At 39.1% G+C, this 72089-nt stretch overlaps 1 long non-coding RNA gene across 2 annotated transcripts; it reads right to left on the bottom strand.

Annotated features, from left to right (window-relative positions):
* Positions 1-17592: 17592 nt before the first annotated feature.
* Positions 17593-54074, bottom strand: LOC136839191 (uncharacterized). 2 transcript variants are annotated; one of them, XR_010853246.1, is made up of 3 exons: positions 53920-54074; positions 43829-44044; positions 17593-18219 (listed from the first exon to the last, which is right to left on the bottom strand). It is a non-coding gene; the product is annotated as an uncharacterized lncRNA (long non-coding RNA). The 2 variants fall into 2 exon arrangements; XR_010853251.1 differs by having other exon boundaries at positions 53924-54067.
* Positions 54075-72089: the final 18015 nt, after the last annotated feature.

Below are 72089 nucleotides of genomic sequence, written 5' to 3'. Positions count from 1 at the left end.
GTTTGAAACTAGTGACGTTTATCTACGTCAGTGAAATCAGAAGAGAGCATTGATGATGATAAAGATATTGATTTTAGATCTGTAGAGGCAGGCTGTGCTGTTAGTAGCAGTTGTAGGCCTAGTGGTAGCAGTGGTGGTAGCCCTAACAATAGCATGCAAGGTAAAGTAAAGAAAACAGGCCGTGTTTGTGTTGCCAACAAGAAAGAATGGGCACAAAATGTGGCAAAAGAAAGGAGGCAAAAAGGCCTAGATTATGTGTCTTATTCAACCAAGAAGCCAGTTAAAGGTAGAGAGCAGGGCCAACCATGTGCTGATGGTTGTTTTGACAAAGTAGGACTGGACGTGTGTAAAGTGATCTTTTCCGAGTGTTGGGCAATAGGCAATTATGATGCCCGTTTATCCTACTTAAATTCATGTGTCCATGAAGTGCCATTTAAACGTAAATACACGAAAAAAGAGGTCTCTTTACGACCTATGCAAATTATTTTCAATGTGAAACAATGCAGAATTGGTGCAGAGAAACAAAGAAGAAATTTTTGCCACCAAGTCCACGGTTTGAAACGCAAAGGAGATGCGGTATTTTAAAACGCAAGTTTATTCTTTGACTGTCAAAAGATTCCCCAGGACAAAAAACAAAGCACCTTCTGCAATGCAAAATAAGTGGAAAGGCCTGAAGATGTGCATGAGCACAAAAAGATGTTGAGCTCGTTTGGCAAATCAGGCCACTCTGATGAAAAACATAGATCCTTATCCTGATGAAACTATTCTCATTGAAAAACTCTCATCAAGGGTAGTGGAGTGGATATGAAATTTATCAGATGAGTCCATTGTATCTGAGGCATTTTACAAGCATGTGTTCACTACCTGTTACAACATCGTGTTCCAGTGGCCCAAGACCGATCTCTGCAATGACTGTGAGAGCATTAAGCAGTCTATTGCATCCTTGGAGGCCAGCAACGAAAATCCTGATCTGCTGGAGGGAAAGAAAACCAAATTGTCTGTGCATAAGAAGATAGCCACTGAAGCACACACCCTCCTTCACAGCCAGGCATTTGATAAAACCAAATAACTGAAAAAATGAAACGATTGAACTTCCAACAGACCTAATGCAACTATAAACTGCCTTCAATTCTATGGGAGATCAGAGCCCAAAATCTTTATTCAACTCTTGTGTGTATGACCTTAAAGAGAAAGTCTCTTTTTTCTACATCTGCAGATCAGAGTCAACTCTAGACGCTGCACAGTTGTGGAAGTGGCCAGCTGCATGGGTTTTGAGGTGGGTGCAGGGAACAGGAAGAGACATCGCCAGAAACATATATTTTCAGACAATTGTGAGGAAACAAGAACTATAAGAGAAGATGATCATCCTTATGGCTCTGCAACAGGTGCAAGCTAAGTTTTTGCAAAGGGTGGAATTCATCTATCTAATCAGTGAAACTACAACTGAAACAGAGCTAAGATTATTGAATAGATTTTAAAAACTCAGGGGCTTATATGGTCAAGCTTCACTTGATTCTACAATATTTAAATGTTATTAAGATTTCAGTTAATTGATAAGAAAAACATTACTGTTGAATAAGCATTGTTTGATATTTAATAACCTTGAGAACTACTGCAAGTGGAGCACACCCAGTTTTCCTGTGAGTCAAGCTTTCCAGAATGCACGGCAACTTGTTGTAGATGCACAACGTCCAGCTGGCTACAGCATTAAGTTGCACTATAACCTCGAAGACACACCAACCAATAGTATCTTTACTGATCTCTGTCTTGGTGGCAGAGGCAAAGGCAGACCTCCGAAGAATATCTCTCCCGACTTCGACTTGAGTAATGTCCAGTTGGAACGCTGCTACCCTGGCAAGTTCCTCCCAATTGGTCGGGACAAATTGAAGGACCTCAAGGAACTCAGGAAATTCATGGGGGCGGAAGGCCAGGCCTGGGTAGATAACCTCTTGGTATCTTATGGCAGTAGACCAGGTAGTCTGGTCCATGATCCTAATCCTGATGAATCCCCTTCAGAAGATAACTTTATGGACTATGAGAGTGTGCGCTGTGTTTCTAACCCATAGTCACCATTGCACACGGCCTACCTCTATAGGTGGCGAACATGAATCAGATAAGAACTACAGTTTAGAAAATGAATAACTGTTGATGAACGAGGAATTATGGAACTGCTATCGAACACAAGTTACTGACAAAGTGAGTGTAATCCTTTTCCTTTCCATTACAATTAAATTTTTCTTTGTTTATACTCCGCTTTGTATCAGGGTTTGTACTTTTTTTGTTTATGGAAATTACTACAAAAACATCAGTAGGAACAATAGCAGTAATATTAAAGTAATAATATTAAAAAATAATAATGATTATAATAATTCTAATAATAAACCATGATAATACTGAATGTTAATGAGAGAGAAAGAAGAGAGATAACTGTTATAAAGATTGCTCAATGTTTTCGTCCGTATGTTTAAAAATAGCGTATTATTTGCAATAAAAATTTAATTATAAAGTAATAAGCATTACACACAATATGTAAAGACTAAGTGATCAAAAGTTTCCGAAAAACTTGAAAAATACCATAATTATACCTTTAAAATCCCCCCCCCCTTTTTTCCCCAAAAAGGGGGTGGGGTTGAACCCTAATTCATTTTATGCATACTCTTATATTTCTGATTGCAAATATTTCCTCTTATGCAAATTTTAACTTTGTACTTTGAAAAATATATAAAGAAATTACAGCAGGTTGATGTTCCAAAACTTTGATGGCTTATAATTCAAAATTTTTTAGGTGGCGAAAGGCCCTTCTGATGCTACACACCTCTATTGTAAGTAAATTTTATAAAACTGTTAAGTACTGTAATTTACCTTGTACATATAGTATTTACTGTTGCATAACCCAATCATTTTTATCATTGCAGAAGTGATGTCCCATTCAGATGAACCTGAACCTTTACCCTCTCCAGGATTGAGTGTCATCCTTGATGACCCAGATCCCCTCGATGAATCCTTCGTAGGTTTCCAGCCTTCATCACCTGAACCCTGTCCATCTTCAGGTAAGGAATTGTTTTATAAATTGTTATGAATATTAGAAAAAAGTGTACTGCAGTACACTACTGTAATTTACTGTATTGTATAGTACCGGTACTTACTGTACATAATACATACAGTACTAGGCTATACAGATTGTATCATTCTAGATCCAGAAGTTATCCCCCTCCTCCCAGCCCAACTCACCTGTACTATCTTCAGCTTCATCAGACTCAGTGGTTCCTTCCTCAAATCTCCACTCACCAGCCTTTGCACCCTCTCATTGCCCGTCAGGTAAGGAATTAAGTGTACAGTATAAATTTTTAAAATTGTGTTATAAATAAAGACTTAGTGTAGACTTACTGTACTGTATTTACTACAGTACTGTATTGTATTTATTACAGTACTGTATGTACAGGTACAGTGCTGTACATTACTGTACTTATTGTAACATTTTTATCCTTATTCCAGACTCCCAACCACAGCCAGATGCCACCTCTCCTAAGCCATCCATCCACATACACTACAGTAATGCCCATCCCAGTAAGCAAGCCAACCACTAGAATTAAGTAAGGAATTATTAATTTTTTTTATTTTATAAATTGTAACACTACATTTTATAAATTACTGTAGCACACAGTAATATTTACAGTATAGTACTGCCCTGTACCGTACTTTATTCTAATTTCTGTCATTACAGTGCTGTACTGTACAGTATCATTCCAGACTGCTAAGCTCAGCACCTACACCCTGTACTATAGTACTGTACATACTGTACTGACCTCGACTAATCTCCCTAGACTGCCAAACTACCATACTGACCGACTATACTACCCTTAGCCTGCAGTTAATCTTTTGAAATCACTAAGGTGAGGAATTCTTCACTTTATTTTTATAAGATTTTGTACTGTACAGTCCATTGGGTCATGAAACTACTGTAATACTGTATTGCTTACCGTACTAATTTTATCCTTATCATTCAAGGCTCCCTAGCACATACAGTAAACATCTCCATCTCCCACAACCTATCTAACGGTAGTACATCTATCAAAACACAGATTATGTAAGGAATTTTTCACTTTCATTTTTATAAATTTTATTACTGTACTGTATATTGTTTTATAAAATCCTGTACAGTAATACCTTGATCTTACACAATTCAAGTTGCACGAATTCACAGTCACATGAACTTTTCATTGGAACCTAACTAATTGTCATACGCGATTTTTTCACAGACACGCAACATTTGCGAATCCTTGAGAGAGGAGGAGGGAGAATGAGAGAGATAAGGGTTGTCCTTACTTAAGAGAGTGAAATTATTTATCAATTATTACGGAGACATAGAGAATAACACGAGAGGGAGAGAGATTGTTCTTACATGAAATATCAAGTTAAATTATTTATGAATTATTACAGAGACAGAGAATAACAAAGAGAGAGAGGTTATTCTTACGTTAGTTATCAAAAGATGGAAATTCATGATTTATGAAGGAAAAAGGAAAAAGAAAGGAGAGAGAGAGAATACCAGAAATCCTGACACTCTGTGGGCAATGATTGACATGTCTGACAGCCTTGCCCTAGCCCCTCTCTTCAAAGTTTTCACGAAAGATCGGGAAATGATCTTTGTTTGTTTAAAATATCACATGAATTGTATAAATTTTGTAATTACAGTTATATTATTATAATAATAATTATTATTATTATTATTTGAAAATTAGTACTTATTATTAGGTAAATCATTTATTTATCAACAAAACAAATAAACATATACATGTAACCATAAATATTCTCTCATCTCTGACTGAGATGAGAAAATTTTTATGGTTACTTGTTTATGTTTGTTTTGTATGATAAATGATATACCTAATAATAGGTACTAATTTTCCAATATAGTAATAATAATAATGTAACTGTAATTACAAAATTTATACATTTCTGTAGTAAATAAATATCATTTCCCGATCTTTCGTGAAACCTTTGAAGAGAAGGCTGAGGGCAAAGCTGTCAGATGTGTCAATCATTGCCCACAGCATGTCAAAGGATTCCTGGTACTATCTCTCTCTCTCTCTCTTTTCTTTATTTTTCCTTTTCATTCATAAATCATGAATTTCGATCTTTTGATATCTGACGTAAGAACTTTACTCTCTCTCTCTCTCTCGTTTGTAGTTAGCGCTCACACATTTTTACAACTTATTATTTCTCTGTACGTCTTTACCTGTACAGTAGATAGTTTAAATTGATCTAATTTTTACCTGTACCGTCTAAGAACTGTAAATGCGCTAGTGTGGCAAATACATTCTCAAACATAGAGACATTATAACTAAGAGTTATATTAGTCTAAATAAAAAGCACTGTTTGTTTATGAAAAAGCATTTCAGAACCAAGAGAAATAGACACAGAATAAAGGAGGTATTAAAAAGAGGTTGAGAAGATTTCTAAAAATGGATTGGTCGGAAGGGGGGAGAGAGAGAAATTCTCTTCTGACTATATTTTTATGTCGACCATTTATTTCTTTTTTTTTTTTTTTTTTAGGGTAATGTATTAAGCTAACTTTTAAATGAAATTACAGTAACTTTAATTTCATTTAAAAGTTAGCTTAATAATTTGGGAGCATGATCAGGGTCATATTTGGTGTTTAAACTGTAGAAATAAGCATTTATTAACATTTTTAGAGACTGTGCCAAACTCAACGTAAGTTCGGGGTATGACAGTACTATACAGTGCTGTACAGGTACAGTATGTATACTTTACTACTGCATACAGGACTGTACTGTACACTGGATACGTACTAACAGTAAATTTTTACATTACAGAATCCCCTGAATAATGGCTACACGAACATTTTTCCAGGGGTTATATAACAGAACAACAATTAAAAAAAAAGGGACATTCATTTTTTTCATTTGGTACACTGTACTGAATATATACTTTACTGTACAGTACTGTAAAACAGGGTACTGTGTATATACTGTAACAAAATATCTGTACAATATATGTTTATAATGTACGCTCCAACCAGCCAATGAAGAATGAGGAATTTATTTCAGTGATAGAAATTCATTTCTCGCTATAATGTGGTTCGGATTCCACAATAAGCTGTAGGTCCCGTTGCTAGGTAACCAGTTGGTTCTTAGCCACGTAATATAAATCAAATCATTCGGGGTAGCCCTAGGAGAGCTGTTAATCAGTTAAGTGGTCTGGTTAAACTAAGGTGTGTTTATAATGTACGGCTTAGTACTGTAATACTGTACTCTATACTCTGTATTTACTGTATATATACATTAATGTACAGTACTAATTTTAATATTTTCATTATAGACTAATATGTACTTAATGTACCGAATTCATCAGCAACTACAGTAAGTACAGTACTGTAGTGCACATAGAGAACAGTTGGATTACAGTAACACAACATTGAATTTAGGTATATACTGTACTGTACACAAGACACCCAAAGGATTAAAGGTAAGGCTTTCATCACTTTACAGTACTCTTTACATTCCCTGTACAGGTACTTTATTGTACAGTATTGCACTGTATACAGTACTGTACTGTACATTAAATCCTATACAGTATGTACTGTACATTAAATCCTATACAGTATGTACTGTACAGTACAATATAGTTTTAGTTACAGCGCTGTAATCCTTGTTACGGCACTGTAGCGAGAAGTGCAGTGCCTGTAGAGTATGATTTTATTGGGTTACTTCACGCTGCCGGGGATGGAAACCCCACCGTAAACTGCCTGTATTGTTACTTCAGTTATAACTGTTCCTTTCAGTGATTTATTTTCTTGTGGAACCGTTTTTTAGAAATGGGCATTTTGGAATAATGAATGACAAAATACGTTAAACCAGCTGTTGAATTGTGGTGACATTTATTCTGGAAATATACCACGTTGAGGTAATATCCCTTATGTATAGGCTTCAGTAGGAGGTTCTGTAGCCTAAACCTTTTCTTAGGGAGGCAGAGTTTAAATATTGTTTTTTGATACTGAATTTGGACAAGAAACGTCACTAGTCTAGTATCGTATAAAAATTGTGAACAATTCAGTGTATTTCATTCACCCAGATTTGGAGGATGTTTGAAACAGGAAGTTAGCCAATGCAGCTTGCATCTCAAACCAGGCAGTGTGAAGGGAATAGGCAAAAGTGGACATATACTATACAGTATTTCACAAATTAGAGTGGTATTAGTGGTCTTTATTAAATTTACCATGTAGGCAGTTAGCCTAAAATTAGAATCACTACATACAGATATTCTATAATACAATGTAAGAGTTCTTGTGTATATACCATTCGTGTGTATTATTTATAGAGTGGAAATTATATCTTGCTTTGATCAATATGTCATAAAGTGTAGGATACAGTAAACATTAATGGGCAAACATAATGTGTTAGGTTGAAATTTTTAAAACACTTCAGTACTCTGATTATTGAAATGATTACCCCATTAGTTAGCTATTATTGACCCTTGGATATTGGAATACTAATACAGGTATTTTGTTGGTAACTTAGGGGTGTTCCCTTTTTGAAAATATATTTTCATTTTGTACTTTAATTCACAAACTAATAATCCTGAATTTTTGGCTATTAAGAATAAAGTTCCACAGGCTAGACTTCTCTTCCCACAGGAATCCGCCATTTTAGGATAAAGTAAACGTACAAAATTGTTTGTATTGTATATTTATTTCCTGATACATGATAATATCTGATCACTATAATTTTGTATTCACTTGCAGTGCTTCAACAAAATTAGCCTATGGTAGTGAGGGTAATCCAGACCACAAAACCTATTATTATAGTTTAGGCTATGAACTTTTCAGACATTCACTTAATATAATGCCAATGCACTAACTGGTTTTCTTTTGTTTTTATTGTTTTATAAACTAAATTTGTGTGCATAAACACCTGAGGTTAGGCTTAATATTGAACTTGGTGTAAGGTTTTAAGGTGTAGTTGGGAAATGATGGCTAAGCACTTAACATTTAGAGATCACTAAATATCCTAGTATGAATAGCTCTTCTTGAATATAGTAAACATGATGTGAAGATGTAAAGGTTTGTACTATGCAGTTTGTTTTGATGTCTGCATATCTTAGTACGTTTGTAGGTTATGTAGCAGTATTAAATGAAGTCAGTTTTCTTTACTTGATAGTGCTTCTGTTTCCACACAATTTTTTGGGGTACTTTTTGAAAACAAGTTATATGTACCTGATGTAAATGTGAAATGTATAGGAGTCCTCCTTCCCTAGATACTGTACCAAAGGAAATGGAGATGCTTAGGAAACCTTCAAAGCTGCAATTTGAGACCACATCAAATGTAGCTACTGTTTGTATCAGATTTTTTTTTTTTTTACTTCAAATCTTTAATAATTGGCAAGCTTTATGGTATAATAAATAGGAGTGTAAGAAGGTAAAAATATTGTCTTCACAAATAGCACCACTGCACTAAAATACTTGACAGTAAATATATCCTATTGTAAAATTGGTTACTTTGAATCATTGTTACAGTATTTGCTAAGTCACCTACACAAGCCAATGCCAGAAAGCTGGGAACGGAAAACATTAAAAATATTTTTTTTTATTCCAATTTTCATTCATTAAATTTTTGTTACAATATTTAAAGGTAAGATTAACGCCTTGTGAAAGGATAACATACATATATGTTTACATATAGCTTTGTGGAGGAGTCCGGGAAACATACATACAGTATATGTTCAAGATTTCACGCCATACAATTTCAACGCATTTCTGTGGGCCACAAATGAATAATGGCAACTCTTAGCCCAACTCTAACATTTAGTCAGTACAGCAGAGAGGGATCAGTTTGCCTTGTAGGGGAATGTTGTCCAAAATTCCCATCCAATGATGTCTCAAATATTTTACAAATGCACTCAGAATTTGTTATTGCTTTTAGTTCTTATCTGTTGAATTTGTTATTGCTTTTAGTTCTTATCTGTTGTGTATTGCGTGAGCTGTAATAATTGTATGAAATGAAAAAAATACTAGAAAAAACACATGGTAAAATTAGTAAATTTTCATGACAGTCGTTTGGAACACGACTGTCTTTTGGAAAAGAGCACCAGGTTTGGAATATTTACTTTCAATTTCCCTTGGAAGGTACAGAAAATTTTTAAATTTTTTTTTACTTATACCACATGCATATGCATATCTTCCTCTTCCCGTGGACGAGTTTTTTTTTTTAAATGGCCATCCCTGTTCTAGGTGTGTGCTTAATATACACTTAGCCCGGACTGTGAGGGATAATATATATTTTTATCGAGACCTTATGGCCTACCCTGTTAGGGAAAAATTTTGAAACTTGTTCAAGGTAGAATACTTAATAATCAAAAAGTTAAAATAAGTGGAGCTTTAGGTCTAGTTCATATACACTAACTTAAGAGTTGGTAAAGGCTAGTAAACACAAGCTGTTTAGTAGTTTGATCTGATTACACTCATTTTTATACAGTGAAATATAGTAATGTGTCAAGTTTACATATCTTACATTCTGGATAAAGGCATCGTGTCGTAAAAATACACAGCTTTTGGCTGAATAAATCTGTGGTGATTGATGAAGCCTCAAATACCCAAAGCTAGCTAACTTCAAAATAACGTGACTTCCCCTTTGTAAGATTTTCATATAGCCGGTAATCCAGCATAAAATTTGTAGCGTTTCAGGGCCCTCCAATTTGTTGTAGTATTTAGTGTAAAATTTTTTCTTGCTGTTTCTGCTGCAGCTACAGTGATTTCTTTTTTTGTATTGTAGTTGGTTTGTATGATGCATATTTTGTTGGCTTGTATAACGTGGGTGCTTGTTGTGAAGTAGATTAATAGAAATGAAGGTTTTTAAAATTTCAGAATGCTTAAATTTTACATTTTACACTGAATTTTTTCTTATCTTGCAGAAATCACAGAAAAAGTTACTGCTAAAATAGTAGAGGGCTGAAGATGAGGATGACGATGTATTCCATAAATGTGAATTTATAATGTAAGTAGTAATCATGGGCAAAAATTATAACTTTTCTCCCCGGTAGGGGGGCTAGCACCTTCGGTTCACCTCATGTAGTCTACTGAAGGCATTACTTGAAGTTCTTTGCAGCATCGCTGCAGCCCCTGTCATTCCATTTACTGTGCCTTTGTTCATATTGTCTTTCATCCCTCTCTCCTAATCAATTTTTTCATTAATATCCCTTTGGCCTAAATTTTATATCTCATTCCATTCCTGTAACCATGTCTAGACCTACCAATGTAATATATTTTTTTCCTGTGGCAGGATTAGTGTTTTGTATATTATACAAAACAGTACCTCTGCCACACTGTATATTATACAGCCCCAAACAAGTAGATAAAATATTAATTTTTAGAATTAAAATGTTATTTGACATATTTGTATTTGCTTTTCAGCTAGGACTTGTAAAAACAGTGTTCACTTATTCAATAGTCCAGAAATTTAAATGTTATATACGTTTAGCCATAGATTACTGGTTACCTAAGACACAATTGTGAGGGTGCTAAAGAAAGAGCAGGAAGACAAGTACTGCTAGTTTATTGATGAAGCGACCCGCTTATAAAGCGGCGTGCAGACGTCGGCGTGTATGCAGACGTCAGGACAAAATTTACAAGTGACCTGAGGTCAAACTATTTCTCTACACAAAACAGGACAGGTACATATAGACAACATGATTAACAACAGCTGATTGGACACAAAAAATACTCTGACACATATACTATATGTATAAAAGGCAAATGAACAGGTAATAAATATAAATCACAATAATGATAATAAGGTTGTGTAAGTGCAACCTCAGGTCAGCTGTGAAGGCACCGTAGAACGGGAGGTTCACCATAGAGAACCTGTTGAGCGGGGACTTTACAATACTCTCCCCCCCCCAAAAGACATAAGTAACATCTGATCAGAGCAGGTATCTGCCGGGGCGGCAAAAAGGGCCGTGTCTTCTCGATGCCAGCGGGGGGGTGTGTTCAATTTCTCTGGCGCCCTGCAGATGGGAGTGTTGGGTTGCTCTCCTGCCTGGGCCCGGGGCCTTCTGGGGGCGCCCACGAGGTTTTCCTGTGGGCGGGATGGGCAGAGGGGGCGCCACCTCCTGCGGGGGCTTTGGGAAGTGCCCCTGATGCCTTCCTCCAGGAATGCAGGCTTGAGGCGGTCTACCGACACCCAGTCGTCCTTCCCGTGGACGGCCACCCGGAATGCCTTCTTGTTTCTCTCCAGTACGAGGAAAGGCCCCCTGTAGGGCCTGGTTATGGGCGGGTGTACGGCTTCATTCCTGACGAAGGCGTGGGTGGCGGAGGACAGATTGGGAGGCATGAAGGGGGATGTCCTGTCGGTATATGTCCACCGGCAAGGGGCGAACTTCCCAACCCTGTCGCGGAGCCTCTGCATTGTTAGGTCATCTCGGTCCTCCATGATGAGTTCACCCGGGAGTACGAGGGTCTCCCCGTAAACCTTTTCTGCTGCGGACCAGTCACCGTTGGCTCTGGGGGCGGTCCTCAGCCCGAGGAGGACCAGGCAATTCCAGTTGTCGGCTGTGCATCGAGCCATGAGGGACGCCTTCAGGGACCTGTGGAACCTTTCCACCATTCCATTGGCTGCGGGGTTGTAGGTGGTGATGCTGTGGTGAGTGGTCCCCAGCAGGTGTGGCGGGGCTGTCCACAGCTCAGACAGGAAGGCTGGGCCCCTGTCCGTAGTTATGTGGTCCGGGACACAGAACCGGCTGATCCAGCTGGAGAGCAGGGCTCAGCGCACACACTGGAGGTGGCTTCTTCCATGGGCGTTGCTTCAGGCCATCTGGTGGAGCGGTCGACGACTGTCAGAAGGTATCTGGCTCCTCCTGATGGGGGAAGAGGACCCACTACGTCGACGTGGATGTGCCTGAAAAGTCTCCCTGGCTGGGGAAAGTCGCCCACCCCCGATTCGGTGTGCCACCCTACTTTGCTGGCCTGGTACTGTATGCACTGCCTTGCCCAGGCCGTTGCGTCCTGTAGGCCGTGCCAGACAAACTTCCTCCGCCAGTAGCCTGGCCATCATCCTGCTGGATAGGACAGTCTCGGATGACGTCAAGACCAGCCGACGACGGGAGGCGGCACCAGTGGGGTGGAAGTGGCCAGCTTTAGGTCGCTAGCAGTGCCGGCCCCCAGGGGCAAGGGGCACGCCCTTCCACTTCAGCAACGTAATGGGTTGTGTGGTGCTGAACTTTAAATGGGCAGCCTGTTCTGTGAAGCAGGTCTTCGAGTCGATCCCGGCTGCACTCACGCCAATTTTGATCCTCGAGAGGGTGGCGGTTGCTGGGTTCTTCCTGCCCGGAGGTACTTGATGGCAGGCACTCCGCGGAGGTGCCACTGCTGCCTGAGAACCGGCGCATCCCCAGCTTAGAAGGCGTGACCAGCGCTGGTGGTCCGTCCAAACTGTAAAGGGCATACCTCCAGAGGAACTTGAAGTGGCGACCACATGGTAGACGGTTCCCTGTCGAAGGTGCCAGAAGCGAGACTGGTGGGCCGAGCTGTACTGAAGGCGGCGATGGGCTGAGGGGCTCCGTTGATGACCTGTCCCAGGACGGCCCCACAGGCGACGTTGCTGGCGTCCGTTGTTAGCTGGAGGGGGCACTGGGGTCCTGTGGCCAAAGCTGTTGCTCTGAGAGGGTGGCTCATCAGGAGAAGGCCTGCTGGTCAGCCCCACACTAAGGTCTGAAGGCCCTTGAGATCTCCGTCAAATATGGGGCTTACAGCACTCGGGATGAACTGTAAGAAGACCATCCCAAGGAGTTCTTAATGGCTTTGACAGAGGTAGGGAACCGACAACGGCCTCTACCTTTGATGCAACTGGGCGATGCCTTCCAGTATCTTGTGGTGGAATTCAACCCATCGGGAAACCGAAGGTGCATTTGTCGAACCTGGACGACGAGGCTGTTATTCTCCGCAGGACCTTCTGGATGTGCCAAGGTGTTCAGGGACCTGGAAAATTAGATATCTCCGCGTAGCAGACGCAGAAGTTCAAGTCCCCAGGATGCTGTCCATCAGTCTTGAAAGGTCGCCCTGCGCCTCAGGCTGAAGGTGGAGAAGGCAAAGACGAGGACCTGAAGGGGCGACGATGGCGGTTCTGGGACGTCTGAGCCACTGGTACCCGGGAAATAGGATTTTAAAGATCTAGTTTTGAAAATTTTGGCCCCGTGGAAGGAGGCCGTCAGGTCTGCATGTTTGGTCGAAATGGTCAGGCTCTGTCAGTGAGATTGAGCGCCTGTCGCCGCAGGGTCTCCAGGAGCTGTCCGCTTTTCTGCACCATGTGAAGGGGGAAGCCTGATGGTCTGGGGGGGACTTCCTACATATGCCCATATGCTCCATCTTGGGAAGGCCCTCTGGCCTCCCAGGCTGGGAAGCTTCCGAATTTTAGATGCGTCAGGGGCTCCCTGTCTGATGTGATGATATATCCCATGATTTAGCAGGCCCTAAAAACCTGACGAAGCTCAGGTTTGAACACTTCCAGGAATTCCTTCAGGAGGGAGGCGACTGGGTGGGGAGTATAGAACAGACTGTGGGCACCCTGGGGCCTGGCGACAGGGGTAGGACGAGCCAGGTCCGGGCGGCGCCACTCTCTCTGAAGTGCAGAACACTGACCGCATTGCCCCCGTGTCAGCATCATCCTGCCGAGATAGTGTCACGGACGAGAAGCCTACTGGCAGGGGCTCCTGGGTGTTTGATGCTGCTGCCATGGCGGCTCTGTGAGGTGGACTGCCTGGGCTTTTTTGGATGGGCAAAAGGTAGGGGGCCTCCTCGTAATTCCGGCATCTATACCAAACCTCTGGTGGTAGTAGCAAAGCCCCAGCCTTTTCTTCTTCTGGTGGTGGGGTAGCCTCCTGGCGACAGTGTTGATGCACTCTGTGGGGTCCTCGGCTGGAGGCAGTTGATGGGGTGTGCGGGTGATGCCCGCTCACGCCCCCGTGGGAGTCAGCTTGCTGCCGCCCGTCCCTTATCAGGTCCCCGACCGCAGGGTAGGGCCTGTAATCTGTCCATGGACCTCTGGGAGAAGGCCGCAGGAGGATCTCCCCACAGCCAACTCCTCTCTGTGCCTGCCACTGCTGTCCATCTCGGGGAGGAGGAGGTGGTCCTGGAGGCATGCCATGTCTCCAAGAGGTTCGTGTCCTGTCGGTGGTCTAGGGCGCGGGCGGCCCTCTCAGAGACCGGCAGGGAGCATGTCTCGACGAGAGTGGCCTTTAATTTCTGGAAGGTGGCAGGGCTCGTGGGTGACATCACCCACGGGGCGACTTTCCTGTATATCTCCTCCGGTAGGGCATTGATAGCGATGTCCGCCTTCAACACCTCGTCGGTCAAGCCTGCCACCCTGAATTGCCCCTCGACCCTGTAGAGCAAAGACACCGGGTTCTGATGGGTGAACGGCGACAGCTTTATGCTGAGGGCCACCCTCGGTTGGTCCGTCAGGAGGGCCATCACGCGGGGAGCAGGTACCGGCATGGAGGAGCACGCAGGTTTTGGCGTGAATGGCGGCTCGAGAGGGAGTTGCGTGAGGGAGACATCTGCCTCCAAGAAATTCACAGTTATTTGCATGGAGGGAATGTCTGCATCGCGCTCATTCCGCACTCACTTGAGTGTGAGGAACATCGCGTCAACACGCTTGGGAGCGCCGCAGGGTCCGCTAACGATGCCAGTGATTTGCTGACGAGGTCGCAACGCCTTCAATGCTTTGTGCCAGGAGCGTGGGTAGTTAGTCCCAAAGGGCGCGGCTGGTTCATCGCCAAGACTAAGTCGCTGTTTGGGTCCATTATTGGCTTCGGAACCAATTCGGGTCACCATGTGAGAGTGCTAAAGAGAGCAGAAGACAAGTACTGCTAGTTTATTGATAAAGCAATCCACTTATAAAGCGCGCATGGATGTCGTGTATACGCAGACGCCAGTCTGTAATTTACAAGTGACCTGAGGTCAAACTATCTACACAAACAGGACAGGCACATTTAGACAAATATGATGATTAACAACAGCTGATTGGAAAAAAATACTGACATATACTATGTATAAGGGCAAATGAACAGGTAATAAATATACAAATCACAAATGATAATAAGGTGGTGTAAGTGCGACCTCGGGTCAGCTGTGAAGGCACCGTAGAAAACAGAAGGTTCACCATAGAGAACCTGCTGAGTGGGGATTTTACATAACTACCAGTTTTTTTTTATTTATTACTGTTTTTGTACTGCACATAGTTTAATTCATATTACAAAATGTGCCACATCATACAAGCCAATGATGAATGAAATGCTAACATTTCAAAATTTACTTTTGTTACCGATTTAAATTTTGCAGAAAAATCGCTTATAGAAAAAGTTGCGGCCAAACCAATGAGTAAGTTGCCAAAGACTGCAACAGTTCAGAAATGTAAAAATGTAGAAATTATATATAGCATGTCTGGCCCCACCAGTTAATTATTTAAAGTTTACTTGTTGTGGTGAAAGTTTCCACTGAATTTTTAGTAGTTATAAAATACCCAGTAGCATACTATAAAAGCTAAAATTTATAAGATAGACAAAATTTCTAGAATATGTAATTTACTATTGTAAGTTTGTTTTTGCACTGATTTTTTTTCATTTTGCAGAAAACATCACATCCCAGAAGAGAAATGTTACTGTCAGAACAAGACGGGGGAGCTGCTGAGGAGTTCAAACTGCACCCGAAAGAAAGCTCTAAATGAATGAGATGATGCCACATCCAATGGAAATCAGGTATAATTATGTAGCATTTGCTCTGGACAGCATAATTTCTTAATTGCAATTGAATGTGGCAACATCACATTCATTTAAAAATTTTCTATGTCCTTTGGGTTTAGTTGAACTCTCTGCTAGCAACATTCCCTTCTGTGATGTGATGTTTTTTGAAAGAAAATTTATTACAAAACTGTAAAATTAAAACACTAAATTATGAAATATTTTTAAATTATGAAATATTCTTACGTATTTTATACTTAGTAGAGGATGTTACAGTATTTAGTATTTTGTAACAAAAATTCAGAAGAAACTGTTTTCACCTCAAGGAAAATTTTAAATAAATTGGTGGGTCAAGACATGAATCACAAGCTACATGTCTGAAACTCAGCCAAATTTTTTTTTTATAAGGTAACTTATGTTCCTTGATTTTTGTGCTGAAAGTAGGTGAATAACAGCTGGCTTTTTATTATTTTTCATTATACTAATCTAAATTTTCATCTTTCAGGAAGTTTGTTGGATAAGACGTCAGTCATCGATCTGTATGTGGGAGCAGATGTCACTGACGTTATACAGTATATGTGGACTGTGTAGCTGGTAATCTAAGGCAGAGAAACCTTTTGTGCTCTATGCATATTTTATTAATTTATTTCTATAGATAAAAAGTTGTGGGAGGCAGACGATAGAGAAGGTGCCCAGGAGCCATTGGGCAGTCTGGCAGCAGTTCAGGGCAGAAACCTGGGTAGTAGATAATGTTCTATGGGTGGGATATCTACTCCCCTTCGAGTTTCCTCCCCTACTCTCCGCTTCACCTATTGACTTACTCTCAAGATTTGCTGAAGCATATCTAGCTCTCCAAGAGGAAGTGAGGAATATTATGGGAAAAGGAGCCGTGGAGATTGTGAAGGACCTATCTCCAGGATTGTATAGCGTGCCTTAATGGTTCCAAAAGTATCGGGTGTTTGGAGACCGGTAAAATAGACTGTCGACTCAAAACCTTTTCATCAGGAAGACTGTTCAAAATGGTAACACCTTGCACAGTTCAAGCCATCAGGGAGCATGACTTAATGCTCACAACATGTAGATCTCAAGGATGCGTATTTTCAGATAAAAATCCATCATTAATCCCTGGAAGTTTCTTTGCTTTGGCCTTTCAGCGCCTACACAAGTCATAACCAGTGTGTTCACCCTAGTTTCGACTTAGGATCATTTTCAGGGAATATGAAATAGATACCTCGACAACTGGGTAGTCCTGGCAAGTTCTCAGGCAAAAGCCCAAGACGGACCATTGTCTTCAATTTTGTCACGGCTTAAGATTGTGATAAATTCGAAAAAAAAACTTCACGCCCAGTCAGAAATCTTTACCTGGGTATACAGACAACAGCAGCGAAGGTAATTCCCATCAAACCAACGTCTACCTAGAAAACTTCAGGAACTTGGCCCAGTCCTACCTGTCCAAACAGAAAAGCATGCTTGTCAGTGGCATGTGAATTCTAAGTTACTGTTGTCCATGGAGAAATTTGTTCCTCACAGTTGACTCTACATATGGTATTTTACAGTTGATGGGATATGTACATTCCTGTCACATTACACAAGATTGACTGCAGGAGAAATGACTGTAGATTTTATTTATCAGCTCTAACATGGGGCAGAAATTGATTTTGGATTCCCACTATCAAAACAGTTTTGTACCTGGTGACGTTGCTCAGGAAGGGAAACATAACGTCAACAAATATATATCAATTGCATTATATTTTTTTTCCCATCTCAGTTTGTGGAAGCAGCAGTGTTTATACAGTAACACACTACAGATACAACGTTTGAAGATAAGAATAAAAAGTAAAAGTTGTTTCAGCTATTTTAATGGCCTAAAACAAAAATACAGTACTAAATGAGCACAAGGTAGGTTTTAAAGCATGATGCACTTATGGTTTATTTTGAATTTTGGTAACAATTGAACAGTACCTGTAAATTGTCCTGAGGGATTTAGCTGTGATTTAAGGGAAATATGACCATCCTCAAGCATTGATGTTAGTATTTGCCACCCCCACCCCCCTTTGCACTCTTAGCATTAAAAGGCAACAATTTCATATTGCACTTGAAGATTGAAAAGTGCAATGCAATACTTCCAGTTCAGTTTTTTCATTGGCAAAACTTGTAACGGTTACAATTCCTTCCCCTACATTGGCCACCACTTACGGGCTTCAGCATCAACAGTTCCTTCAGTTACGTTAACTGGTCCTTCTCCATCTTTCTGTATCAACTGAAAACTGGTCCTCCTCCATCTTTCTGTATCAACTGAAAACTAGTCCTTCTCCATCTTTCTGTATCAACTGAAAACTGGTCCTTCTCCATCTTTCTGTATCCTTCAGTTACAATATGTCCACACTTCTCTTGTTCACCAACTCTGTCACCTTCATTATCAGCTCATACAGATCTGAAGTACCCTTCACTTCCTCAGCTTGTATAGATCTGAAATAAAAAATGAAGTATCAATTGACAGAAATGGTTGTACACACATTCTTGAATGCACAGAAGTCTGAAACTAAATTTTCCAGAATCAAAGCTACTTGGAATGCAATTATTTTGGCTCTTGAAAAAAATTCACCAGGATATTATGAAACCATTCCACTCAATCCTATTGTCTTCATATGGCAATATTCTACATACAGCAAGTGTATTATTCTTCCTTATTCTGGATATATATTGTGGTTATGTTTCTGAATAGCAAACAAACCCCTAAACATAACTATTAATTCTGTGATTTGTGTTGATGTGGTCTTGCATTATACAGGACTGACACTGATAAAATGTTTGTTCATGATGATAATTACGTCACTTTCATAGTGACAAAGCACAATACCACTAGCATTTTTCCAATATACTTTTCAGCTACTGTTTACTGTACAAACTAAAAAAAAAATAAGTCATTCATTTCACCTTTTATGAGTCGTTTCAAATGTTTGTTGCACAAGTTCAATGCATATGTGCTTATGTATGGAACCAAGCTTTTGAAACTCATTAGCACTTGCTAGATCCTTATAGGTCCCGGTGCTCTGCCTTTAGCCTAAATTTGATATTCCATTTTCTTGAGTACTGTTGTGCATTAGTCATAAGATTTGACTGGATAAGAGGCTGTTAGGTGATTATGGAATATGCTGTACACAAGGCTCTAAATCCAATATTGATTTACAAAAGTGTGCTATCAAGTTCAGTTGCAAAAGTGTCTCCCCCCATTTCTTTCATAAAGCAAACGACGTAACCACTACAGCAGAGAAGGGTAATCTTGCAGCAGGTATTGATAGAAGGAATATACACAATTTAGTCCTGGGGCCAAGCTCTGGGACCTATGAGGACTGTGTTGAAAGGGAAACAGAGTAAAGAAGGTTTTAAAGGTGTAACAGGATGAAAACCTTGCAATTGCACTACAAAATTGTTAGGCAAGGGTGGAAATAAAGAATTTGAACAGAAGTACAGTAAAGTAATGAAAGAGGTCGCAGCTAGGGTCCAAAGGGATGCTACAAAGAACCTAAGTAATGCCTACAGTGCACTGCGTCGGGCACAATGACGGCACTGGGCCCCCTTTAGTGGGGCCCACCATACCTAGGCCTATGGTTTAGGCTAAGAAATATGGACTTAAGGTTGTGGCATTTTTTTTTTTTTTTTTAATGAACATTTTTTAATTAAAATTAACATTTTATGTAAGTAACTTGCCAAGTAATAACATGGCTATAGTTTCCTCTTTCATGGCAGCTTAAATTAAAAAATTTTGCAGGTAACGCTTCAAAGTTTAGTGCAGGTGACTGGTCCCACCCACTAACGGGAATACCAGGAACTGCATAGCAGACAACCTCATTCTGTTTCTGCCAGCACTCTAGTAAACACCCAGTGTCGATGGCAGCTTTATTCTTGAATTTGCCAGTTGGAGACCAGATTTCGGTGATGTATTATTATTGCTGATCTTTGGCAGCCTTCAAGCCGACAGCTTTCAGGATCGGCATTTTGTTTTGTTTTAAGATCTGATTGAAGTACATAATTTTTTGCTACAGTGGCAAATTTGCAATCAAATTGAGTAAGTACCAGTAGTGTAATTTACTGATTAAACAAACCTTGCGTTTGCTACTACCTTCACCGATTAGCCTAATAAAACTTAAATATTGCATTTGCTACCTAACCAATATTTTCAGTAATGAAATGAATATCTACAAGTCAAATAACGTTTGATAGGAATCGAGATATGTCTGTACAGTACACTGGGTACTTCAACTATTGTCGGTAAAGCTTAACTTTCCTTTTCTGAGTAGCTGTGCTCAACAGATGGGAACTGTGCTCTGAGCAACCAAAGTGTTCATCAGCTCTTGAGCTCTTAGCTGGCACCAACTACAGCCTGGCGACAGCTGAGAGCTCCCAGCTCCTGGCGCCAACTTCCATTCATCTGCCGCCAACTCTCTCCCAGCATCAATTTTCTCTCCTACTACTGGCCCTTGTTATTTTTCTCCACTTGCTCCCGTGCCTAACTCCCTTGCTTCCTTCCCATGCCTTTGTGTGTGGGTTAACAGAAATTAACCCTGTGAATGAAGTGTTGTGCAGTGGAGGTGGTGATTATCCAGTCCCCTGGTTCTCCTAGACCTAAGTCACTATCATACTCCCCTAAACCTGGGAGGAATCATACTGAAAGTCCAATGGAGGCAGGTCCCAGGTGCCGACAGGCAGCCACAGGAAAAGCATCTCGCTGGATGTGTAGTGAAGAGGGTGGCTATCTGACTCCTTTGGATCTCCTAAACCCAGACCCTGTCAGACTCCCCTAAACCTGGGAGGAGGCATACCGTCGGTCCTTGAGAGTCCGAAGGGGATTTTCCCCTGGTAGCTGCCCCTCAGTCAAGCCTGTTGTCCATAGGTATCAACAGACAGCCATTGGAAAGGCGTCCACAGGTATGTGCACTCATCCCTAGTGATACTCTAGTGGTGAATCTTATCTGTTGGAAAGGCACTGTCAGATGATTTTGCACTTTGCCTCTCTCCTGTAAAACATCTCGGGTAGCAGGAGTGCAGTCCAGTGTCTTCCTTGAAAAGGTATCCGCAGGTATGTGCACTCATCTGTAGTGATAATCCAGTGGTGAATCACAGCCATTGAAGAGGCACTGTCAGATTTTGCACTTCACCTCTCTTGTAAACATCTTGGGGAGCAGGAGTGTAGTCCACAGTCTTTCCTATAACTTGGGGACAGTTTTGAGCTTTTGTCCCCGGAACTTCGAGTTATGGAAGACCGGTATTTGCCATCAAACGAACCAGCAGTGTCCGAGTGTTCATCTTTGTCCAAGTCCAATAGCGGCGCCCACTAGCGCCTGATAACACCCGAGCACCAGATAGCACCCGAGCAACCAGTAGCACAAAGAGAGCTCCCAGCACCAGCTCTCATGGGTCTGACGCTAGTCTCTCTCTAGCTCGGCGCTTGTCTTTTTTTAAGAACATACTGTTGCTCTTGTGTGAGAGCAATTTCCAGTTGAACGCCTAGCTCCGCTCTTCGAGTGGTTGACACTCATCTCTGATCACTGGGTGTCTGTTCCACCTTCGCCTAGAAGCTCCAGACGAGCCGAGTCGCTCCCTTTGTGATGTCAGTGTCTCAGAGCACTGTCCTTTTGGGGGCAAGGACTTGTGTACGAATTTATGAGTTTGTTGAAGAAAACTAGCACCTCTACAGGGAGTTGGAGTCTGACTTTGGTTTTAAGGGAGCAAGACAAGTTTTTTTTCTTTTCCTCCCTCTGTGCTGAGATGGACTTAGTCCTCCTGGCTGAAATTCTTGTAAAGTTTTTGAAGTAAGGTCTTTCTTGACTGACATCAGGAGCACGAGCTAAGATGATGGACTCAAGTGTTACAGAGACACATCGCTTTGGCTGGTCTCTTAGTTCTGTCCTATACAGACAAGGATAGTCGAGTTAATTTTTTTTAGTTTTCCAGTCCTTCGTTGGGATTGCAAGAAGGGAGCTTTGAGGCTTTTTTTTCTACTGGGAGAAACAGTGTCTATCAGCCCTCTTTCCCTAGCCTTCGGCTGTCTACCAAGAGACTCGCAGCTACTTTCAGACAACATTTATCTAATCCTCGACCCGATTTTCCTTCGGAATGACGATATCTTCCCTCCCGAGCATTCTTTTGTTGAAAGACTTTTCTTGGGCTCCAAGCAGAAGAGAAGCACCATGAACCCTCTCACTAGCAGCGCCTGTTCCCGAGCGTTTGAATCAACTTCACAGCTCCTGGTACTGAATCCTGAGTGCCCAACACATTTTCCAGAGTGCTCGGCACTATCTAGCCATACTAGGCTCCTGCCGCTGAACGCCTAATTCTTTTTCACAGACTTTTTTCTTTTAAAGCAGTGTTTGACTGCAGCAGAAGTTGTCACTCCTGGTTTTGTTCAAGACCACTGTTACCCCATGGCCAGGCTTTTGTGTATCTTATGGACTTGACAAGTTCCTATAAGATTGCCAGATATTAGATTTTAGCCAAGTACAATTCCGCATATGTTGTCAGTCTGTATGAGGTGTCGTCAAGTCCACGCAAGGCATTTTCGCGTTAAGAAGTCGATCCCGCCCTGATGGCCATGCATCCATGGCTATCAAGTATCAGCAGGGTCAGCAAGTAGTCCATTTACTTGTCTACGAGTCTGCACAAGGTTCTACAAGTTTGTTCGCTTGCAGAGACCAAACAGTCCTGTAGTCCATTCTCCAGGGCAATTGGGTGGAGTTCCTGGATATGTAGGATACTTCATTTCATGTCCACATACAGACTCCGAAAGATCTCTCAGACCTGTCCTACAAGACAGGGTCTTACAGTGCTGGAATTTACGCTTCAACATCTACGGCATAAGACTTCTCTCGAGTCCTCGCTCCACTTACCGGACTCGAGCTGTTTTTTCCCAAAAACTGTTTTCAGCAGACCTATGGTGGTACCAGTCCAAATTTAGACTTTCAGAAGTCCCTCATCATGAGGCTAGTCTTAGACTACTACTCACTCCTTGTTCTAGTAGAGGGAGCCCGCTCGGGGAACCGGGAAATTTCCGGGATGTGTTCCTGGGGAACTAACCTTCAAATATATGCCAGAGCTGAAAGCCATTCACTTAAGGCTTTAGTTCTTCTCCACCCTCGCTCACTCCTAGACTGCAGTAGCCTATTCCTTTAGACAAGACCAGCCCTTGCTTTTTTGCATTAGCACTCGCCATCAAGTGACAAGAGGGTTTCTCTGCAGACAATGAATAAAGTTTTTCCTACAGCTGGAATTTCTGGTGGATGAATCAAGGCGTCAGAAACTCAACTCTTACTCCTGAGTGGACCTTGAATACCCAGAACTGTCGGGTTATGTTCATCTATGGGGCAGGCCGTGGAAGGAAGCATAGGATTTTCTTGTATCTCTTCACCTTTTAGTAAGGTGGCGAGTTTTGTGACAGCCCCGGGGTACACTGTGCCTGGAGCACCCAACACTCTCAGTGGATGGGGTGTGGTCTTTATTTCAGTGCAGGTGTCAGTGTTACCAGTTTTTTTTTATTGTGGTACTGTGCCCAGGGCAAGGGCACTTTTGAAGTTTTGCTAGTCTTCAGTTAGCTCCTTCACTGCAAACCTTCCAATTATGCTCTGTTAGCCATCTGACTGCTCCTTGGCTGCAGGGCTCCCACTTAGGTAGAGGCGCTCCACAGCTTTACTGCCGCGCCACTACAGGTTAAGCACCAACCAGAGGCAATTTTCTACTGCAGGCTCTCTTACCTAATAAGGAACTACAAGCACTGTATTCAGTGCTAGCAACTTTTTTCTATTTCAAATTCATTACATGACAATGTTTTGGAGTAGAGTATGTCCATGTATCCCACCTCCTGTCAATGTAGGAATCAGCTATGTACAGTAATTACTTGGTAAGTTACTTATATAAAAATGACATTTTTATAATAAAGTTTTATATATACTTTGCAAGTAATTACAGGATTGGAGCCCCCCCTCCCTCCCCTTTGATGGATATATGACAAACAGAATGAGGTTGTCTGCTAAGTAGTTCCTGGTATTCCCATTAGTGGGCGGGACCAGCCACCTGCACTAAACTTTGAAGCGTTACCCGCAAATTTTTTAAAAAATGAAGCCGCCGTGGAAGAAGAAACTATAGTCATGTAATTACTTTGTCCACCTGCACTAAACTTTGAAGCGTTACCCGCAAATTTTTTAAAAAATGAAGCCGCCGTGGAAGAAGAAACTATAGTCATGTAATTACTTTGTAAGTATATAAACTATTATATTGTAAAAATGTAATTTTTCCCCCAATATTGATTTACACTAACAAAACCATTACTTTTCAGTTTTACAATGGCTATTAAGTGCAGAGAACACAAAAGAAATTGGGTTCCAGCATGTTCCCAGAAAACGAGCAGCATGCAGCAAAATTATTTTTAGAACCACTAAAAATTATTTTTAGAACCACTAAAAATTATTTTTAGAGTCACTAAGGTTGAATTATTTTTACTCATTTCCTAAATGTTATCGCCACACCCTTACACTATTGGAAGTACCTAAATTATGTGGTAAATATACTCGATACAGAAATGAAGAAATGTGAGATGGGTAATTACAACGGTTTCACTGAAAAATATATGTAGCTCATTTACATTTTCATAGAAGAAAACAAACCTTGAGAAAAAGGATGGACAAAGCCATATCCCTCAAGGTTGGACTAAAAGAAAGCAACTCTCAACATTAAAAAATTTTTTAGATCCCTAGTCGGGGTCACTATTTTTAATGAGCCTTTTCCACGTTTTAACATACACTGAACAGCTCATTAAATTTGTTTTGGCAGCTGTTTTACAAACTCCCTATTTGTCTGAGCTTGGGAAATGTCTAGACCTCTAAAGCTACAGCATAACACCAATCCCATACACACTTTAAACAAAGATGTTTTTGTTTCTTTGAAGTCTTTGTCTTCTCCAGACCCTCAGTGTTAGAACATATGGGCCAAAACCAACATTCAAACAATTTAATGATCTGGCCTTGCAACATAAAAACCCATCCAATATACACTTAATTTTAAAGATTTGTTTCTTTGAAGCCTTTGTGTGCTCCAGACCCTCAGTGTTAGAACAAAGGCCAAGACCACCAATAAAACAACTTCATGACCTGACCTTTCAAACACCACCTCAGAAATAAACCTGTAACCCTACATTTTCAACTAAAAACAAACCCATAGCTATCAAGGCCTCTTGTTAAAACCTTTCATGACCTGACCTTTCAAACACCACCTCAGAAATAAACCTGTAATCCTACATTTTCAACTAAAAACAAACCCATAGCTATCAAGGCCTCTTGTTAAAACCTATCAAAAGTTGTTTTAATGTCTTTAGATGGTAAGCTATGCTCATTTCTAGTAATCTTGAAAATTGATGACTTGGCATTCTGCAAGCTGATGAATATATTTTTTCAAATTACAGGAACATTTCAAGTGCCTTCCAAAATTCATCCTGTTTTCATGTGGACATTTGCATATTACAAAAATAACAAATACCTTTTCAACTTTGTGTACTACTCTCCTTGTTTTCCCAGTTGATATTTCTCGTAACTTCAACTGGAGAAAACTTATCACCACCACACAACACTAGAATATGATATTTTTCCAAATCCTTCAGCATGTTTAAAATTTTTAGACAAATTTCTGCAAAAAATAACAATCCCCACCACCTGATCACTTAAACAAATGCAGTTCAAACTTTTAAACACAATCATGTTCTTACTAAAGGATTCAGAGCCAGTGAAATGGTTTTTCAGCAACACCTTTTCATCAAAGCATTGCATAAAGGTGAAAGTTTGCAAGCATATATTTTATAACCCTACCTAATTTTTGCAAGGATTATTTAGTACCTAAGTTCAATAGTTCTGGTACTTATCAGAGTAAAAGTGTTTCCTATGCCAGAGCCAGTCAGTCTCAATTTCACGAGGGGGGCCCAACAGGCCTTACATTTCGAGAGAAGCAGCCTTTTCCTTCCTCGGGTCTGTCCTCTTAACGGGATCCTTGGAAGAAGGGGAGGCAGCAAAGGCAGGAGATTAAGGCACTGACGACGACGAAGGCGAACAGGGTCTCCTTCAACCTCCCCTTTTGGTCAGGCTTGTACCTCTTCAACTTGTCCAGGAGAAGATCTTTGGCGTCAGGAGACATCGGAGGGAGCGTAAATGTCAATGGGACCAGATACATAACCAAAGGCACTGTGACTGTAGTTGTAGTTTCCTTGGATCCCATAACTGAAACAGTAGTCCCAGTTACTGACGTAGTAGAGAAGTAGAGACAGGGGTCAAATTGGAGGCACTAAGGTGAGCAATCAATTCTTGCACCGATGGCTCCACGGGAAGACCTAGGGAGGGCCAGAGGCTCCCAAGTTCTTGAAAAGTCTACCCAATCTCTCCAAGACCTGCAAAAGAGAGTTTAGTAGGTGCTGCTTCCCTTCGCTCGGGGGGGGATTGCTCCCCCCCTCCCCCACCACCAAACAAGAAGTCCTCGAGAGATTGTGATCAGCCTCCGCCCTCCCACACGAACCACTCATAGCTGAAGCAATGGGAACGTGGGGGAGTAACCTCTCCCCTAGAAGAGGTAGCAGCAGTGGAGAGTTGCATGGGAAGAGACAAGGAGCTACCCGGCATCCTTGGAGGAGAATACTCATCGTGAAAAAATTGGATCAGGAGTTTCCCGACAACCCTTCAAACGTTCAGGATATGCGAGCAGAAGGGAGAAGCAGGCAGCCAAGTTTGTGGTCTCATTTGCTTCTAAATATGTAAGAGTATTGCTGTCAGGCAGATTGCCAATATAAGCAATCTCTTGAGTAACAGAAGGGTTCTTCTTTAAGTGATTCAAACGTAATTTATGATAAATTATCTAATGTAGATGTTTTGAATGGGAACCAAAGTGATGACGAGGCTTGCAGAGAGGCGATAAGCATCTTTCTTGAGGGTATAACAGAGGTAAGCCATCGTCATTCCGTGTCGTTACTTTCCCAGCCAAGCCGTATCTTTGCAATAAAGAGCAGGGTCACAGTGTGCTAACGCAATCTCTATTTTTGTCATCCACGTCTTGACGTAGTTCAAGTTTATCCAAGGTATTGCTTGATGATCTAGAAGTAACAAGTATTTAATGTAGTTTTGGGTCGATGTCGCAAAGTTTCCTTATGTTGGAGTTGTATGCCTTGTAGCAGCCCACGTGGTCCTTAAGTTTGTACTTTAGCTTAATGTATGTTAAATTTTCAGTCTAATTTTGTAATAAAACCATAAAATCCTAAACGAATTTTGCTGGACCTTCTGTTAGATGTTTGCAGATTTTGTCCTTCAAGCCAGATTATTGCTAGCCAACTAACATCGACTCAGAACTAGTGTGTCGGCGGTAAAATTCCCGACATTTGGTCCTTCAAACTGGATAATCTGAATCAGCAAAAGTCAGGAACACCCAGTAAGTAATAGTTTTTTGTGTAGCTTTGATTGGCCATTCGCAACTTCCGGGCCACCTCCCAGAAAATGAAGGCATAGATAATATATCGAGATCTTTAGACGACTTGGTGGTCTAGTTTCGCACTTTGAAAGCCCTGCATTACCCTTTCGGAACTGCAGGTATGATCTAGTAGTAGTTTACTTGGGGGGAAACAACTTGGCTGTGGAAACCGCAAAAGCAACATGGGATAGACTAGGGCATAAGAGAGGTTACGAGAGATCACAGCAACCATTGCTATCTGAAATGCGGAATCGCATGATTATCCTGCACCGAATCGGTTCAACGTTACCTCTCCAGAGTATAATGCCAAAGTAAGAAATTTTAATGCTCGTGCCAGGAAATACTGAGCAAAGCGCACACAATAAGGAGTAAGACAACTCCCCAAGAATGCTGAGGCGTATCATCTAGGTAGGACAGCAGACTGTTCACTTCAATGAACACAAAAGGGATTTTCATTAACCATCTGACGAGACTGATAAGGGGCAAGTGGGCTCGTATGAATGTCAGGAGTAATTAATCAAACTATGGCCATTGTCAGTATCCTTGTTTTGTATTAACTTAATGTAACTTTTGTAGTAATTTAATGTGTAGTGATGTAACGAGCGACATGGCTGTATCAGTAGCAGATAACCTGCAAATTAGTTCATTGGTTGCTCTATTGACTGATGAGAGTGGCTGAGGCGCATCATGAACTGTTGGAAACACGAGCTGCGGTGGTGTACCAAAATCTAGTTGAGCACATTAGAGGCGATAAACAACTGTTGAGAAATCTGTTTGACCAGTACAGTAAAGTTTGAATCAAGCTTGGAATTGTCAATTCATCAAGTGCTCAATGGAGCAATGAAGTAATTGCCCTTCTTACCTGAATTGAATTCCTTGCTAGCGTATCGCAGCAACAGACTAGATTGCCAAAACTGAAAAAACTTCCTTTACCCGTGTTTAGTGGTGAAATTAGCGAATATGCAACCTTTAAAGAATTGTTTGATGTTCATGTCAACAGGCATAGTGATCTAGATAATGTAACTAAGTTAACGTATCTGCTTAGTGTGCTATAGAAAGAACCACTTAGAGTAGTCAAGGCTTTAAGTGTAACAGCTGTTAAGACTTTGCTTTAGGGTTGTTAGGCCATTACTACAGTAACCAGCAGCAAACTTTAATCACTTTGCATTGGTGACTCGCCAATATCTTTGTTCCAAAGTTCAACCATGTGGATTTGAAAATTTCCGCATCGAATTGACAAGTGTTGTTAGAACAAATCAAACGTTTGTGTATGGTCGGTATATAGTGCAGGGAATGATCGTGAGTTTGATTAATCAGAAGCCCTTCTCAAGGTGATGTATATCGTGTAGTAGTAGATTACTTACAAAAATGTGATTACACTTATACGCGAGTTTTTCAAGGCACTTGATTTCCTTGTTAGAAATATGGAAGACTATGCGTTGCAGAAGGGAGAGGACGAGTCCATAAGACCAAATAGTTGCATTTCGAACCCATTGTGCCACAATGTGTCCGTTTTGCCTAGGTGAGCATTCGGCCGACGGCTGTACAAAACGCACCACCACTGAAGACCGAAAGCTACAATTAGTGTACTCCCAGAGGTGCTTTAAATGTTTAGGCAAAGGGCATAGTAACATTCAGTGTAATTGACAGAATTGCAAATTGTGTAATGGTAGATATAATCTGATTTGTTGTAATAATAGTACTTTCAAGACAATCAAATGCACCTAACAGGTAGTTCAGTAACAAATGCTAAGAGCCAGTCATGTCACATCTAAACCAGTAAAAACTCAAAGTAAAAGTAGAAATCCCGTGATTCCTAACACAGAGTTAATAAGAAAAACAGGGATGAAAGACCCTGTGTTAATGACTCTGGGTTACCACCAACACTGTTACGAACCACGTCAACCATCGTGTTCCCAGGGCCGCCAGGTTCCAACTTGAGTGGTTTTTGGACACCAGGAGTCAATGTAGCTTTGTTTCCAGTCAGTCACCAAAGAAATTAAAGTTGCCAGTAGTAAAGAAACTCTCTTAATATTACACCATTTGGGTCTAAAGTCATTAGTTGGGAATATGATTTGGTTTCATGTAATATTCAGATGAGACAGTAATAAGGACTAAATTGATAGTGCATGATGATGTGAACATGCCCATCTACAACAAGGGTTTAGTTAAAGTAAAACAGCATTTGCAGAACCAGGGGTATAAGATGGCAGACAAGGAAGTTCGTAATGACATATGGAAAGATGTATAGGTGCTAATTGGTGTCGATTATTTTAATCACTGTTGTTAGTATGGACAAGTGTGATGGGGTCAGTCTTTTTGTAACTCAAGGGGTATCTCCATATGGGAGAGTCCCTCAGTGGGCACTAGGGAGTTGATGCAACTGTAGTGAAAGCTGTGTGTGTATGTCGAACGGTAGAAATGACCCAAAATGTTGATGAATGGTGGTGACTTGATATGATTGGTATCAGTCCCAAAGAAGTTTTCCATATCAGAGAACATAGCCATGCAAAACGTAAAAGACAGTGTAGTGCAAACTGATCAGGGTTATCAAATAAAGTCTCCCCTTCCGCAACGAACGACATCCAAGTGTTAATTACCGTCATGCCACTGCGCACTTAAGATGCCTTTGAATTGAAGTTTGAGAGAGATCCTAGTTATCAAACTGCCTACAAGCAGGTCCTTTAGACTTATCTTGAAGCTGGGTTCATAGAGGACCAGCTAACTTGAGAACAGAAGACTACTACATGCCTCATTTTGGCATTAAGAAAGAGTGCACTACTAATCCCCTTAGGATTGTGTTTAATGCCTCCTCCAAGTCAAATGGAGAAATCTCCTTAAATGATTGCTTATAGCCAGGTCCCAGTTTGGTCGAGTTATATGACACTGTTGAAGTTCGGAGTAATCCCTGAGCATAGATTGCTGACATATCCAAAGCCTTCCATTGGGTTGTCCTTGATCCACAGGACACTAAGTATGCTTGATTCCTGTGGTACAAGGTGCCATCATGAGTGGCTACCTTTGCTTTTAGGGTTGTGGTATTTGGAATTACAAGTTGTCCTTATCTCCTTCAACAAGTCCTTCAGACTCACCTTCGGGGAGCCGGGAGGGAAGAATTGGTAAAGTCGTTGTATGTTGACAATTATATTGCCACCTTTGCTACTGAGGAAGAAATGTAGGATAATTATGTCACAGTTAAACAACTTTTGGATGAAGCTAACATGCCACTGAGAGGGTGGGCGAGTAATACCCTAGCCTTTGATCAATGGGTTGGAGTCTAGAAACCTACTGAGCTTTCTGTGCTAGGAATGTCATGGGATAAAAGTGATCAGATGAGCTTGAAACCTTTCAAGGGGATAAAGGAGTTTTCAGACAACTGGATTCCCATGAAACGTGGGATCCTTCCTTTGTTGGTATACAACTATGATCTGTTTTTACAGAAACTATGGGATGAAGGTATAGGATGGGATGATGTTCTGGACACAAAAACAGAAAGAGGCTATGAATATCTTGAATCGCAATGTGCATTAAGTTAAAGTTTAAGAGAGGAGTTTTGCTAGGGAAGTCAGAAGTTCATATCTTTACTGATGCCTCAAGTAAGGCATATGGGGCAGTTGCCAATGTCAGGGGAAGTAAGGAAGAAACTAATCTGTTGACTAGTAAAATGAGAGTAACCCCTAGGAAACAACTACTACTGACCATACCTAAATTAGAGTTATTAGCCTTGTTGTTAGGCATTAGGTTAGCTACAAATTTGAAGAATTTGTTGAAAGTCAATATAGTTATACTTTGGACTGATAGTAAGGTTGCTATTGCTTGGATAAACAGCAAAGAGGAGAACAGGAATACATTTATAGCCAACAGGGTAGGAGAGGCTAACTCTATTCTACAGGAGTGTGGGATGATGCTGAAGTTATGTGCTGACCAAACAATCCAGCTGACATTTTGTCACGAGAGACTAGTTTGACAGAGATGACAGCCAGCTAACTGTGGCCCCTAGGACCCTGGTTTCTTCACTGTGAAGGTCCCGCTGATCCGCCACAGAAATCTTGATGAAGCGTCAAGAAGCCAGACTAACACACAAACTAATTGTTGCTGCCATCTGAACTACAGAAGTAGCCATGATGCAACCAGCAGATATCTGGCCTATAATGGAGAGAGTTGTTGAATTCAGTGTTTTGATGGGTATACAGTAAAAACCCCGTATTCACCAAGGATGCGTTCAAGAACACCTCCCCCCCACAAATAGTTAAAATCCATAAATACTTGCTACCCACCTCTAAATATGCTTATAACTGCCTATATTAAAAGTTCAAATACCAAATGTATACTCAAAGTATCATCCTACATCAAAAATATACCCTAAATTATTATCCTATTACTGTATTAATCTTTGAAATTATATTAATATAATTTCAAAAGTCATCTTAAACATTAGTACTCTTAAAAATATATGCATACATACTTCTAAGCCTTCCAGCCAAAGCAGTGAGAAAGAGTTACCACTTCAACTTATATTAAACAAGGCTGGCTGGGGCAAAAGAAAGAGGAGAGTCTCTCTCTAATCTGACAACAAAAGAATTTGTTTTTTGTCTTCCAAAGATGTAATACCTTTACTATACATTTTCAAAACACTATGAACACACACAAACAGTATCTTTTCCAGAGAGAGGAGAATAACGCCTTACAACATCAAAATATTGAAATCTGAACTTCTAAGGGCAACACTCCCCTTCCCCTCAGGCCAATATGTCACATTGTCAAGTAAATTGACATATACCCTCCCCTGCTCCTTTCTCAAGTCGAGAATAAAAAGACTGGTAATCACTATGTTTAAAATGTTAAATTTACTACACACATGCATGGAAATTATTATTATTATTATTACTAATCTTGATATTTGAAAATTAGTACTTATTAGGTAAGTCATTTATCATACAAAAGAAACATACATACATATTACATGTCGTAAAAATTCTCTCATCTAAGAGAATTTATTTTATTTAATGTTATTTAATCTTATCAAACTTAATATTTGAAAATTAGTAGTACCGTACCCTCTAAAAATGCTTATACTATCATCCTGAAACACATACAGCATTTTAATATATTTTCAAAAGTACTTTAATATAATTTTAATATTTCAATAGTATCAATTCTGAGCATCTATCTTCATTTTAATGAGGTTGGATCTGTCCTGAATGGAGGGGAGAAATCCAGTTTCTTTGAGTTACATATTTAATCTTACATTATTATTATTATTATTAAATTTTTTTATAAAAAAATGTATTTAGTCATGAAAATATCAAAATACACTCGGTGAATATTTCGCAACAAAAGTACGCGAATTGCCGAATTTTTCTTTAATAATTTATAGATATGTTCCACAGAAAATCCCGCGAATCATGAGAACACGAATATAGGTGGTTTACTAGTGACGTGCTGAAATTCTTAAAAAGTAATGCTAAACCATTTTTGAAACTTGTTCATTTGGAACAAAGGCATTACTTTCCTTCAGTTATAGTTATTTGGAAAAGGGATCTAAAGTGTCCAGTAATATTTTGCTAACCAGTTAGGGTTAGTTTTGATTGATGGCATTATATACTCCAGAAATAGAATAAAGAATGCTATAGGGAATAGAGACCATTTAATCTTGTTGCCTGCAAAAGGGAAATTAGTACAGTCATACGGTGTCCCATGCTAGTGTCTCAGGTATGACTCATACCCGAGACACTAGCATACGCTAAACATGCATTGTGGCCTGAATTCGCTAATAGCTATTTTTCGTCGGGAATGGTGTCCGGGACAGATGTTTGGTAAAAAAGGTGGTAGGCAGATACATAGCTTGCATTAAAGCCTTCAAGCGCCCCCCTACACTGTCCACCTCCCCTGTCTCTCCCCATTGTACGAACACTGATGTCATGTCCATTCACCAATATAGGTCAAGGCCACACCGGTCCCCTCCAGGTGGAAGGGGGAGTAGGCTACGTGTTGCTAGTCACCTGTATGAGCAACCGTGCCATCTACTTGGATTATTGTTCAACCTCGATGATGCAACCTTTATTTTGATGCTGAAGTTTGCAGCAACACATGGGACATCCTGTAGCATCTACAGTGATAACCACAAGACTTTCCACGACACCAGTATCGTCCTACAGGACATCTACAACGAAGACAACACTCGACAGTTTCTGCAGAGTGTAGGATTCAGTGGGCCTTTCAGACTCTGAGCTACTTGTAAAGTTTTTTTTTTTTTTTGAATGTCTAATAGGGGCTGTGAGACACACCCCAGGAGTACCGTTCAGACGCAGTCTTCAACGAAGAACAGGTCCGAACAATGATCAAAGAGGTAGAAGCCGTAGTGAATAACAGGCCTCTATGTATATGGGTGATAGCCGCCAGAATGAAGTTCTTACTCCTCATCTAATTCAAGGATCCATGCTCCATTTAATGCCTCCTGTAGTCCCATATGAGGATATGTATCACATGTTGATGAAGCAGATGCAGCATCAGTATTTCCGCCTCACCAACACCCTACATGAGCTCATTACAGCACAGACATGACTTCCAAGATGTGGCCTTGGTAAAACTTGATCAAAGAAATGCAGTTACTGGTTGCTGGGTAGAATTGTAGCAATTTACTCCGATGACCCTGGAGTCATACGATCTGTCAAAGTGCTCTACAGAGGAGAAAGTCTGCGAGATGTGGAGCACATTATTCCGCTTGAGATGAATGTATACCACAACAATGAGCATGAAGAAGGCAACAGAGAGCTGATGAATGAATGAAGTAGTGAACTGGAATGAGGACACTGCACAGAATGTGGGAGGTGAGCAAGAAGTGTGGATTCTCACCAGAATAGTGTAATGAACTCCCACATGCACAGAGTGAGACAGAACAATATACTGATTGTGCTAAACAGTTACTCTTATAAGTGAGTGAGCGAGACCGAAAAGGGCAGTGATAGCTCACAGACTTAGAATGCAGGAATGGGTTAGGAATAATGAAGTGTGATGTAAACCCAAAGACAGAACTTTGTGGAGGATGTAACGATGTTAGAGGATTTGAAGAAATAGGAAATGAGTTTCATCAATGCTGCTGCTTCATGCTGCCAACACTAGCAGTACACAGGTACATTTGTATATTTATATTAATATGTACATGTTCTGAACCCTTCTGCACGACACAAATTAGGAGTCAGAAAACTGAGTGATTACTCTGTTTGAGTAGTGTATCAAGTCCTGAGCTGGGTTCCACTGAAGTGCTGCAGTTGAACTCAGGCCACGATGAACCTCAGATCTTTGAGTCTCACCTGCCTAACCTTCCTATTGCTGTCTCATTTGGCCAGAATTTCTGGTGTAGAGAATGTTGTGAGAAAATTGGATCCGTTTTTTCCAGACAATCCTTCACAACATTCAGGATATGCGAGCCGGTGGGAGAGTTAGTGTTTCTCATTTGTTTCTAAATATGCTCGAGAAGTATTAGTGTCAAGCAGACTGCCAAAGTAAGCAATATCTTGAGTAATAGAAGGGCTCCCCTTTAAGTGATTCAAATGTAATTTATGATAAATTATCCAATGCAGAAGTTTTGAATGGGAACCAAAGTGACAAAGCTTGCAGAGAGGCGATAAGCGTCTTTCTCGAGGGCACAACATAGAGGTAAGCCGTCCTCATTCCGTGTCATCTCTTTCCCAGCCAAGTCATATCTTTGCAGTAAAGAGCCAGTTCAAATACTGTGCTAATGTAAACTCTGTTTTGGCCATCCGTGTCTTGACGGGGGTCAAGTTTATACAAGGTATTGCTTGATGATCTAGAAGTAATGTGAATATATAATTGTAGTCTTGGATCGATGTCGCAAAATTTCCTTGTGTTGGAGTTGTGCACCTTGTAGCAGACCAAGTGGTCCTTAAGGATGTACTTAGCTTAATATATGTTAAATTTTCAGTCTAATTTTGTAATAAAACTGTAAAATACTAAAAGAATCTTGCTTGACCTTTTGTTAGATGTTTGCAGATTTTGCCCTTCAGGCCAGACTATCGCAAGTCAGCTACCATCTCGACTCAAAACTAGTGTGTGGAGGTAAAATTTCCGACATACCTTTGTGTGTGGAGGTAAAATTTCCGACATACCCTTCCTGTTGATAATGTGTAAGTCCACCTTGAATGTGTCTCACGATTTTCTGTAAATGTGTTTTTGACTGAAAAATATTTTCATGACCTTAAGTTTTGTTTTGTTATTTGATGTAAGAAAATAAGGCAGAACATTTTTGGATTCTTACTAATGCTATATATTTCACTTAATGAAGGTTTTTACAAACCTGAGTGTTTCCGTGTGCATAACCTAACTCTCTAATGAAAATACTTAACACTTCCGAAGACGGGCGGGAGGTCCTCCTGGATTTGAACACACGTTTGCAGCATTTTGTGCAAACTGAGTGAGTCTACCTCGATGGTTGAAAACAATTACACCTCTGCTTTCCCACACCGGGGCAAAGACGGAGTTTTGGCATAGATGATTTTTGGGTTTTTATTGAAAAAAGTCAAGAAAGTAATCAGTTATAGACAATATCAAACAAAGCACAACAAAACAGGAAATACCAGGATTGAAGCCAAACATTCGGGCAGAAGGGAGTGTGGGAATGCGTCCGCTTTGGACGAAGGCTATACAAGGCAAGTGGATGCGTAACTAAGCAAAGGAGGGAGTGAGGGTACCTCTTGCCCCTCAACTACCAGAAACCTTATTGTAGAATAGTCTGGTTTCAGCTTGCTGCTGAGGTAAACCTATGTGAAGACCGCGGGTTTGTGTCTGCGGTAGGAATAACGACAGTTTAAAGCTTGCCAGCACTACTGAAGTTACTAGCAATGTCAATTAAGCATGCCAGACACTGGTCTCAACAATAAGAAATATAGTACCTAAAATTTCTATTTACACACCTTACTAGCAAAAAATATACATTCGACTTGTACATTATCTTTCCCATATTGCATTATAACTCCCAAAATTTTACCAATGCAAAATACCGTGTGCCACAAACATCTAGTTATTACAACTGTCTTGCTCATACCAGTCATCAGGATCATGAGCCTGATAGCTATCAAATACCTTCAGCATCCTTGGCAATTGTAAGTCATAACCTTTAACACAAGATTCTAATCCTTGTTAGCCCAAAGATTCACTTAAAACAAAAACTGGGACAGTCAACTTCTAGTCTAACAGCAAAATAGCACATGCTATCATCCAAGATTGGCAAATCTTCAGCTATAAAATTTGTGCCCAATTTCCTTAAATTATTCAAGTACTGAGATGAAAGCCCCGCTTCCACACCAAGCTCCAGCAACAACTGCTATTGTGATGTATTTAGGACTACTACTGTCACTATCCAAAATTAATCACAACCAGGACTCCAAGATATAAACTAAACATTACATTCAAGTGCAGTATGACTAGAACAAGAAATACTAGATAACTCTTGAATACTACCAATTCCTTTTCAAGTTCTTAAATTTAAAAATCATTTAAGTTACATTTGCTTGGGTAACCCATAACTCACCTGCCTAACAATTTAACAATTGGTAACTGTCGGGTAACAAGGATCCTTTAGGTATGAAATTAAAACTGTCAGAGAAATGCATCCTACAAACCTGGTTGAGTGATACCTGGACTCATGCGCCCCCCCCCGCCCGATCAAAAACTACTTACAGTATCTTGTTATCTTTCAATATCCCAAATCTGAGTTTTACAACCCCTACAGCCCCGAACCATCCATCCAGATGCTAAGGTTTACCGAGGTATCAACTGTACTTACAGTACTATAACTGGAAAATATTTACCATCAAAATACAATTCAGTTACCAATACAAATACACATCTCTTTTTAGAATAAATGCCAATTAAATTAAGAGGAGACTTCAAGACCACAGTAACAAAAATAAACTTTAAAACAGAAATCATGAACTTGCAAATAAACTACAAACATGAAAAACCAGATCACTTTTTTTGCAGTATAAGCAGAGAAAAACAATTTACAAACTTCCCATTATACAGTAGCAAGTGTACAAATTTTACAGATCCCATTTGGCATTAGCATTAGACAAAGGGGTGCGTAATTTTCAACTTTAAATGTCAAACTTTAAATTCAATCGAGCCACAAACTACCAAAAATGTTTCACTTCTGCAATAGCTTTCTCAAAGTAACTTGAGTTAACAAGTTATTCTCACCAGCTTTTTAACTCAATAACTTCACCAAATCCAGTTTGTCATGTGCCCTTGAAAGCATATATCAATTTCAAACCATTAAAAGTTCTTGAAATACACCACCTTCTGTGGGAATAGTGTCAAAGCAAGCACTTATAATTTCAACAAATTACACACGCCAATTATATTGTCATCATAATTTTAAACTAAATTGTTAACTTATAACAAAAGCACAATATAGCACTAACCCTTAAATAGAGATTATGTTTATCTACTGCAGAATTTGTATTGGGCTTAACATTACCACTGCAAAGTATAAAGCAAAAGGTAGTCTAACAATTCGTTATTGTGTCGGCACAAACTAAGTGTTACTGTAAAGTCACCACATCGGCGCCAGCGTAGTGTTTCGGCGGCGCCATTAATTAAGTCTCCGCTGAGCATGTTTTCTTTGGTGACTTCCCATTTTCTTCAAGTTCAATTAGTCACGCCTAAAACGTGCCAGGTCACGCATTTTAATCATTTTTACTTTATGTATTTATACAAATGTCGCACATTGTATCACATGTTTCTTCATTCACAGGCATCAAGACTGTATCCATATTGTAGTTCTGTATGTTTTGTATTGTAATTTGTACTCGTTCACTGCATATTATTGTTTATTGTTTCCTGACCTCAGGTCACAGTCACGCCTAAAACGGCCAGGTCACGCATTTTTAATCATTTTTACTTTATGCGTATTTATACAAAATGTCGCACATTGTGTATCATATGTTTCTTCATTCACAGGCATCAAGACTGTATCCATATTGTAGTTCTGTATGTTTTGTATTGTAATTTGTACTGTTCACTCCATATTATTATTACATTGTTTCGACCTCAGGTCACAGTCAATTCCATTGTCTCTCGCTGGGCCGGCATCAGTCGGCCGCTATATAAACTGCCTGGATCGTAATAAAAGCAGCAGGCCTTTTCCCCGATTTAAGGCCGCCGCCAAGGCAACCGCCTTGGCACACCAGGATCCCAAGGCACTTCTCCATGACGCACAGACGCCAGTAACGCCGCCGCGGTGCTGTTTCTGGAGCAATCATCAACGGCGCCCAGCCCATCGCTTCTTCAGCAAGAAGTTCAATCCCACAGAGACCCGCTACAGCACCTTCGGACAGGGAACTCTGGCGCGATGTACCGCAGTTCGGCACTTCAAGTCCTCCTGGAGTGGGACGCTTCACAATCTTCACAGACCATCAGCCACTGGTTCACGCCATTTAAGCAGGGGACGCATGGACCTTCCAGACAGCAGCGCCACTCAGCCATAGCCGAATTTACCTGTTCCGTCAGGTACCTCCCCGGCAAGAAAAATCCTGTAGCAGACGCCTCTCCAGAGTCGAGTTGAACGAGCGCAGCTTAGTGCAGGATTACCAGGACCTTTGCCAGAGAACAGGCCGCTGACCCAGAAACCCCAGCATACCGCACCGCCATCACATCTTCGTGGCGGACGTGACCGCCCCGAAGGCCCCAGCCTGCTCTGTGACATCAGCACAGGTCAGCCCCGCCTTTGTCTCCAGCCTCACGCCGCCGCCAGGTATTCGACATAATTCACGGCCTCTCACACCCTCCGGTGACCACGGCCAAACTGCTTTCAAAAAAGTTTGTCTAGCACGGGTGCAAAGGACGCCATGGCCTCAAGAAACAGTGCCTGCAGTGCCAGACCAGGTGGGTCACAAGCAGTTGGGTAGGCGAGTTCCCACAGCCAGGCGCCACTTGCCACATCCACATCGACGTCGTCGGGTCCTTCCCATCAGGCGGATCCAGATACCTCCTGACAGTGGTAGACCGTTCGACCAGGTGGCCCGGCCACACCCATGCAAGAAGCTACCGCCAGCGCCGCGCGCCGAGGCCCTGCTCTCCAGTTGCTAGCCGCCGCATCCCGACCACATCACAACCGACAGGGGCCCCGCCCTCCGAGTTGTGGTCTGCCCTGGCTCAACTGCTGGGAACCACGCACCACACCACCACAGCATAACCCAGCGGCCAACGGCCTGGCTGAACGGGTTCCACAGGTCCCAAAGTCATCCTCAAGGCCCGCTGCACCGCCGTGGACTGGAAACATCAGCTGTCGTGGGTCCTCCTCGGGTTGAGAACTGCTCCCCAGAGCCACGGCACCCATCTGCAGCTGAACAAACCTATGGGGAACTCCCTCGTGGTGCCGTGGGAGAGCTCGGTGGACGGATGAACGCCACTCCCCATCACTGCAGAGGCTCCGACGTGGTCGGGCAAGTTCGCCTTGCAGGCGCCATACATCGACACAAAGCAACCACCTTCATGCCGCCACAGCTGTCATCCGCACCCACGCCTTCGCCAGAGTCGACGCCGTGGCCCACCACAACTAAGCCCTTACAGGGGACCTTCTTCCGTTGGAACGAAACAGCAAGGCGTTCCAGCTGGCACTCCCGGCAAGGACGACTGCTTCATTAGACCGTTAGCCCGCCTTCTGTCGGAGAGTCCCGACAGCGACGCAGCACCTTCCTACCAACCGCGACCCAGCACGCCTCACCTCGCAGGCGCCGCCCCAGGAGGGGGACCGCCCAACCAGCAGCCTCACAGGCGGAGACCCTCCGTTATCTTCAAGAGCCGCGGCACCCTTCAGGTCCCAGCAGATACAGGGGATTAGTCAGACGCGTCCTCGTCTTGGGAGATTTGCAAGTCACCACATCGGGCGCCAGCGTAGCGCCTCTCGCGCGCCATTAATTAAGTCTCCGCTTTCGAGCATGTTTTCTTTGGTGACTTCCATTTTCTTCAAGCTCACTAGTCACGCCTTTAAACGTGCCAGGTCACGATTTTTAATCATTTTACTTTTATGCGTATTTATACAAACACGCACACTGTGTATCACGCTCTTCATTCACAGGCATCAAGACTGTAACCACATTGTGTTCTGTATGCTTTTGTATTGTAATTTGTACTGTTCACTGCATATTATTGTTTTATTGTTTCAATTTCAGGTCACAGTCAATTCCATTGCCCTCGCGTCGGGCGCCAGGCTCGCCGCTATATAAACTGCCTGGATCTGTAATAATAAAGTAGCAGCAACTTTGCCTGTCGTTTCTTTGACACCTACATTACAATAGTAAGACATTCTAAAAAGAAAAACTTGATTTTATCTTATTTCTTGTAATAAGAACTGGACGACAAAACCATATGGTAGCTCCTGGTCAACTGGTCTTTTAGTTTACCCGATCTCTTACAATAGTGAACACTAAAGCATACTCCAGACCTCCAGATCAAAGTACACAACTTCTTAGCAACTCAAGTTTGATGGCAGCGAGTCGAGGCTAGTGATGAAGATAGCATGACTTCAATATCCATGCCACAATTACAGTATTAATTTTTAAAAAACGTTATGTTTGTATGACAGCAAGGTAATATATTCCTAAAGCAAAGATGTTACAGTCTTCACAGCTATCTATGTGTTTGACTTGCCAATTAATATTAATACTTAGTCCCCATACAACTATGTGAGAAATACCTTTCAAACTTGTAAACAGTAAATTTCACATACAAGCATGGACCAAATTTGAAACAAGGCAATATTTTTAATAACTACAATTAAATTCAGAGATTTTGGAGTTTTAGTTGTACGTTAAGGACAGTCAGACTAGCTATCACAAAATATAGGTTTTGAGCTTAGTCTTGCACCTTTGTTTCTAGACCAGGAATCTATACCAATTACATCATATGATGGCCCAAGTTCTAAAGATAAGGCACCATTCAAATAATCCTGTGCACGGTTTACCAAATTTTCTGCTCAACTTGAAAATTATTTGCTGATAATTTCCACAATTTACTGAATCCACTATACAAGGTAACTTCAGATTTGTCCCTGCCAACTTTCAAAGCTCCCTTGAATATTTCCCTTCATAAAAATGATAGGCTAATTTTAAAAATTACAGACTTAAGGTTCAACAAACAGATATCAGTAAATACAGTCTACCTAGTATATTTCCCTTCATACAAATGATACGCTACTTATTAAAAAGAGCTACTGTATACAGATTTGAGAAAGTTCAACAGACACCTGTAAAAACGCTAACAGGCTGGTCTATTTCCCATCAAATAAATGATAGGCTACTGATGAAAACCAAATGTACAGACTGAAGATGGTTCAACAAATAGTAAACACTAAAAACACTACCAGCCTAGTATACTGTATTTCCCTTCATACAAATGATAGGCTACTAAATATACAGACTTACGGTGGTTCAACAATTAAGTAAAAACACTGCTGCCCTAGTATATTTCCCTATACAAATGATAGGCAAATTAAAAACAGATTTAAGAATGTTAAATAGATGTCAGTAAAAACACTGCCAGGCTGGTGTATTTCCCTTCATACAAATGATAGGCTACTAATTAAAAAATATACAGATTTAAGGAAGTTCAACAAATAGCCTACATATCACTAAAAACACTGCCAGCCTTGTTTATTTCCCTTCATGACAAATGATAGGCTACTAATTAAGAACACATACAGATTTAAGGTGTTTAACAAAATATCAGCTAAAATACTGCCACCCTAGTATATTTCCCCCATACTAATTAAAATCAAATACAGACTTAAGGTTCAATAGATATCAGTAACACCACTGCCAGCCTAGTGCAAAAATTAATTCATACAATCAAATGTAATGTTATAGTACGTATGATAAACTATTGTATCAAGACCTAAATAGATACCTGAATGATTAATACTAATAGTTCCTGAATGGAATGGCAGACCATAATGTAACTAATAAAGCATTCATTTTGAGCCGCTACTATAATAGACTTTTATCCTTTTTCAGTACTCCTGTTTTCACCTTTTTGTACGATTTTGACGTCCCAAATATGATAACCGCTTCAAAGGACCATAACAGTGGTAAATTCAACAACAATTGTTGCCTAGACCTGATCAACAGTGGCAGTCACGTTGGGTCTGACTGATCAGGCATTTTTAATTTAAAACCATTTCCAAACAATGGAGTTTGCTTTGTTCTCGAGTTTCCTTAAGCTGAAAAGGGAAAGCTTAGTTAAATTAAAATCGCAAATTTAGTTACCGAAATACTACCCTAAAACAACTGCTGCAATACCTTTAAGGGAAAAATATTTTTGGCCAGGGCCTAGTATACAGTACTAATAACCACACCCAACAGATCCCCAGTCTGCTAGTTGGTCCTTCTTAGGCTAAACCAAAATTCCGTACCCAACTCTACGAGCAACAAACACAACAGTGGCACTAAACCACTTAGCCAGTGTATTTGTATAAATCTGGCAAAAACTCAAACCAGAGCATCAAAGTTAATCAGTCCACGAAAAAATATTACCTAAGCATAACATATAGAAAATATTACCTAAGCATAACATATAGAAAATATTACCTAAGCATAACATATAAAGACTAAATGATTTAAGTGCCAAGCCGTTCCATAACTTATCTAAAATAGAAAATTATTTAAGTGCCACCTATGCTCCAAAATCCAAGGTCAAATCACCTCTTAGTCCAGAATCTTTGTCTGCCATCAGTCCGTATTTTTCCTTGGAGAAGTCGCACATGAATTGAATTGAGTATAGAATTTAGGCCAAAGGCCAAGCGCTGGGACCTATGAGGTCATTCAGCGCTCAAACGTTGACAGTAAAAGGTTTGAAAGGTATAACAGGGAGAAAACCTCGCAGTTGCACAATGAGTCAATTGTTAGGAGAAGGTGGAAAGTAAGGAAAAGAGAATATGAAAGAAGGTACATTACAAGGAACGAAAAGGGTTGCAGCTAGGGGCCGAAGGGACGCTGCAAAGAACCTTAAAGTAATGCCTACAGTGCACCACGTAAGGTGCACTGACGGCACTTACCCCCCAACGGGTTAAGAAGTTGCACATGCGTGAACGGTGAACCTATAATATGTTCATACCAGAACTATGATCAAAGTAAATTCCCCGACATATGAAATCCCTAAAACCTGATATTTAAAATTTGGTTGGCAACAGTGTCAAATTCATCTTGCGAGATAGTCACAAAAAGACATACTGAATACAAATTTTAAATTGGATACAAGTTTTTATTAAAAATATCCCTTTATTAATAGGAAAAACGGAGAGAAAGATTCAAAATTGGGGATGACTTTTCAAAGTCAAATATGACCAAATCAGCTTCTCATCCCAAATGCCAACATTTCACAGTTGTAAACGATACATCTGGGTTAAAATACTAGCCAAAACAGTGAATTTTACACCAAAATTTGCGCAAAATAAACCTTAACAACATTACTACAAGCTTGCCTAAGGATTGATTAGGAATCTCAGCTGAATATATGAAAATTACGTGAACATAAACCATAAAACTAATTTTAAAAACTAAAAAGAACAAACCTCTACAGCAATGCGTGATATGCACTAACCAAAACCCTTACGATCATGCCTTTGTTTTTGGGGTGGGGGTTCGTTGTGGGGGAGATAGTCGTTAAAACACCTTCGTAACTGCTGTCAAACACTGCAGCCCTGGACCCACCAAGACAGGTCGGCCAGTTGGAGATTAACGATGAATCACCCGGGTCGACCGCGTACCGTGAGCCATGAGTCAGAGGCCTGAACAAAGAACACAAAAAAACTTATTGAAGATGAACTTTAATAAAAAAAAAAAAACATTAACAAAGTTGATTCAAGATTCTTAATGATCAGATAGATGAATCTGAAAAACAAAATTATTGTCTTGGAGATGTAAAGACCGTGACGAACATGGACAAAACTTACGCTGAATCACTAAAGACAAAAAAAAAAAAAAAAAAAAAAAAAAAAATTAGGCCACAGTCAAATCTACAAACGAAGAGAGTACAGCAGCTAATGAAAAAAATTATGAGTAAAATAACGGGCGCCAACTGAATATAGTTAAAACAACAAGAGATGGAAACTTATTTGTAAGATTTCCGGACAGGAAGCTCAGAAAATGCAAAAATGGAGATTCAGAAAATCACCAATATATCAGTAAATGAGTAAGGTAAACTTAAACCAAAAATAAAAGTGTCCCCCGAAGGATGAAGATGACATTGTCGTTAACATTGTAAAGAAAAATATATGGAGAGTAGCCTCAATTCTGAAAATAACGATCTGAAAATTGTAAAGGGAATGATGGCCAAAGATGACAAATATAAACACTATCATCAAATGCACACCACAAATACGAAAGGCTATCTGTGATAGAGGTGACAAATTGTGTACACTGTATGGCCGTTGCAAAGTACGCGCCTGTTACATGCCCTGTCAATGCTATAAATGTCAGGAATTTGGTCACAACGCAACAAACTGTAGAAATGACCAAGCTAGCCCTAGATGTGAAAATCACAAATCAAAATGTGCTAGCAACATCAAGTGTACAAATTGTGTAAAGAAAGGTCATAGTGATACTAAACATAAAACATATGATGGCATAAAGTGCACAATATATAAAGAATATGTCAAAGGTGAAAAGGTGACTGTGCAACTTAATACAAGCAAATTCTAAAAAAGAACTTAAGACAACTATTCTGCAGGAGCTACGATACTGACGAGAAAACACTGAAAGAATTATAAAATATAAGAAACTTTATTTTGAAAAAGTACATGGGCCCGCCAGAGAGGGTATTATCCCTGTGGAGGGCTTACATAAAACCAAACAGTGAAAGCAAATGCATGTCGTCAGGCAGATGCAGTCAATCATGAACATGAAGTAATTATGTTCTATTCATTTCAAACCCCAGGATTATATTGATAAGTCACGGCTGCTGAATATTGAAAGCCCTAAAAATAAGAGGTTATTAAAGGAAGACGCTGTGCCATCTCCATTTGTCAAATGAATTTAGTCTCCTCTTTTGCATGCATACATAAATAAGTTAATACTTCAGATGTGATATATATAAAGTATACTTGTATATGCGTTGTGTATAAATACTCTCAAAATCTATCTCGTGCTGTTTCAGACGCCGTGTCAACATTAACATTTAGTGAAAAGCAAGAAATCAAAAGAGAAGCCAAGAAAATCTTAGAAGTTCTTGACAGTGGGAATGAAGAGTAATGTATCAGATGTAGTCAAAGTCATACCAGAGGAAATGAAAAATGAACTTGAGAAATTAAGAAATGGGGTCAAGCATCTTAAAGAACAAAATGGCAGCTTAAGGACACACAATACTTTAAGTGAAAATACTGAACAGATAAATTTAGTGATTGTTAGGATATGATGAGTACATTCTTCAGTAAAACGCAAATTAAGACTATAATAACAGAGTAAAGCGAGTGGAACAATGATGATACTGTATCAGCCTTGACACTGAGAAGTTTAAGCGCTAATGTTATATATAATTAAGGTTTAAAAAAGGATATCCCTTACCATGTAAAAGTACACTAAATGAAAGAGCGCGAGTCTGAGTGCGAGCCTGGCATTTTAACTTCAGCATTAACATTACCATGGGCAAAAAATGAAACCCTCACCGGCTGAAAAATTAGCTGTTTTAAGTTTGGATGAAATGTGCATAAATAAGGAACGGTGCTACGACAAAGGGAAGGATGTCTTATATAAACCCCATGAAAAAGCGTTGGTAGCTAAGCCGAGGGGCCTTATTGGTAAATAGAAGCAACCAGTATATTTTGATTTTGGTTAGATGTAAAGAATATAATTATCTGTAATCAAACGGAGAGGCTGTAGGATTTTCAGTTGTTGCTATAGTTCATGACCTGGGGTCAGACAACCTACGTATGTGGAAAGAAATGGGAATTGATCCTTTAGAAAATAAAATTTCCTTCGAAGACACTGTTGCCGACAAATATTTATATTCGCAGTTGTTCATTTAGTACAATTAGGAATAACTTTTAAAAATACAGGCTGAGAACATACATTAGGTAAGGATGTCACGCTAATTTGTGCAAAAACAAACACCAATCCAGGCCACAATAATCAAGACAAGATGATTAATTATTCAGGAATGGAAACAACAAAACTACCAAGGACAGGGAGCTTGCACCAAAAGTCTGCTTGACAAGCTTAATGTTCCGAGATTTAGATTTTGAAATTGAGGACAACATTTGATTCAACAGAGGATACATATTTGGGTAAAGATTTGGAAAACAACAACTACAACAGCAATCGAAGAGGAAACGCGAGATATATTGGGTGGCTATATTGTTAGAAAATTCTTTACAAAATATCCACATTCAGGTAATAGGATAAATATAAGTGCAACTTCGGGCCAATCTTGGGTGGAAATTGTAAACAGAAGAGAATTATATAAGCCCTCTGAAGAATTCCTCTCTGTTAAGAAAGTTGATGGAAGTATTCAATGCAATATAAGGAAAGTCACTCATCGAGGAAAAAGAATATATAAAAATCTTGTCAAGTGAGCTAAGACAGTAGGGAGTTTTTGTACCAGTTGAGGCGGTATATTTCTTTGCAAAAATATCTATTTTACAATAACCTCAACAACATGCTAAGCATTTCAAATTTCGAAAAAACTGAAACATCCAGAAGGAAAATAAAGTTAGATATTTAACTCTTGTAAATATATATACAGGTAGCGCGACAAATTTCTTTCCGTTTATTGAACCCCTTATGTGTTTGAATAATCTTCAATGTAGTGTCAATGTTTGCTTCAGATATTGTTCAAGACAATAAAAACAGATGTTGATTACTTAAAAGTTCTTACCTTCGTCCAACGATAGAAAAATTAACTCACAGGTTTGGCATATGAGTATTTTCTAAAACTGTCACGGACAGATAATGAGGTAAGTATTAGAACACCACTAAAGAAAATACAAAACCCTATTAATGCAATGACGAATGATAGTTGTATCGTCAAGCCAGTACCCGCGCAGTTGGTCCTAACAGCGGCGGGATCGTCTGACGTCATCGTCTGGTCGACCTGTCAGTGGGTCCTGCCGCAGCCTAAAAGGCAAGTTATCAGAGGTTCTGGGGGTTGGGGTGTACAGCACATTCATTTCTCCTAACGAGCTTCATTCCGATCTCTAAATGGCAAGAACACCAAATTACATTCTACCACTGGCAGATACTTTCCCCAAAACAATACAACTGAAGCTGAGAAATGCACCCTCAACACAGAAAGGAATAAACATTTCCCGTAGCATTTCCTCCAGGTATACAGGACATCGTAAATGCTTGAACGCATACACCACGAAAAAGTTGTCAGTAGGCTTCAAGTGAATCAATGTTATATCCAGTACACACACAGAAACTTACTGGCAAGTTTTCGAAACTGATGAACACTAGTGAAACATCCAAATTAACTGAATACTATCAAGGAATTTAACTTTCATTTTTTTTTCTTGCAGGCTATTGCAGTCTTTATTTGGCCTGGGGTCGCTGTTAGAGAAAATCTAGAAACTGTGACAATGGAAACCTCCCAGTAAAAAACTAATTCTAAGTATTTAAGAACAATTTCAGGCCAGGTTACAAAATTAAGCCAGCTGTAGGAAAAATACCAGCTACCTAACTTTTCGATCCAGCTTAAAAGACTAGGGAAAGTGATTTCCCTATATCTGCCATTGGATCCTACCTATCGCTACCATATCACAAAGCCCTAGTGTATTGACGGATCCTTTCTGTATGCACGAGAAAGATGCCACCTAGTCACCCACAAGATTATGAGGCTGCTTCAAGGATTACATCCCTGAACCACTTGAATTGCAACCAGTGCCATCGTTTTGGTCATCAGAAAGAATGCACTAGTCAGTATACTGCCCAAGACATCTAACCATACAAGACATGCAGCTTACAAAACTGCTGTGCTCCAAATGCAAAGCACGTTTCACACCACTCGGTTTTTAAGTGCTGCCCTTTCAGGCTTCACAGGATTTGATGCATGATGGACCAGCCTCAGCCTTTCCAGCTTCAACCTCAATAAACAATACCTTCATCTAGTCCAACCCATAGCCCTCCTGTACCTCTTCCAACCAGTCAATTCCAACTGACCACTTCTCTTCCTCCCTTCTCTCCACAACCACCTGTACTACTCTTCCTCCCAGAGGTGCTTCAGTGACCATTAAAACATCACTGATAGCAAGAACCACCTACCACAATAAAATGCTATTTAAGTGGACCAAATAACTTTTCATATGTTACAATTACCTGAGGATAATGACTGCCTCAAAATGTAACAGTTCATGCAGAAATACGGGACCTCTCCCTGTAACAGCTAAGTATGTTTACTGTAGACTGTATAAAAGACCACAGTGACTTAAGCGATTGTTTACAAGTTTTGAGTCACAAACAGCAAATGCCTAATATGCATTGTTACTCTCGCATTAGCAGGATAATTCTTTTAATCATAAAGGAAAATACTTCATAATGGTTATTCTGCATACCAACACCATATTGATACAGGCGGGTCCTCCCTTAACACTACCAAAGGAGTATTAATTGTGGGCAATTACCACAAAATTCACATTTACATTATCCTGACAAGACATTGGCAGGAAAAACCTGTTTAATGAGAATTCCAGCACAATTTCTCAAGAGATAATGGCGCACGACCCTTTCTTCCTCTCACCAGTTCCAACGAATCTAGCAGGAAAAACTTTTAAGTGGAGGAATTCCAAAATGCTTAGGACAAAGGGAGGCTGACACCTTCTGAAGAAGACTATTTGTACTTCATATCCAGCAACCTGCAAGGAGATGCAACAATTTCCATCCTATAAACGGCGATTTTGAGGTTGAGATCAACCTGAAATAAACTACCTTCCCTACAGTCCAACCAGCTGACCAGAACGAACCATTAACGAGCCCACAACCTTATGGGGGTCTGGTATGCAAGAGGTTGCCGCTGCAACCTCCCAAGCATCTCGCACATACACAGAACCACGCCTTGAGAACCGAGGGTCTCATGAGATTAACCTGACAACCCTCCCTGCAAGTTAAGCAACTTATCTCAATTTCAACATGCAGCTAGAGATGCAAGTGACAGGGCAACAGAACCAGACATCAGGTCAACCTAAACAGCACAGCAATATTTTCTGCCTAATTTCAAAAACGTTGAAACCGTGACAGGTATTATTTTACAATATTCCCAACTCATTCTATAATAATTATAGTATTATAGATGAATTTTGCATAAAAATTAAACTGTCTCTGAACAGTTTTGGGGAAATTCACCATCGAGATATGACTAATCCCCATCCTCGAAAAATTTCGAAGTGTTTTGTTTCCTTTAACACGGACAGTTTGTGCTCTGATGCAAGTGTTGTTTAAAACTGCATTGTGGTTCTGATGCGAATTTTTTCCCCCTTAAAATTACATTGTGGGTAGTTACGTGTCATGTCTAGGAGTCACGTGACCTGGTGAAAATCTTACAGGTGTCAAGACATTTTTGCTCGTCACTTGGTTCAAGTCTGTCAGAGTGAGGCTATGTCCAGTCTGTGTTCATGTAACTATTTTCACTTAATTCACGATTTCTTTGAAAATGAAACAATGCATTGATTTTTTTTAAAGCATGCAGTGTTACCTGCAGCAGTACAGTTCAGTTTTACACCAATTTTTACTTGAAGCTGCTAAATTATATCCACCTTTAAGTGACACTCAGCCACCATCACCACCTAGGGATAAGGCACGAAGTGCCGTTCCACCACCCCCTTGTGGTTAAGGGATGTTAGGCTACATTACACTAGCCTACGTTGCCTGACTATAGCCTGCTAGGTATGCTATGATTTACCTCATTTTATTCATTAATTCAAATGCTGTTTTGTGTTGGTGATTTACCCCACCCAAAACTCTGCATTCCCAACGGGTCCCCAACCTTGTTGGATGTAGTAGGGGTGCATAGGCTAGTAACAACCCAATGTATTACTATCATAACTATTCAGAACACATTAAAACACATGAAAATACATTATTACAGTACTTTAGAAAAATGGAGTTGGAACTGTTGTAAAAACTTACCCCGTGACAAATGCCTCTATCCTTGTCAGTAACTGCAATTGCAAAAGTCTTCTAAGGCCCAGTACAAACAAAACTAAAACCATGGAAAATAAGCAAATTACCTTGCAAAAAGTCACCAATGCACTGCAGTAAGCATCACAACCGTTCTCATTAAAGCCAGTATACTGTCAAGAAGTGTTAGGCAGGCCTTATTTTAAGGTTCAAGAACATGGTATACAGAGGGCACAAAACAGCATAATTTATTCAGATTACCTACGGAAAGCAGCAGCAATTACACAATTTGGATATCGTGCAGCAACAAGGAATCCAAGGCCACGAAAATACTGAAAGCTGAACCTCAATTCTTTTTAGAATGCACTAGTTACGCAAAACGGTCAACAGTGAAAACTACAAATGTATTTTCTGGATAACATTCAGAATTTATTTTTTGTTTGCCACCACCAATGCAGTTTGGAAATTACTGGGAAAATTAGGTTTGTACAAACTCAAAACAGGCTTTGACAGCACTGGCCCATCTTTCCCTACATACTCGTTCTTACCTCTTTCCTATTCAATTTTTGAAGCCTACAAACACTGTACAAGGCCTTACATTTTTAATATACTATTTTTAACTTCCATGACGATAAGAACCCAAACTGAGACAGTCAACAGCCCTCCGAAGGAAAAGCACACGCCATTATCTCAGAAAATTACCGTTCAGAGCGACAATCTTTCAATTTGTCCTTTTCCACTAAAAAAAAAAAAAAAAAAAAAAATGACATTACTCCAGATTTCTTGGTTAGACTTGTACGATAATTTTCTTGATGGCAACCCACTAGACAGTCTCACTATAATTCTAACTGTTACAGAGTACTTTGGGGTTCAAAAAGGTTATCAACCTTGTCTGCTGATTTCCATCTCATTAGCATGACTTAAAGCCTTCTGATTAAGTGCCCATGCTGCCACAAAGCCAGCATCTCAAAACATTCATAATCAGTAGAGTTCTCTGCTGTCCTAAGCATAAACCCCCCTTCGTTATTACTCTCAAGTCACCAGAACCCGAAGAAACTTTCGAGGAGCAAACTTCCCGTGCTACTCAAGTCACTTCCGATTTACCTGTACATGCAGTCGTTACCGCACTGGGTTAAATTTGACTACATAACCTCAAATATGGACCTTGGAGTAACTCACTACAATCACGCTGTTGAACGGAACATTACCCCCTGGATAATAAACTTAAGTGATGTGATTACCGTCTCACACTGACTACCCATTCCACAGATACCCTACATGAAGCCAACACATTACGAACTAATTATTGTAACCTTCAAAGGACATACCAAGAAAAGCACTTTCATGCAAATATACCACAGATACAAATTGAATAAAAACACTAGTGCTTCAGCAAGTGACATGGTTATACGCGATACAGCTTTTGTGTGGTATATGCAGTAAAGACACTGCAGGGCCATGTGGTGGTGGATGAGGATTGAAACACTCCACTAATACCTAACCTCTAAATCGACGGCGGCTTGCCTAACCACGCCTGTCCTGAATTTAATTGCGCTCTTGAGAAAGTGACCACTCAAAACCAGCAATAACTGCAACTTAAGGACTGCACCAAATTTACCAGGAACCCTATAAGCATAACCGAAGTCAGTTTTTGTGGCAACAAGAAAGCACTCCCAAGAGCAACCTTTCCAAATAACTTCAATTACACCTGTAAAATCCCCGCTAAGCGAGTCTTCTATGATGGCGGCCCGTTTCCTATGCCGCTCCTATGATAACGGATCACGCAGGATACTCAATCATTCAAACTTATCTATGTAAATGTATACCTGTTACTAACTTATTTTGCATATGTTTCTTTAGCTCATGTGTCAATGTTGCCAATTTGATCATCGTCTATTTTTGCAACTCAGTGTATTTATTCATTGTATTTGTTGTCAAGAGCAATTTACCTCAGGTCACCCTAGTTCTCATTGTATTCCTCGGCGTGACGTCAGTCCGCCGCTATATAAACTGCCCATGTCCTCAAACTAGCAGTAAATTTTCTCCTGCTCATTCTTTAGCACCTCTTGAACACCTATCCCTGGTGAAACACCGCAATCATTCTCAGCTTTCACCATACCACCCTTCACTTGAACCAGCTGTTCTTGCCTTACAGATTTAAATGAAATTCTATTTGTATACGAACACGTCACAATTCAAGAAAAAACTGCAGCAGCAGGAACGTAAGGAAATACTGCCACCGATATACCACCAGCCTCATCCACCATTAAACACCTTTAAATCCAAATTCCCATTGTAATAAGGAATTTTCTATACCAACCACTAAGAAAACTTCGCACGTTCTACCACAAAACTGATTAAACTCAGTTCCATACTACAAACAAATTTTTACATCTATTAAAGCTTCACCCTAGATTAATTTTTCGTTTCGGCTTTAGGATATAACCGAACCCATTCCTCTGTTCTGCTGAACGTAACTTATTCAAATTCCTCAACTAAAAAATATTCTGCCCTAACATTTCACTAGTTTTACAAAACTTTCATTTCCTTCCTGGCTTCTCCAACCTTACACGTTCCTTTATACAAGGCATATACAATATTTTCAGCTTTACTGGATTTTCTGCCAACTAGAAACAAACCCAATTTTAAATACTGTAGACCAGTATGATAAATCAACTCCTGGATATCAGGATGTGTACTTACAGCTCGGTAATAACGTGCTATAATTTATAAATAAAAGTCAGTTAAATTTTAAACTTGTCTTCCGGACTTTATATATTGCATTTACATCAGTAAAGCATTTGCTAGAAGATAACTAAATTTTCTACAATATCGACCAAATGAACAACTCTAAATTTCTAGTAAGAACATTACATACTTCTCGCTTTAACGCCAACGTTGTTCAATCACCTTCCAATACATGGCCAAAATCTTCCTCTGGGTCACCACCGTTAACACAACCACTTACGTTTCATTAAAAAACCAGAACGTTAAAAACGGGGAAATTTTAAAAATATCGTAAGAATAAAATGTAATGTTAATTAAGAACAACACTAGATCTAAGATGCTAATATCAATTACATGGGGAAAAGTTGCACACGTAAACCGTGCTTGAATTTCAAAAACTTTAAAAACATCCTGGCACATACCAGACAACCACTCCACTAAAAGCCCCCCGACGAAACCTCCAGTGGTAACCGAATATTGCCATTTAATGAAAGGGCACCATTTCTAAAATAAGAGCACGAAATTAATAAAGTATCAGTAAGTGACGCCGAATTAGAAACCTATAACACCTGGAACATGTACAATCAGAGAAACATTACACTCCAAGCAAACTAAGGACCAATACGTACAGAAAATCAATGTTCCCAAAACGCCTCAAAAATATTAGCTTAATTTTTACACACTACTAAAACACCAGGATTTTCAATAGTAATAAATTTCCTGAGAACACAGATCCGTATAACCTAACACCACGACACAACGATATCGAAAAATACATCGGCCCTCAAATCAAGAAAAGCAAAACTCCAAAAATAAACTCTAAACTTACTTACTATCCTCTAACATATGTCTATCTTCTTCCGAATCCTGAAATATAAAAGGCGAACAATCTTCGTATCGTAGTGGCCAGAGGGTATTCTGATTAAAACAAGGAGCCAAGAGGTAGACTTATGACTGACACAGAATTCTTCGTTCAGGCGTCCTTGGAAGACAAGTAGCGACATCTATCTGTAGTTTTCGTTGTCATTGCAGTTTCAGTAAGATTTTCTATTTTTTGTCACCGATATTAGCTACAATGGAAGTTTCCGTATCAAGGACGATTTTTTATACATCCATAATTGTTTGACGATTTATGTGTGATATGCATCCGCTTTTCAATTACAACAGACTTATTACCATCGTATTTTTTATAGCGAACTGTTTTACAACAATAATAATACAATATTTCACCATAAATAACGTACAAATATCTAATTTGGCAGAACTCTAACCAATGACTCGGTTAATTCATTTGTTTCTTATGACGTCTGTCATAGGTAATGTTTCATTTCCTGTCAGCGTCGACGAAATAAGTCATGACAGTGCCCCTCAATCGATGAAACTTAGATAGGACAGAATAGACCCCGTTTCCAAGATGCGGGAGAGCTAGGCATAAGACGTACAAAACGGAACGAGACAGAAACCAAACGAATGGTGTAAACACTTAGTTTCTGTGGCTAGTGTTTTAGATACAGAGTGAATTTTGCATACTTTGAATTAATTTACCGTCTGAAGCATCAATCATACATATATTGCTTTTAATTTTAAATGAAATATTTCTGAAAGATTGGCGCTAGAGTAAATCTCATCTCAAATCCTTGCACATCAAAACTAAAAACTGCTCATCGCCCCCACATGAAAAGAATTTTTTTCTTTTAGATATAATCTGCCAAATAAAAAACAAATGCTCGAAATAGTATTAAGAAACATAAGATCCATATTTGATTTTATGAAAATTTATTCATATTAATTTGATGTAAAAAGGAACGAAGGCACTAACAGATTCAGAACTACTTCAGGTTTTACCAGGATTTCCACAATGTATATTTGATATGTCTCACATTTCAGGGATAAATCATTTAATTAAAATGGTGTGTGAAATGTGCGAAGTAACTATTTCACAAGGTAAGAATCCCTCCCACGGACAAACTACATAAGATATTTTTACTGATGAAAACGTGGAGACTAGAGTATTATAAATAAAACAAGAATGAGCAAGGCTTCTTCGTTTACGGATGGCAGATATTGGCAAAATCTACGTTCCGTGAAATACTTGTACTGTTCAGGTGTAACGACTTCCTGTCGTTGGTCTGTCAGTGGTGTAACGACTTCCACGAGTCGAACCTGGCTTGCTACTTACCAGTCGACCTAGCTGCGAATAGATACCAGCATCAAATGGGATCACAAAAAAAGGCAAGAGGCTACCAACCTCATCCCCAGAGATTTTTCTAAGATGAAGTACTCACAGAAACGAAGTACGGAATGGCATGGTGTATTTCCACAGGTGATCGTTTTCATCAAAACCTTTGACACTTCTAAAAGGCATTTTGTCGTCTTCTGTATGGAGTTTCAACTGATCTTTTTCGAGTTACGGCTGTATAGTGTTGCGAAACTAACGCCTTACTTTTGGGCTCACAAGGATCAAATTCCAATAATGATCGCTAAATGGCCGGGAAAATTATGGCTGTAAGTATTCTGAAAAACTGAAACACCCATTAAGTAATCTGGAAAGTTTGACCTTTATAAATTCTCCTTAAATGATTAATGAAATAGTTGTCTACACTGTAATTGCAAAGATATTTCTAATTTGAAACTGTGTACTATTTTGATCGTTATCTTCATTGTTGTAAATGCGGCCGTCCAAGAAACCTAATTTTACATTAAGGTAATTAGTGGAAACATCAAAGAAGCAGAATCATTAGGAAAATGTTAACGAGTTGCCTTCGTTTGCACAACTAGACGTTATAATTTTATGACAGGATGCTCTATATTGGTTTATAATAGACTGTACGTCATCACACCGTTTAATTGTGGCTGGGTCAAAATGAAAGGTAGTATAACAAGATCCCAAAAACTTGAGCGAACTGTCAGCAACTTATTTACAGTCTTCTGCAATATCTCTTGGTTTTATTTTGCTAGGCACTTCAAAGTCTTTCTACAGCCTTACCTGGCTCAGCACGCACATTTAATAGTGTCCTCTGTCCTAACGCATGAGGCAGTCTTCAATCAAGGAGGCAGAAGCTTTTGCGAAGGTCACCTCTTTTGCTAATTTATCCATATTTACGTATTAAGTCTGCAAAAAATTTCTAGCTCTTAATGCGACTCATTTATTTATGCAAAAAAGGAAAGCAAATAGCTTAATTTTACACTTGATAGTATATATATATATATATATATATATATATATATATATATATATATATATATATATATATATATATATATATATATATATATATACACGTGTGTGAGTGTGTGTACTTGTGTACTTGTACACAGAACTATTAAAGCTATAAGTTTCAACTCCACTTATAAAACTGAAGAGTTACATAAATTAATGAACCATATAAAACACAACATTATGTATAACCAGAAAAACAAAGATTATTTACAAAACAGAGCTAGAAGGCTGATACCTAACAGATCATTCGATATATTAGGAAAGGAATCTTTTCAAATTAAAGGGGAAAACTGGCCATATTACAAGTTTATCAATATCTGTGGTCATGGCGGCTTGACGAATGTTATCAATATCCACAAATGATCAGATGAAGTGATTAGTTAAAATGGAAAGTTTGAAGTTTCTCATTCCCAGTGCAAGTTTTGCATGTCACGCTATACACATGTTGGGGATCCTTGAAAATATACGTTTTCTTTTAGAGCATATTTACAGATAAAAGCGGCCTTTTCTGAGCGACTTACTTTGTGGCAGTTCTGACTTATTTTGGCCGTGACTGGACAATCTTCTCTGTAAAATGACATAGTCACCTGCACCCCTTAGAGCACTGTTCTCAAATGTTCAACTTTGGACATTAAAACTGTGGTAATATTAAATTTATGCAAGTCTGGAAATGACAGCAAGGGAATTCTTTCGATGAGCAGAGGAACAATAAGCCATTAAGCATTCAATTCGCGAGTTGTTAGTTCAACTACTAAACAGGTTTTACGTAGATTCCATTTTACGCTATATATATATATATATATATATATATATATATATATATATATATATATATATATATATATATATATATATATATATATATATAATGTATATCATCTGGGGAGTAAGCACGTACCGAGATTTCTCATACTATCTACAGCATGAATACTTACAAGGTTATTTTCACCCACCATTCGTTTTACTACAGAAATGACATGCAATTATGTTGCCACTTCAGAGATGGAAGTGTAGTTTTGGTAAGGGGCGAAAGTTGGTTGCTTTCCGTTATGAGTTTGAATGTTTTCGATTCGTTGTGGGAGAAAATTTTGATTTCCAATCAAAATCCGAATGTTTAGAGCTAATATAATTCTGTTTTAGTGAGTTCTACAGTTCTCTTATGTCACAGTAACTGACTGATTAGTTTATCCAACTGATGTTACATCTTCAAAGGTCGCCGACTTTCTCCAGAGCACCTCTAAGGCTTGTCAAGGGTCATGGTGCTTAGCTATGCATTAGCTCAGTATAAATAAAAAAAAAATAAATCATCTTTAGCTTTGTGGCCAAAACAGCTTGCCAGGTTATCATATACTCTCTGAAACATTCTGTTTAGCCACATAAACTGAAAAAGTGTTGAAATGACACATTCTGAACTTGATTATGTAACAATTCAGCAGAAATAAAAAGCTCAATAAAACAGGCCGTCATTCAGGCATACTTAGACACCTACTATCGAATTACCTGGAGATAACTTCATTTGCGGGCCCAGTTATGAGGAAAATTGACACTATCTAGTCAATCATTACGAAAAGTAAAACATAGCACAGTAAACGTAAATACCCAAACCAAGAGTGAAACCTGTTGGGAAATTATCATTATTTCTTTTTAAATTCTGTTCTTAATAATTAGATTTCAGTTCCATAACAGGAACGTTTTCAAATGTCCCAAAGTCATTACTTTTACACGGGCTCGTTATTTTCATGTAGGCTACACAGTGTTGAGGTTACTTTTAATCTAATAGGTAAACGATTCTTGACAAAGTGGCAAAAGTGAAAGGATATAACGAAACATGCAAGGAAAAGTATCCATCATACATATATAAACACAATTCAGCAAATAGGCCTATAAATATAATCATAGTAAAATGCAATTCTCAAATGCAATTCAGTCGTTAAACCTGCGGGTGTCTTTCACTGTAAACGATAAGCATACCATCCTTGATACAGTTCTATTTCCTTCAAATATAACTTCCTTGACTGATTTGACATTTTTCCATCTGTGTTTGTACAGTAGGCTACTTACCGTAAAGAAGTTTACAATTTATTATGTTTGTTGAAGTCTAATCGTAATCCCAGGTCAGAAATAGCTTTAATATTATTTGGAAATGTATGAATCTTGTAAATATTATGTGAAATTATGACACATATAACATGTACCTCAACCAGCAAATACATACATCCTTGTCTTACAGTTTCACTTTTTAATACATACACATTTCGGTGATACTTTACACAATATTTGCGTACTAACTATCATGATCAAGAGTCACTAATGGTACGAAGGAATACGTTTAAATCCAAGTCCTTATTTTGGGTCATTTTGGATTCTTTAATACAGCTTTGTAATATATATATATATATATATATATATATATATATATATATATATATATATATATATATATATATATATATATATATATATATATATATAGATTGATAGATTGATAGATAGATAGATAGATAGATAGATAGATAGATAGATAGATAGATAGATAGATATAATCATGGAAGGAAAGAAACAATAAAAAACCCAAAATAAGTGACTTGGGATTTTTACCTTTTCGTACCAAGAGAGATTCACGATCATGGTAAGCAGTACGCAAGGACGAATATTTCACATGTCTCACATAAGAATTACTACAGTAAGAGCGTCCTATTTTTGAAGTCGAGTCTACCTTTATCTCTAATACGTATGTAGCCTACGTATATTGGCTTGTGCTTTGAAATTTTTCGATAAACGCGTTTCATGATCTTCAAGCTTTAGAGTAAATCGAGCCAGGATGATAAACTGAAAACCTTTTTGTCGCTGTATTTTTCAATAAGGTACTCGAAGTGATATAATTCAATTTGGTGGAATATGGAATACGTTACTAGTTTTTTTCTTTCAATTCTCCATAAAGCAAACACGAAAGACATTTCTGAAGTTATCTATTGCATATCTGACCAAAGCATTTCTCTTTGCAACGACAATATTTGGTTCATAGAAAATGGAATACATTAAATGACTAACTATCCCTTTTTTCCCAACTCTCTCTCTCTCTCTCTCTCTCTCTCTCTCTCTCTCTCTCTCTCTCTGTGAAAAATTAAAATCGGAAAAATGACACTGCTCATATTTGTAAAAAATTAACTATGGTGTCTCACGGAAGCGCTGGTGCGTGCACGCGTGTGCATGTTAATAAAATGAGCGTTAGACCAGTGGTAGCCAAATGAGATTATCCGTACATTAACTACCAAAGAGCGCGCTGAGCCCACACTGAAATTAACAGGAATAGACTGTTTGCAAAGTGTTGAAAGTGTTTAATGCGAATGGTTATTGTGGCACCAAGAACAACTTCTAAGTGAGTGGAGGAACAGGTTCTGAAGAGCGCATATCAAATAGTCAAGAATGATGTCAGACACATCTATAATTCATCTGGCCACAGCTTGAACATGTATTTTGACGGAACAAACAAAGGAACCATCAACTGGAATAGCAATCTTTTACCTAAAAAAAAAAGAGAAATTAACAGAACAAACCTACAAACAATTATTTATTTAAAATACCAGCAGGATGATTAAACTAGGTCTGTTAAAGGCCGTGGCACCGAGGCTATAGGCTGGCATTATATCTGAAAATATTGGTGTTATGGTCACTATACTATTATAACCCAACCACCACTAATTAGTGAAAAGAGGGGATAACGAGTGGTACAAGTAACCATAAGCGAGAGAATTAAACGCCCGACGGAAGATTATAATAACGACGCAACTCGTGTACAGTCCAAGTAAAAATGAAGACCAAAAATTTACCGTTCAAACGCTGGTGTACCATGGTTGACTTTTAAACGATACTTGGCATGTGGTCTTCGAGTAAACAGCCACAAATCGATTATTGGCTGGCAAATATAAAGTGACTTGCCCAGTTTCAAAATTAAGATGGTAACAACTGACATTGTGTTTTAGTACTCAGTGACCGCAAAAAGAGGAAAAGAATCCACTGTGTGCTATAACTATCCCTCACACAAGCGAGTGTGGTAAAGAAAAAAATTCATATCGAAAAATAGCTTGAGAAGAAAGGGCACCTTACACATTGCTAACTTGGGATAGGGCAGAGTACTGCTTATGGAAAAGAAAAAAAAATAAGAAAGAGCCCTTTAACAGATATCTTTAAAAGCTGTACAGCGAGTATTCATTATTATTAACAATATATAAATTACGTCCTTCAGAGTACAGATTCTGTGCAATTCATATTCCTTTTATAACTTCAGCAAACTGTATCCCCAAATATTAAGTGGGCAAAATTGCAAAAATGGCGAAGTACAGATTCAATGCAACTCATTTCTTTTTATAACTACAGAAAATCATTTAAATATTTAGTGCATGTGCTTGGACAACTAGCAAATGAAAGTTGGCTATACAAAAGCTTACAACACAGGAATAAGTATTAGATCGTATGCGCTACTGAACCCAAAATATTTCCAAGGTGTCTCAGTCATAAGATATCACAGACTGAGATGTAAATGACTGATTATCTACATCAGGGCTCAGGAAGACATTTAAGATGCAATAATGTCTTACTCTTAAAAGTGAAGTTTGTTGGAGGGGGGACAAGAGAAAATCTTAGGTACGTATAGAGAAAGAAAGTAATAAACCAAATGTGTTATTATCTCTAACGCGCTAATGATTATTTGGAATAGTATAATGAGTGTCAAACTTAGGTGAAGAGGCAAAGCAAGTTTCACAGCAAAATCGGCGATGATGTGAACATCTTTAATTAACGACGGCATACAGGCAATACTGCAATTTAGTTAACTAAACCTAGTTGATTAAGAATGATCTTAAAATAAAAGAGAACTAAAGAAGAAGAGAGTATTAGAATATTCAGAGATTTGCAAACTCAAATGGTGCAGAAAATAGGCTCAGTGACACATGGCGATTCAAAACACATGCTTCTAAAGATACTTAAGTGATGAGAGCATTGTCTTAAAAGTAAGGAGAACAGAAGGCAATTAGTCTGAAATTTGGGATAAAGATCTACCTAAAGCAATAACACTTGATATTTTAGAAATACTAGTTACAGACGTAATTTGTATTAGCGAATAACGTGACAGAGGTTAGTCCATTGAATGTCTATTTTGAGTTTACTGCTTGTAATATTCTAACTTTAACATCAGCTTGTTAAGGCAGTTAGCAAACAGCATTATTTGGGAAACTAGCGACAACATACAAGTTAAAATGGAAAAATTGGGCAACATTTGAATATAGAGACAAACAAATCCAGTCGAAAAGATTACTAACCACTTGCAAGGAAGCCATGTCTATCTGCCAACATGGTGCAAACCATCCATTTCGTACAACGAAGTCAAATAAGAAGACACTCAATAAAAGGATTATTTCCTCATTTCGCGAACTGTATAAACAATAAGCATGACCACTACTAATTACTGTAGAATATGATAAAAAAAAACGGAGAGCATAACATCGTAAAGCAATTAAGGGCACTTAATTCTGCCAGATTACTATCAAAAATTAAATAATGCAGAGCCAAAATGTCTTCAGAATTCTCATGGTTTTGTTAAAAAAAGTTTAGATCTCGTTGCCATTTTAATTTTGACGATAAAAAAAATAAACTAGAAGGTCTTTGCTGTGTTGCTTATGAAGGCAAATTACAAAGGCAGAAATTCTAAACAAAATTAAATTATTTGTTGCTGTAGTTTGATTATCAGAAATAATTCTTTCTCTTCCTTTGTGTAATTGGTTTCTTAACGTTATTAACTATTATTGTATTACAGTTAATAATGCCAGTGGGTTAGGAAAAAACCATGTTATAATGATACAAATGCGTGTAATTTGTTTCACCAGTAAATTATTACCAATAACTGCATCAAGAACTCATGAGACACACAATGTCCACATTATTTATTCAGTTCAGGAATTATTGGCCAAATATCATTTACTACTGTCTCAAATTTATTCACGTCACTATTTAATACTAACAACTGAACAAATATTTACTGGACTCGTGCTTGCATTACGGTTGGCATTAAGCATTTGTCATTCCAACATACAAGGAAAAAATCATGATTTTACTTTGCTTAAAATTCTTATTGGTGCATGAAAACTATAAATATGAGCATTAATATTTGAGTATTTATATATAACTGTATATTATGCGATCATCCTCTCTCTCTCTCTCTCTCTCTCTCTCTCTCTCTCTCTCTCTCTGAGCGAAATAAATGGTAAATAGGTTACCTTCTATGAAGAGATGAACACGAGTCAGTTGGGAAAACCGGGACACCATTATACATTTTTTATTTGTTCAATGAAACTGTATAATTTCATAAGTTCCAAGGTTATGCAATTAAGAGGTAACGGGACATATAGAGAAACTGGAACACAGCATTGAACAGGTGTTCTGGAACGAAGAAGAAACAAATAAAACTAACTTACTGAAGGGCAAGTAGAATTATTCGAACGAAAGGGCCTTCATATTCCAGAAGCATGACAATGCGTGTCAACAAGTCAAATAAACGTGAATGGCGAAGCATACGCAAGGGAACAAATACACTAACAACGTGATTTCTCTGTAGCTGTATCAAGTGGATAGGAAGCTGTGAACATGATTTCACTTGTGAAGTCCTCTCTATCTCTTTGTGAAGCTAAGAGAGAGAGAGAGAGAGAAGAGAGAGAGAGAGAGAGAGAATGTTTTAAGTACAATTTTTTTCTGTATATCACCAATGCCACGCAATAATGACCGAGTCTAACATGACAAAATGACATATCACGCTGGTCAGCCTTGTTAGTCGGTTTCACAGGAAAATGGCAAAGCCTCGCAGGTGCATGCTATCTTGCGTTATATATGCATACACACTTGATAAATTACTGTAATTAATTTTCATGGTAGCGTGCTTATTGAATCTTCCTCATCAACCCCGTTATTTTCTGTGTAAGTGGGTTCAATCCGAAACTTTTTGGCGATGAATATAGTAACTGATATTGAAAACTGCAAATTCTGACGTCATCCTTAGAAGATGAATGAAAGTGGCTGCATGCAATTAAATTCAAGGTCAGTTTAGGTGTTGACAATTATATCTTAAGATCACTATTCTTCTGTGAATTTAGGGAATCTTTATAATACTGGATTCCGTTACAGACGTCTTTGCTCTTGTTTAAAAATGACCCACACTAAAGATTAACCTTCTTCGAGTACTGACGATGACTCTGGCGAACTATTCCCGGAAATTCTGAGGCCGACTTTGACAGGTAATCTATAACGCGATTCGTCGTAATGACAGATCGGAAGGAGAACAAGGATTTGAAACCGATTCACCTGTGGAAATGCCTCGTAAAAATGAATGTCAAGGAGTTATTGTAATACGTGCGAGAGGCATATGCAAGCACCCGTATGCCTCCTGGCACACCCCCCCCCCTATACACCCCACCCCTCCCGATTCCCCGAGTAGACCCACTTCGGTAATTCTTGCGGGTAAAGCAGAGATGCGGTTTTCCATACGTGCGTACACACGGTTAAAACCAATGGCGCTCATGCAAATATATATACATATCTACACACACATACACGCACACGCACTTACACACGTACATACAGACGTGCACGGTGTCTGCCCAGCCAACAATATGAAATCAATGCCCTTGGGCCACTCCCCCTCTCCCTGGCCCGGATCTGCCTCCTCGGTCAATTTACATAAATATCCAATATCGTACCACCTCGATTGAGATCCTATACTCTAAATTAAATTGGGAATGTAAAATTGAAATGGGTTTATGCTAGGGGCTGGAAGACCCCCGCTAACCTCGTCCCCCCTCTCCCCGCGCGGAGGCAAGGTACCCAGGTTTAAATGACCAGGTGGATAAATGTTTGTTCAGGGCATAAAATTGGTTTTGGATTTACGACGGACCTGGGTATGATAGATACATTACTCTCCCTTACCCCTCCGCCCTCACCCTACCCCATCCAACGCTACTCAACCCTACCCTGCCCCACACACACACACACACACACACACTCACACACGCACACTTGGACACACACACACACACACACGCGTACTCACACACATCCATCCATTCCCTTCCTCTCCCTCAATGTAACTCCCACAGACAGAACACTCCCTCCCTCGTCTCTCCCTTCCCTCATTCCTCCTAACCACCTTTTGTACTTTATCCCCGCTCAAACACCCTCCCCCCACCCTCTCCTTCCCCCTCTCTATTTTCCTTCTTTAATTCGCTTTACTCTTTCGGTTCCATCGTCCTCTTTACTTTTCTCTTTCTAGTACTTTCGTATCCATCACTTTAGAGACATCCCAAGAATTTTCGTCTCCCCTTGCCATTCCTTAATATGTTTTCCAGTGCTTTATCTATTTATGATTTATTGTTTTTCTCTATGCCATGTCCTTTCCTAGGCCTATTCTGGCAATTATTTCTACTCAAAATTTACAGTATCCATCATTCCTTTAGATTATTCTTTCAGTCATTAATCGACGCTTTTGTTGTTTGTCTTGGCCTTCAACAAGGGACATCTTTCATAGTCAATTATTCATTTTACTGAGTGCCAGTCGTGTAAAATTGCCCATTACTCCCTCTTCTTTAATCTCCCTTCATCCTGTTTTTCTAACACTTATTCGAGACCAGCTTCAGCTGTTTCCAATCTCTCCTTATCCTATTACTCTCTCCGTCTCCAATTTCTCCCTGATCAAAAAAATAAAACAGAAAAGCACGCCCAATCTTCCCCTTCTTCATTATTCTCGTCATTCAAACTATTTGCCTTTCCCTCTTATCTCTCCAAAGAACAGTCTTTCCCCTTTCTCACGAGGAAGAAAAAGGGGAGATGAGAGTAAGAGAGGCGGTTGGGAAGGCAAGAGAGTCTGTGGGGGGAGGGAGGGGAGGGGGGTAGGAGGAAAACCTCCACCTCCCCCACTGGATTTAAATGGCTATGTATCATCCCTCCCGTGAGTGGTTAAGGCGACTTGTAAATTAGCCCCGAGTGGAGGATATGCTGCTTTATATACATTTATATTTTTCTTCTCTCTCTCTCTCTCTCTCTCTCTCTCTCTCTCTCTCTCTCTGGAGGGAAAGAGTTCGAATCGTTCATCTTTGTTTCTTGAAACACCAGTTTAATCGATCTGCCGTTATTAACGCCACCGATGAACAGCGGATTAATGCAAATGGCATAATATCGATCTGTAATTGTTTCTGGGCCAAGTTAATCCGGACGGTTGAGGTTATATTACTAAAGGGGCAGAATTAATAACCGTCACGTCATTCAATTAGTTGAGATGTATTCTGCAAAGATTCATTATTCATACAGCATCATGATGCAACGGTGTTGCCGCTTTCCAGACGTCGACGGAAGAGGAAAGAAAAACAACAAAAATAAAGAAAGAAAAAAAAAGTTTCATGCGACGGAAGCGTCATAAATGCATAGTCATCAATTTTGATGCTGAGAATGCCGGTCAAGGGCTTTCTCGCTTTATTATTATCATTATTGATTTCGTTCTTATTTTTAAGATTTGTTAACATTTCTATTCTGTTTTCGTTATTGTTATTGTCATATTCATCATCGCCTCCCAGGCAAGAACAAAAATAAGATCAATAATATTAACCAAAACAATAATAATAATAATAATAATAATAATAATAATAAATAATAATAATAATAATAATAATAATAATAATAACAACATATGCACTGCCTCTGGCAGTCCCAGGCTCTTTCGTCCGCGACGCGTGACAGTCGGGAATATTATGATGGCTTGGCTGACGTTCGCCCGGCCGAGGCCAAGCTTTGTTTGGGTGCCGCGTGGAGCCTTCTGGTGTGGGAGAGCAATTAGTGTTGACGTTTCAGAGAGATCACATCGGTGGTGAAATTTGGCAGTCAGATGGAGGGCCAGTTCATGAGAAACAATTAAATGAAACTTCCCTGGTTGCACGGAGACATCTGCAGCCATAGAGGTAGTAGTTAGGTTACGTCAATATGTATATATGCAGGTAAAGATGTCTGCGTTACGTTTATGCTTGTATTATTAGTTTCGGGTAGTATACGCGCGCATTTTGCATTCGCTTTTATTTACGTGTGTCTAAACGTCTACATACACGAGGTTGTGGTTCTTTACGGGGAAAATACAAACACTTTTATACGTATGTTATGAGTGACTGTGCGGTAAACTTATAATTGCAATTAGGTGTAGGTCTACATTATAATTCAAATTACTTAATAATTATGTGTATATATGTTTTGTATCTTTATACATAAACATTCCGTAGAAATGTTTGCCAGGTTTGCCACTACACTGAGGTATGATCCATACTAAAGCACACTTTAAGAACAAACTCCTTTTCTTCCGTTCTGATGGGAATGTGTTAAAAATGAGGTAATTGAGACAAAAGGAATGCAAAATAGCAAGTGTAATTTAATTTAGTAAATAGTCAGAATTTGTACTAGAGATATCATACAGACCCTGAAAAGCATACAATATTTAAGATATACACTTGACGATCAGCAAATCAGATTCATTAGCATCAAAATACTAGATATGAAGGAGCTAGTGAAAGGTCTGGGAAGCCGTGCTAATATATAATACTAACACTACTGATGTCCAGATGGTCTGCATTAATGAAAATGAAAAACACATTTTCACAATCATTTAGAAATTAATCATAACAACTAGAAATCGTGTAAGTATTCATCTTTTTACTTCCCATAATCATCTAGCAGATATTCCAGTGAATGAAAGTACAGTAGTATTCCTGGTGACGAAATGCAATTCTCTCTCTTTCATACATTTAAAAAAGTATTCTTAGCTTTAGCTGCAGTAGTGTAACTTCATTCATTCAGAGTATTCAATTAGCCATTCACGAAAGAAAATGTTCCTTGCAATAATATATGAACGGCTGACCTAGTTAAGATAATCTTCCTCTGATCTGGTTATTTGAAATTGGTGGATTACTCCTTTCAATAATGTTAAAACGACCTAACTCGAGATACTACAGAATCTAATGACCGGATTTCAAGACATCGAAGGTAGGTTCAGTTCAGCACTGCAGATAAAATATATGGGCAAGAAGTAGAGAAGAAGAAAAGAAAGAGACTTTTACTAATTATTTCTAAATCTGACAGAAGCCTTTATCATTTCCATTTAATCTAGTGACATTTGTCCTCCTTAGAAGGAGGGGAACATTAACACCGCCTTTGGCATATGGTGACTAAATCCTTCCCTAATGGCTTTCCTTCAGTGGTTACCTGTCTAGTAACGGCAAACCAGTGAAAAATTTTTTTGTCATATTTTTCATTATGCGAAAATCACTGGCACTGTCTATATGGAGCCTAGGGGTCAATAATTAAAGGAAAAAAAATTACCCGGAAGAACGTAACAAACTCGTCAACTGACAGCGAGAAGATGAGGGGTGGCGGGGAAAACGGATAAAATAAGAATCTCAAAGCTAAAAGTTTAGGGAGAGAAACAGTCTCTGAACTGAACCAGTCACTGGAACATGGCCTAGTGATTGTTATGAGCCCACCTGTGAGCACGGAAGTAATTTTAGGCTAGGTCTCTCGAGAACGACACTGAGGTCGACGTTTAAGGCGGAATTGTCTTTGATTAGTCCATGTCAAGAAAATAAAGAAAGAAAGAAGTGCAACAAAAATGGGTACACTCTTCTAAACAGGGATTAAGAAGTACCCTGGATAAGGAATTAACAACTCTTCTTTCTCTGCATCTTTTCCCACTTCTACTTGGGGTCGATGTTTCTAACAGCTTTCCTCCACCTGGCTCGGTCAAACACAATTATTTGTCTCTCAGATCTTCTTTAAGTACATCCAAACATAAATGCTAATTTTTAACAAAGTCGTCCTTTAAATAGAATCACGAAATCGCTCCAAAACAAGCTCGATATAATCCGAATGTCTAAAATATTGATGGAGAGGAGAGGCTCATTCAGAAACGAAATCTCGGGGTCAATGGACTACGTTAAATTACTAAAACGTGCATATCTCTCCCAGCATATCTTTCCCAGATACGGTCTCAGTCAGAAAAGACACCTAAGTTGGAGCCACAGTAGCTGGAGACGGGGTACGAACAAAAATAGCCAGAGCAAACGTAGGAGTTTACAAAAAAAGTGATATTGATGAAATGAAAATCTGATTGCACAACAGAACTTTTGACATGTAAACTACGCTTAGATTAAAGGCTTAAAAATATTTGAAGAGGTTAAAGAGATAAGCAAGTCTGCCAAATACAGACTTGATCCAATATATATATGGAATATATATATATATATATATATATATATATATATATATATATATATATATATATATATATATATATACATACACAGTATATATATATATATATATATATATATATATATATATATATATATATATATATATTTATATATATACATATTGAATTTCAACACAATTGAATTTCAAACACAAAAACGAAGTTTTGGAAACGGTTTTACAGTGAACAAAATCAGATAGATTTTACAAATATATTTCTGGAATGAAATCTTTAAATAACAAATAGAAGATTCAACTACACTGATACCCACGGAGTTTATGAAAAAAAGTTCTTCACTTTTGGTTAAAGACTTATACAGGCAATTATCATTCTCCATCTTTAAAAAAATCGCGATTATTTCTTAAGATGGTGGTCAGTGCTGCATGCTTTTAGTCCATATTAATTATTTTTTAACATTGCAATTGAAGCTGACCGTTGACAGTTCTAGATAATGATGTTTGCTCTAGCTAATTCCTTGTTTGACAAATGTAATTGTTTTTGCGTTGAAAACAAATAAAGCTATTGGTAAAATTCTTTTTGTCACCTACTATTTGTATAAATTAATTTTTCTATTGTTTACCCACTTAAATAACTAAAAAATATTAATATTTTCGCAAATAGAAAATGATTTTAACTGAAACTGCATTTCATTCAGCTGCCCTTATCCGGGTTGAAAATTAAACGATGGAAAATCGAGTGATCTGTATATCACAATTTGAAAACTTTTAAATCTGAAAGGTGATGAGTTTTCTATAAAGGCTAAATTGGAGTTTACCTTGAAATAAGTCAATTATAATACTTTTGAATTACGAACTGTCATTTTCAGAATCTGATGTAGATGTAAAGGACGCCAAAAACTGATTTCTATCTAAAATGAAAAGGGTTAAGACAGGACATTTGAGGAAATCGTCTTAGTTGATGGTTTTCATCCATGAAGTCAGATGAAATTATAACAGTAACAAAAGGGATGGTTTGTGTGTGTGTGTGTGTGTGTGTGAGAGAGAGAGAGAGAGAGAGAGAGAGAGAAACGAAACTTAAAGCAAGCAACCTTGTCAACTGACTACTCTGCTTACACGAAGACTGTAGCGAGTGAAGACGCTTTAACAAGTTCACGTGAGCCAACAGTAGTATTCTTCAAGTGAAAGTCGTATGAGTGTTCACCTTTGTCTTCAAGTAAGAATGTGCGTTTTCACACAAGAGACAGAACTTAGATTTGCCACGCCAGATATAAATGCAAACACCTGAATGTTGATTCCGTAATAATCATAAAAACAAATGAGGAAACAAAGACTGACTTATGAAACGAGAGGATGGATTCCATCGAAACAAAGTGCGCCATATTTAACGATCAAGATCGAAAATAATAAAAATAATACCCGAAACGACAACCAGTCTGTCACCTACGACGGACAAATTTCAGATACCAAGTATGGAAGATGTTCTCGATTCAGGTTTATCAGTATTTACAGTGCAACGTAAATCTTGAAGGCCTCAAGACAGCTGTGAATATAAGATAATTTACAAAACCCCGAGGATTTTTCTCAGAGAAGGAGTGCATGTATAATCTAAATAGCATACTAAATTCTTTCATGGGCAAATATTTAGCACAATTAGTGAAAACTGCGAATCTGTTTTCAGTATATCCTTATATTATCTTAGTGGAGAATATTGATCCATTTCTTTACTAGGTTCCGTCTGGACCCACTTAAGAACTTTATATCAAATAATACTGAATATGGCTTCAGATGGGGACTATTATAGCTATTATCAAAGCCAGTGAAGAATAGAATCATCTTATATGAGTATACACTGGAGGATTTAGCAGAGTAATAGTTGTTCTTGAGCCCTGGAAATCAAGAGTCATGCGTATTTACTTCAGACCTGATTGGGTACCTCAACAAAATATACTTTCAACGACTGTTGAGAAAATAGCTTCATCTGATGCCGTTTTGACAAACAGAAAGATGAAAGAATATTTTGCACATTGTTTTTTGCTATGAAAAACAGTGGTATTTCACAATCTAGCTCTTGAGGTCGCACCTAAGGTATATTAAAAAGATTTTAAAAAGATTCCCAAAACCCATCTTCGCAAAAGATAGTGTCTGTGATAATTGCATGGTGATGGTTCATTATTTTCTCACAGAGAAAAAGGCGAAATTATTCTCATTTTTTTCTACTTATAAAAACGGTCTTTTGAGTCCTTTTTGTTGTAAGAGGCTTGAAATAACTAATCACTCAACCACAGAATGTGATGAGTGGCAGTAAGGGAACTTTTCCAAGATTAATTTTGTTCATTCACATTTTTCAGTCGAGTTTGTTCGGAAACACTATCTGGATCTTTCCTAGATAGTGACCCCCAAAGGTTTTCGGGGGTCGTTATCTTCATGATATTTACACTCTTTTATTATGTTTTTACGGTCATCCCCAACGGGCTTGTACTAAACACACAGCAAAGGTGAATACATACCGGGTTAAAACTCTTGAGCGTCACTACCTAGGAAAGCTGCCACTATCTTTAGGTCTGCTATGTGATATATGGATCCACTTACCTCACACTTTGGTAAAGAAGTTATACAACTTCAATGTCCATCATATGAAAAAGTATCTTATTTAGCTGCATATATAAGAGATATTAATATATATATATATATATATATATATATATATATATATATCAGCCAGCATCTAGTCAGGATGAATTTAACTATAAAAACGGGGACAATTTTACCTTTCCGTGAGCACATCAAGTCAGAGATTTGTTCGCTTCACCTACGTTTCTGAAGTCCAGTTCTCATCATGAAGGTTAACGCAAAGAAAATAAAAATTCATACATCAGGATTATGACTAAAACGGAACGCAATAGTAAAATATGTTTTAAATGTAAATAACTATAATAATTATACGTCAATAAGCATAACATTTGGTGTAAAACCGAAAATGACGAGAACTGAAACGAAATTAAAATAAGAGAATAAAATGACTGATTATATCAACACGAAAACATAAACGAATGAGCTTAGGGGTAATTAAAACACGACTTTTTTTAAAGAACAAAAGAAAAAAAACCATATAACACTAATAGCAAACTGTGCAAAATTGTATATTTATCAAAGTAAAACGCAAAAATAACAAGACGATAATTTACCAACACAGAAACTTGTATGTAAATGACTGACTGAAAACTGACACTAGGGACAGCAAAAACAACCAAAGTTTTAGTCGGAAAGAGCAGCAGAATGGGGGAATGGGCTGTTACGCAATGTGTAATGGTACTGCTCTTGAATTGTTTTTGAAGTTCGGTGATAACTGTTTAATGAAGGGAGACTCGAGAATGGGTAATGAACAGTAGTCTGCTGCTTGAGATACAGTCTTGAAATCACTACATCGAATATCGTGTTTGCATTTTCCTGTATGGTTATGAATTGCAGAAAATTCTTTCTTCGATAAAACTGAT

This window comes from Macrobrachium rosenbergii, chromosome 1 (assembly GCF_040412425.1).
Source record: "Macrobrachium rosenbergii isolate ZJJX-2024 chromosome 1, ASM4041242v1, whole genome shotgun sequence".
NCBI lineage: Eukaryota > Metazoa > Arthropoda > Malacostraca > Decapoda > Palaemonidae > Macrobrachium > Macrobrachium rosenbergii.
This window is presented reverse-complemented; position numbering and strand designations above follow the sequence as displayed.